General features: G+C 41.7%; 1 protein-coding gene across 1 annotated transcript; it reads right to left on the bottom strand.

Annotated features, from left to right (window-relative positions):
- Window positions 1-14,959: 14,959 nt before the first annotated feature.
- LOC149321725 (histamine H2 receptor-like) lies at window positions 14,960-31,946 on the bottom strand. Its single transcript, XM_089500913.1, has 3 exons — window positions 30,788-31,946; window positions 23,155-23,298; window positions 14,960-15,014 (listed from the first exon to the last, which is right to left on the bottom strand). Exons 1-2 carry the CDS (start codon window positions 31,870-31,872, stop codon window positions 23,280-23,282), a joined length of 1,104 nt encoding a protein of 367 aa, XP_089357039.1. The 5' UTR covers window positions 31,873-31,946; the 3' UTR covers window positions 14,960-15,014; window positions 23,155-23,279.
- Between the last annotated feature and the right edge of the window lie 40,143 nt (window positions 31,947-72,089).

Raw genomic sequence — 72,089 nt, forward strand, 5'->3', positions numbered from 1 at the left:
ACATTTTGACCCGTTATTTGGAAGAAGGAACAAGCTCATCCACCTGCAGTGCTGCAAAGAAAGCAATTACAAAGGCAGCTCTGAAAAAACAGGCCTCAGCTCTGGAATCACAGATCTGCTCAAGGTGCATGGAGAGCCTGCAGAAGACCTTGAAGCAGATGGGCCTCCTGCCATCTTTCCTGACAAGGAAGGATGAACATAGGTCCCAGACCCGCCCCCCCAGCCTTTGAGAAGAAGGAAATGCCAGCCAAGTGGACTGCCATGGTGGGGGTGCTATTCCAGACTCCCTCAACCAGTCCAGGAATTTCAGGATGGTACAGGACCATACCAGTCAGTGGGCCTGAAGGCTAGCCACCCCAAAGAAGGTGAACAGCTTGGAGAAGCTCTCCTGTGCACTCTGAGGCTAGCTCGGGCCAGTGAAGACAGGACGTCCTGCATCATGGCATGTTTGCAACCTCCCACAGTTCCTCTGGGAAGTGTGTAGGTGAAGGGTCTGCTCCGGGCCCCAATTGACAGAACCTGGCCTCCTGGAAATGAGAAAGAGAGTCTGCAATGTTATTCTCGAGGCCAGGCACAAAACAAGCCCTGAACATGATGTTATTGCAGAGACAAAATGGTGAACCAGGAGCATGACCTGCTTGGACTTGGAGGTTTGGCGGTTAAGGATTCTCACTACTGCCTGATTGTCACACCTTGTTGGCAAAGGCACTCCCCCAGATATGAACTGCTAGCAAAATAGGAAAAAACTAAAAAAAGTTAGATCCCAAAGCATACCCCCTGTGGCCAATAAGTGGGCCAGTGTTGGGCACTGTGTTGGGTATAAAGCCCTCCATGGCTTGGGTCCAACTATTTAACGGATCGCCTTCTTCTGTACAATCCACCCTGTGCCCTCAGGTTCTCTGGGAAAAATCTGCAGAGGACCTTTCCTGCAATTGCTCCCAGATTGTGGAATGGCCTGTCAGACGAAATCTGTCATATTACCAGCTTGGACAGTATCTCTTCTGACAGACCTTTCTGGAATAGCATCTCAGCCACCCACTGAACTGAATCAATCATTGACCATCGTCCAGCCCATCTGGCCGACTAGTCCACACCCAATCCTCCGTTTTGTTGATTTTAATATATTTTTTAAATGTATACATGATTTAATTGTTATTTTGGGAGGGTAGGATAGAATTTAGGGTTACTGAATACTGTTGTTTTATTATGTATTGTATTGTTTTTACTGTAAGTCACCTCAATCATAATAAGAGAAAGTGGGATATAAATAAAAGTTGTTGTTGTTGTTGTTGTTGTTGTTGTTGTTATTGGGCAGACCAGTGGCCCTGGAAAAAGACACCAAAGCCCAAGCTTCCAGCAGCATCTGAATGCACCTGAAGCCCCTAGGATTGCCATAATTCATTACCACTAAACTGGGACAAAATGTAGAAAAATGTAGGACAAAAGTTAGGACAAAATGTAGGACATTCAAGAAAAATATAGGACACAACCAACTAAGAGCCAAAACATTAATTTTTTTAAAAAAAACATTAATATAAATCCTTATATTAAAGAGATATTGTTGCACCTCTGAGACTAAATGCATCTGAGGAAGCAGACTCTTTCAATAATAATAATAATAATAATAATAATAATAATAATAATAATAATAGAATTCAAGGACATAGAGATTTTGCAGCACGTCTAAATGCATCTGAGGAAGCATGGCAGGAGGCAGTGGTGGAAGAAGACCAGGGTTCGATATCTTGCTTGGGCATAAAAAAACTCACCGGGCTAATCACACTCTCCCAGCCTCATGGGAAGGGGAAGGCAAACGCTCTCTGAACAAACCTTCCAGGAAAACCCTTGGGCAAGTCACTCTCTCAGCCTCAGAGGAAGGCAAAGGTAAAATACCTCTGAAGAAACCTTCCAAGAAAATCCTTGGGCAAGTCACTCTCTTTCAGCCTCCGAGGATGGCAAAAGCAAACTCCCTCTGAAGAAACCTTCCCAAACCCTTGGGCAAACAAGCCCAGGCCCAGGCCCAGGCCCAGGCCCACACCGCCCCCCGGCCCAGCGAGGCCTACCAGGCCTTGTAGAAAGACCTGCACTACCTCTCTGCCTGCCTCATCTGCAGCTCTTTCTCTCTAGACTCGGATTGGTGAAATGGTAACCCTAGAAGACCCTGACCCAAGTTCTAAGGATGCTGCCACAGAAAGAACCTATTGTAATACCTAAGGAATCACTCCTACAAGCTGAGATCCTGTTTGATGTCTTTCATGAGGTGGGTGTGGTGTTGCATAGCCTTGACCCCCGCTATGATCCTAGCCAGCCAAGCCCAGAATGCTCTACCTAGTGAAACCACCCTGCAAGTAAAACTGAGGTGCTCCCAAATGGCCTGTATTTCCTTGAGGGTTGCCTTGTGGGCTGAGAGGGTGACCTCAATCATGGAGCAGAGGGTGTGGAACTTAGCTTTCTGCAGGCGGGACATACCTGCTGCTGAATCCAGCTGGATTCCTAGATAAGTGAGGGAAGTGGAGGAGCCCTCAGTCTTTCCTGCCACCAGGGGGACAACCAGATCAGCAGCCAAAGTCTGGAAAGTGGACATAAGTTTGGCACAACCATTGCTCCCAGCCTCCCCAATGAACAGGAAGTCATCAAGGTAATGGGTGACCAAAGGGGACATGGCACGGCTTTTCACCTCCTACTGCAGGAAGGAATTGAATGTCTCAAAAGCTGCATAGCTGACAGAGCAACCCATTGGCATGGCCTTGTCAAAATACCACTGCCCCTCAAATTTGAAGCCCATGAGGCAGAAATCATCAGGGTGGACAGGCAGCAGTTGGAATGATGACTGGATGTCACACTTGGCCAAAAAGGCTCCCTGACCACATGCCTGAACGAGCCTGACAGCATGGTCAAAGGAAGCATCTGGTGGGTGCACCGTGACAAGGGCGCCTCAAAGGCTCGTCTGTTCCGGGCCATAAGGAACCCAGTAAAGCTCTGGGGGGATGGCATCATTGACTGATGCCCCAGGAGGTTACGACAGGTGGTGGATGAGGTGGAATTCCCCCAGGGCTTTTTGGGGGACCACCCTGAGGGCAGAAACTCAGAGGTTGAGCATGGGGAAAGTGTTGAAAGGGCCTACCACCCTGTCTGCCTCACACTCCTTCAAAATTTTGTTCTTAAGGATGTGTGGCATCCAAGGCCACTCTCAAGCCTGCAGCTAGGATTTTGAAATCTTGGGCGAAGCCCTCTGCTAAAAAGGTGGCCACGTCCCTGTAGGGGTAGTTTTTGAGGAGTGAGAGCAAAGCCGAAGGGTGCACCAATTTTGGAGCAAGGTTGAAACATGGCTGGGCAACCTTAATGTGCTCACCTCGGCCCCCCAACCCTCTGTTCTGGAGCTGGAGGCTCTGTCTTTCTTGCCGGAGAATGTCGGGATGGGGTGTCATGCTCAAAAGGGCTGTTGGGCACTGGTCAGCCAGGAACATGCGAGTTTAGTATGTGGGCCCATGCAAAGCTCACAGCAATGCTGGAACATGTAGTGGGCCTGGACACATTTGCCCAGGTTGGATGCCCAGCACAGGAGCCTGTGAGGGTCCCTCTTCTGCTCCCACTTGGAGTTCCTAAAGGGGTCCTCTTTCTGTTTGACATGGGGACCCATGTCAACTAGTCAGATCTCATTGAGGTCTCACCTGGACGTGCTGCTCTGGGAAGCCAACTGGTGGAAGACAGTGTCATTTGTGATGGATGCAGCCTCTCCTGTGATGGCCAAAGCCTTAAGGACATTGGCCATGTGGTTTACAAGGTGCCAGCTTGGCACTGGATAAGTCATCAGGACGACCCCCATGAAAATGGAATAGCCTTCCATCCAGTTGATAAAGACTTCTAAATTGGCTGTGCCTTGGCTTCCCATTTGAGCTTCTGCTTGGAACTAACTGCACCTCCCTCCTGCTGCTATGGGTTTTAGCAAGGTGAAAACATCCACATAATAACCACTGAGGATGTGGTTTCTAATATTTTTGAACAGGCGAACACCCGGGAGGTCCTCATTTTCTGTTAAGGTGGGGAAGGCCGAGGCCTGTTTGTCCTCCCAAGCACCCCCAAGCCCGGGCGCTTGGTCCTGCGTCTGATGGCCCAGGAGGGTAAGCCAGGGACCAACGCTCCCCACAACCAATAGTCGTCCCTGCCCAATGCCAGATCGAAGAAATCACAACCTCCATTCCCTTTGCCCTTTTCACCTCTGTCGTGAGACCTTTTATTCTTCTTCCTGTCACCGCGCTTTTGCTTCTGCCCCTTGCACTTGCTTACAGCAGAGGAAGCTGCAGAAGACAAAACTGCTTCTGAAACTACGAGTGGAGGAGTTGCTGCTGCTGCTGGAGCTGCTGGTACTTACTACTAAAGGAACTGCTGGTGGAACTAATGGGGGAAAACACAGGACACATATGCCTTTGCTTCTTCACCCAACCTCATTCCTGGTTCTCTCCCTGGGATTCTTGATCCAAGCTTCCATGGGAGGCGGGGGTGCTCAGCCTAGGAGCAGGTAGGGCACCAGCATGCCCAACCTGCTCTGTGGAGGCTGATAGTGTGCATGTAAAACCCACCAACACCTCCTCACCCACAGGTGAAGGGAAAGTGGGAGTGGGGGGCATTGCAGGAGGTGCTGCAGAACACTGCTGCCTCCCCCTAGGGGCCAGGTTGGCTAATGATTTCATAGACTGGCCAGCCTAGCTCCTGGTGGTAGGCTGGGTAGTCCCAGACCCTTTCTTAGGATGCTCTGGTGGTGACATAGTGTGGTTCAAAGGGCCTGCACCTTCTCGTGGGCCTGTTCTGCCTCCCAACCTGCTGCCTTGCTGCCGCAGGGCCTAACTGCCTCTCTGGGGCCTTGTCTACCTCTTAGGGGCCTGTTCTGCTTCTCAGTCCACTTGCCCACCCACCACAGAGCCTAACTGATTCCCTGGGACCTGTTCTGCTTCCTGGCTTGCTAGCCTGACCATCACAGGGCCAAACTGCCTCCCGAGGCTTTTCCTGTTAGCCCAGCATCCCAGCTTCCTTGTCCCATCTCTGTGGGGTGTGACTGTCTCTCGAGGGCATGACCTGCTTGCTTGCCTGCTGCCTCTTCGCTCCTGATCCTAGTGGTGCTGCCCAGAGCCGGGCTGTTGCTGTCAAGGAGAGAGCCAAGTTGCAAGGGCACTGGTCCACTGCACCACATGGCTTTAAACAGGCCCACCCACTGTTCAGATACAGGGAGGACTGGTAGTTCCACCCCCTCCAGCCTCCCAGCCAATCACGTTGTCTCCCAGCCCTGGTGCTGGCCAATGGGGTGGTGTTTCTGGCCCCCAGTACATGCTGGGTGTGGAAGTCCCTGCCTTGGGAAGTCCAGGCAGCCAATCTGGACTTTCCAAGCCCACTCCGATGTCAGACAGGGGTGCACCAGGGGCTTTTTGTTGTCAATCAATTCACTTCTGTGGTGACATGCCATGCTGCCATTGGCCAATGGCCTGGGTGCTTTCCCCCCATCCTTTTAAAAAAAATGGCGGCAGCATTTGCATATTTTGTCAACAAGTGCTCTGGTGGCAATGGACAAATAAAAACTAATTAAAGCAACACAAAGAGAAAAACATTCTGAAAACACATTACAATACTCTTTAAAAACTCCTGAAAGTAGTCTAAAAATACTCTTAGAATCCAGTTTTGAAAAAGTTAAAACAGTAATTTCCAACATTGAATGGCTGCTGGTCAATACCCTTCTGTTGTCATAATGTACTATCAAAATTCTGCTGCCACAGTGCCGAATTAATGCAGTTGACACCACTTTTCAGTGTCATGGCTACATCTTGTGGAATTATGGGATTTGTAATTTGTTGTGGAACCAGAGTCCTCTGCAGAGAAAGCTAAATATCTAAAAAACAAACAAACAAAAAAACCCCAAACCTACAAACCTCAAAATTCCATAGCACTGAGCCATGACAAAGTGGTGTCAAACTGCATTATTTCTGCAATGGAAATGCAGCCTGAGTCAGCCCACCTGTAGTGTGGTCTCCCTCTTTTCCTATAAATGAATATTCACTCTACAGCTAAAACAATAAGTAAGACCCTGTTAAGAATCAGGGGAACTATGGTAATAAGCCAAGGATGTAGTTAAGGAAGAATGCAGAAAGACACTAACAGTGGCCAAAAAGAAGAAGAAGAAACAGTGGATAACAGAAGAAACGCTTCAAGGAGTAAAGGAAATAAGAGAAGCAAAAGAAAAGGGAGATAAGAACAAAACTGTCCAATGAATGCAACTGTCCAATGATTAGTGTGCAAGGATAAATGAAACTATTTTAATAACCAATGAAAAGAAATAGAACACAACAACAAAAAAGGAAGAAAGAGAGACCAGGATCTAGGAACTCAAAGGAAAGTTCAAAGGGTGGGGATGCTCTATGACCAGAAGAGGGACACACAATAAGATCAAAAAGAAATAAAAAGATAGTGGAAACAATATACAGACAAGCTTTATAAAAGAGAAGAAAGAATGAATGACACATGGGATGAAGAAGGATATGAAAATGAATCCCAAATCCGAGCGAGTGAGGTGGAAAATGCAATAAGAGATAGTGGGAAGAATAAACCATGAGACTGAATCTACAGGATCTAGACAGAGCAGTGGAGGATAGAAGGGCTTGGAGATGTCTCAGACATAGGGTTGCCATGAGTTGGGGCTGACTCAAGCATGGTCAACAACAACAAACACCTTGTGAGTGAATATTCATCCTGTAGACAGAAAAGATAAAATGTGCAAAATACATACAGGATGGCAAATAGATGCAAACCCTAATTAAAAGAATGCAAGAAAAGTGTATTTAGTTTTAAACAACTGTTATTTAGTGGTTGGATTGTTGCTATTGTTCAGGAGATCTGTGGAGCAGTATCAATGGGGAGATATTATTTAAATCCATTATTTAAACTGACCATTTGCATGCTGATTTCAATCACTTGCCTTGCTTTAAACCATTTGATGGTTCTTCAAATATTATATATATTTTTCCTTGAGAATGATATATAAGCAGAGACCACAGAAACTCTCTGAAATTGTTATTTGGATGCGAGTTGAATATTAGATGTATTTGTGAAGTTTCTGCAGACTGTGCATAATGTGAACTCATGCTGGTGTGTGATAACAGAGTGCTAAAAGGAACAGTGAGGGATCCAAGAAGAACAAAGCATGAGATCCCAGTAAATCCCCTAGCCTTAGACAAAAAAGATGGAATGCATGAAGGTTATTATGTGAGACAGTCTGATACTAAGAACATTCTCCAAAATAAATGTTGATTAAACACTGTTTTCTCACCTCTCATACTCAGCTGACAAAAGAGTAATACTTTCATTGGCTGACAAAGGTCCAAAACGTACTGCAGAAATAATCCAGTTTGAGACCACTTTAACTGCCCTGGCTCAGTGCTGGGGAATCCTGTGACTTGTAGTTTATTGTAGAACCAGAACTCTCTGATAGAGAAGGCAAAATGTCTGACAAGACTACAGTTCCCAGAATTCCCTAGCATTGAGCCAAGGCAGTTAAAACAGTCTCAAACTGGATTATTTCTGCAATGTGCTTTGGACTCAACATTCAGAAAGTACTGTACTTGCTATATTTTGGTTGGCCAATAAAGATATCAATCTTTTGTAGATTTTAGATTGTGTTGTATTTTGCTGCATGGTGAATACGCCCCCCCCCCCCATCATATGTTACACTTTCAGTCGGTGTTAGATATAGTTGAGTTTGATTTCATTTTATAGCAAGACACATAACACTATCCCACAACATTATCTGGAAATGACAGACAGGATTCCTCTCTCTTTCTTCTCCTTTTCATAATTGTATAATTTTGTGCCTTAATTGTGGTACAAATTTGTGTGGTACAAGGAGACATGATTCACATGAACATTGCTCTTGTGCGTCGAATAAAAAAAGAACACCATAAACACATCTGGCAGGTAGGTGGCACTGCTATGCTTTCTATTGCTTATCCTTATTACTGTGATTTTCAGATCTGAATATTATCCATCTATTAACTATGGAGCAAGAAATATAATTTGACATTTGCAGGGAAAAAAACCTCTGGAGGCACTTGGACTATACCATCCTGGTACTTCTTTCTTCCATCTCTTTCCTCCTGTATTTTTTTTTAAAATTGTATGTGTGTGAAGGCTCTCTTAGGGTACATCTGTAGAAATAATGAAGTTTGACACCACTTTAAGTGCTGTAGTACCATTCTATGAAATCCAGGGATCTATAGTTTTAGAAAGTCTTTAACCTCTGCCATAATGCAAAACTACAAGTTCCAGGATTCTGTCTGATGGAGAACAGGATCAAAATTCAAAATGACCTGAATAGACTAGAAAGCTGGGCCACAGCTAACAAAACGAACTTCAACAGGGAAGTGAAAAAATGAAATGCACAGATATAGGATGGGGGACACCTGGCTTAAGGAGAACATGTGAAAGGGATCTAGGAGTCCAAGTAGACCACAAGTTGAACATGAGTCAACAGTGCAATGCGGCAGCTAACAAGGCCAATGCGATTTTAGGCTGCATCAATAGAAGTATAGTGTCCAGATCAAGGGAAGTAATAGTGCCACTATATTCTGCTTTGGTCAGGCCCCACCTGGAATAGTGTGTCCGGTTCTGGGCACCACAATTCAAAAAGGACATTGAGAAACTGGAGCGTGTCTAAAGGAGGGCGACTAAAATAGTGAAATGTCTGGAAACCATGCCCTATGAGGAACGCCTTAGGGAGCTGGGGATGTTTAGCCTGGAGAAAAGAAGGTTAAGAGGTGATATGATAGCCCTGTTTAAATATTTGAAGAGATGTCATATTGAGGAGGCAGCAAGCTTTTTTCTGCTGCTCCAGAGACTAGGACTCGGAGCAATGGATGCAAGCTCCAGGAAAAGAGATTCCACCTCAACATTAGGAAGAACTTCCTGACAGTAAGGGCTGTTCGACAGTGGAACAAACTCCCTTGGAGTGTAGTGGAGTCTCCCTCCTTGGAGGTCTTCAAATGGAGGCTGGATGGCCATCTGTTGGGGATGCTTTGACTTGGATTTCCTGCATGGCAGGGGATTGGACTGGATGGCCCTTGCAGTCTCTTCCAACTCTATGATTCTTTGATTCTATGATTTTATGAGCCGTCTCAATTAAAATAGTGTCAAACTGCATTATTTCTATAGTGCAGAGGCACTCTCAGCCATGCTTGCCTGCAACGTCTAGTTAACTTCTTTGTTTCCTTTCTTTAATCAATAAAGTTTTCAAAATGTGTCTGAAAGGGTTTTATTTGCCTCCTTTTGATATGCTGTGAACTTAGAAAGGACTAAAAAAACCACCATCTGCAAAACAGAACCTAGTTTTTTCAAAAACAATGCTGGAGAGTCCCCAGCATGGCATGCTGTTGAGCTGTACTCATTATACCATTTAAAAAACAAACAAATCAGCCCTCTCTTTTGCTTTTGAACCAATTGCCAGAAAAACAAATGGTGTTGCTGCCACTGCCCTCAGCATTCCCACCACTTCACCAGGTTTTAGCAGGGAAAGGACAAACTTTACAGTTTAGGCAAATAGGTATCTTTTGGCATCCACCATTAGACAGACCAACTCTGTTGGTTTCCAACCCTTGGAACCACCCATATACTTTTTTTTTTTTGGGGGGGGGACTTCATTTCAAGCGCTGGCAATCTTAATAGAAATGTGTATACTTCTGAAACAAGACATACTGATTAGGGTAGTCCTTTGTCTTTCTGAAGAAAGTCTTATATTTGAAGAATTGTCTGAGGTATGTACTCCATTGGAAGACATGCTCTAGTGCTGTCCAGTCCAAAACTAGATTAAAGATAAAGAACTATCAGTAGGCAGAAGATAGGCCTTGAAGCTGCTCAGCAACAGTTAACATAATGACTTGAGCAAGCTCACAGATTTCTAAGGTGAGATGTAATGCATTTCTGCTTAAATGACAGAAATTATTTCTAAAGTTGTATACATTTATGATTATGTATGCAACCTTTATGCAAATTCTCAAAATCCATATGAACAAAGATCTTTAATGCTGCACTTTCTTCTCATGCACAAATAATTTGACACAGTTCATTTTTTGTTTGGATATGAAGTCACCAAAGTTTGTAAATTTCTTCATAAATGGGATAAATGAGATTTTTTAAAAAAGTATGTGAAAGGAAGTGAAACATGTAGATTTCTCAGAGAGCCCTCGAATAACTAGCTTTTAAAAGTGGATTTGAATCCCTATGTACTCAACTGTGCCTGTGGTACTGAATTAAAGTTGCTGCTATGTTTTCTGTTAGGTTCCTCATCTTTAACAGCCACATGGTTGGCAAGTATACCATGATTTTTCTCGAGGTCTACTTAATAACTCTGACTGAAAAAGAAGGGTAAGGTTTTGCTTGGTTCGTTTTTGATAATAAACTCAAAACCAACTACAAATTTCTTCATCATTGAGAAGAAAAGAATTTGAAATTTAAGGCGGGTTACAAACCGCCGCTTGCAGCGTCCGGGAGCCGCAGCTGCCACACCGCGGGGCTCCCAAACGCTCCGAGGAAGGAGTGCGGAAATTGAGCTCCTTCCTGGCCCCCGGAAGTGGCGCCGCAAAGTGCAAGGTGCGCTTTCGCGGCATGACTTCCACCGCGATACATCTGGATGCTATGCGTCCAAGACATCAAAATGGCGGCGGCCGTGTGGAACAGCCGCTGCCATTTTGTACGCGTGGAGCGCGTACTAGGGTTAGGGGGTTGCGGAAGCACTGCCCCTTCCTAACCCTAGTACGTGCTCCGTGCGTACTTTCTGGTGGTTTGTAACCTGCCTAAATAATCTAAATGTGAGCAAAAGCAAGGCTGACAGATTTGTCCATCCTTAACATTTCTTCTTAATCGGGTAATTGGCATCCTTCTTATGAACTGTAAGTAGGCTAATGTGTTATTTTGATCAGGAATTGAACAGCTTCTGTAAAATCATTTATCCTACCATTACCATAATACATAGCAACCATTTCCACTCACTAGTTTTTCATGCTAGGAAATGACTCCATCTCATTTCTAATTTAGAGAACGAGATGAGCTGGTGGGAGTTAATACACTTGATATTTTAGAAGATAAGAGGTCTCCTGTCTCAAAAGCTTCTTGGCATGTTAATAATATTTAAAGAATACAGTTCTACAACATATACATTGCTACTGGCAAATCTGCAGAAATGATAAGAAAATAATCCAGAAGACAACTTGCCCTCTCAAGGCTTTCATGACTGGTCATTCATTGGAGGAGATGCACATATCGTTTCCTTCTGAGATGTATCATAAATGCATCTTTTAGGGAGGGCTATTTCCCACTTTGTCTAAAAGAAGCAGTGGTATGGCCACTTCTGAAAAAGCCCTCCCTAAACGGATGCACTGAGGTGATATTTAGTATAAAATAAGTAAAGTGTTAAAACATATATTTGTATGAAAAAAGCATAATAATTTGTATTGTAAAATTTAAAAATATTAATTTAAAAAATAGCCCTCCCTAGATCCCTTGGACATGAATAATTATAGACCGGTCTCCCATCTCCCATTTTTAAGCAAGGTAATTGAGAGGAGTTGTTGCCCTTCAAGTCCAAGTGGTCTTGGATGAAACAGAATATCTAGACCCATTTCAAACTGGCTTCAGGGCAGAATATGGAGTCCAGGTTGCCATGGTGGTCTTAGTAGATCATCTTCACTTGAGCATCAACAGGGGAAGTGTGACCCTGTTGGTGCTCTTGGATGTCTCAGTGGCTTTCTATACCATTGACTATGGTATCCTTCTGGAACACCTAGGAGAGTTGGTATATGGGGCACTGTATTACAGTGGTTCTGGTCCTATCTCTCAGGCAGATTCCAGATGGTGATGCTTGGGGACAGTTGGGGACAGAGAGCTTAGATTTGGCATCCCTCAGGGCACCATCCTGTCCCCAATGCTATTTAATATTTACATGAAACCACTGGGGGAGATCATCCAGAGGCATGGGGCAGGATGTTATCAATACGCCAATGACACCCAATCATATCTCTCCATGCCCCAGACAATAGTGTCAACTAAGGAAGGTGTCTCCCCTCTGAATGAATGTCTTGAATCAGTAATGGGCTGGATGAGGAAAAACAGACTGAAACCAAATCCAGATAAGACAGAGGTGCTCGTATTGGAGGTCCTAATTCGGGTTTGGAGGTTTGTCAACTGGCCCTGGATGGGGTCACACTTCCCCTAAAGGTCTGTATTCATACTTTGGAGGTGTACTCCTGGAACCATCACTCCAGATGTCAGCTCAGATAAATGTAACGGCCAGGAGTGCCTGTTATCAGCTTTGGTCGATATGCCAACTATGGCCCTTCCTAGAACCTGAGGACTTAAAAACTATGGTGAATGCACTGGTAACCTCACGACTTGACTTCTGCAATATGCTCTATATTGGGCTACCCTTGTATCCTAGTCTGGAAACTTCAGCTAATCCAAAATATGGCAACCAGGGTGGTCATTGGAAGATCTACAGGTGACCACATTACATCTATATTAAAGTTTCTTCACTGGCTGCCTATTAATTTCCGGACACAATACAAGGTGTTGGTTATAACCTTTAAAGCCTATCCACAGGCTCGTCTTCTCCCATATAATCCGCCCCACACATTGAGGTCCTCAAACAAAAACTTACTGCAGCCAGCTAAAACTAGGCTGGCTGCAGTTACCCAGAGGACCTTCTCTTCAGCTGCTCCCAAATTATAGAATAGCCTGCTGGAGGAGATTTGAAGTATTACTAGTCTTGATTGCTTCAAAAAGGCAGCCAAGACTTATCTCTTCCAGCAGGCCTTTCCAGATTAAAATGAACTCCCAGTAACCTTGCATTTATCCACTTAACAATTGCCCTAACTGTCTCTCCCGTGTTTTTAATAATTGTTTTAATAACTGTCCAATAATTTAATTGTATTTTATTGTGGATGGAAGGGTTAGGGCGAGGTTGGGATATAATGAAATATGCTGTTATTGTATTTTATGGGTTTTTTGTGTAAGACACTTTGATCGTTTGGAGAAGCAATATATTATTATTATTATTATTATTATTATTATTATTCATGTACATTGTAAGAAGTACCTGGCCTTAAGCTACACACTGAACTCCATCCTGATGCATTCACCCATATATTTATGAGGAGGACTGAGTTGATCTATAATTCCTTAGAGCCAGTGGCGTCATTCAAAATAATTAACAACCAGTTCCTATCCCTGGCTCTTCCCCATGGCTCTGGAGGATCCAGCCCTTTCTGCTTTCTGACCCTCTTGCTAATCTTTCCTCCTTGTCTACTCCAGTCTCTATCTTCTTCCCCCCCCCCATTACTCCTGGTTCCCCTTATCACCTCCCTAGCCTCCATGTCTTTGAACAGTTTTAAGAACCAGTTCTGCTAAACAAGTGTGAACCAGTTGACTGGCAGCACTACTATGCAAAGATCATGCCAACCTAAGAGTCATGCTCTGTAGACAGAAAGCCTTGTGCCATATTGCCAAAAGCATACAGATTTAATGTGACTATTCTAGGGGGAGATAAATATGTATTTTGCACATATATAGAAGTTTTTTTTTAAAAAAAATAGTAAATTGCATAATTTAAAGCTAAACACATCCCTGTCATTCCAAAGCATGTGATGTCATTTCAAATTTGCCATTATTCACACATCTTGTCAAACTGTCCTCTCTGTGTGTTGTGCTAATTTAATAACTGGTTGAAAATGTTCATGGAAAATTTTAGCCTTCAAAATAGTGTCTAGTTTTGATAGCCTCTCATTTTACATCAACATTTTAAAAAGTGGATTCAGACATGAACACTGCTTTTCCAAATTATGAATAGATAATTCTATCAAAAAATATAATGTTAACATTTAATTGTTATTGCTTAACATTTCAAGCAATATTCATCGTAAACGGATGCCCACCCCACCTTGCTCTATTTTTCCCCTAGTGTTTTTAAACTGAAATACACTGAAGACCACCATTTTGATAATTAGGAAACCAATGTTGTCTAATCATGGAAGTGAACGTTTAATAAATATTAAAAACTCTCAGTTTTTGTTAAAGCATGGCTCAGCACAGAATACTGTCAATAAAAATAAATATTCTTGGCACTTTCCTCTAACAATTGTGAAGGAGCACTTTCAGCATCATAACCATGCAAAAAACAACCCAAAAAACAAAAACAAAACCCAAAACACTTGTCCTCCATTTAAACCAATCCTTCATTCTTGCCTTGTTCGTTTCCAGAGGTTCTAGAATTCAAACTTTTTGTCATTTGTATCCTGCCTAACAGATGGCATATTATTTAGAGCAATGTCAGGTGAGATTTGGATAAAAAGGTTGAAGGGAGTCTGAGCAGCCAACTACGTTCAATGTGGATGTTCAAGACTTTTGGTAGGACTGGTTGGAAAATGGAAGCCCAGGGTTATCTGCTATATGTGGGCGATTCTGTCTCCCATGTATATGAATAAGTCTCCAGCAGAGATAAGATTTCTGCCCAAGCCGTTCCTCTTATTCTTGAATATGAAGAATATTGCCCAAATGACTAGACAGTGAATGAAAATCCCTAGTCTCTTTGCTGTGACCACACAAATATTTAGGTCTACTCAGCTCTGTATACTTTCTTGCATGTCTATGAACACAAACCATATAGTACAATCAAGAGTCTTGCAACAATATCCTAGTCCTTCCATAAGAAGCCCCATACCAAACCATTCTGTTTAGACTATTATGGATGCATCTATTTCCCAGTCATAAAAAAAAAAACCTTAATGAGAAAGCAGGTCTTGATTCAGGAAATAACACAGTAGATAACTGTATGGGGTGCAGAGGACCGCCTTGTCTTCTGGGTATTTGCCCTTGGCTCCTCAAATATTGGGATCCACACATCTCTCTTTGGAAGAATCTTAGCCAACCAGAAGCTTTGACAGCAAGACATGATGGCAGAGGAGGATGTATCACATGCTGGATTCAGATTCCTAGAAGAAAACACATGTAGAAGTAATTTGATTTGCCATCTTTGGGTCTACCATCAGTTATTTTAAAAGCATTTCCCAGTGTTTTCCTCATCTTTAGAATCTGTTTCAGAATCTCAAGTCAAGATGGGTGAGTTATATTTTCTCCCACATCTGTTTTCTAGAACTAAAAACAAAAACAAACCTTAAGTTCTTTCCATCCCCTTTATGAAGACAGGCATCAATTTGGGAGTGTTCTTATCAAAATCACAATTATTTTCCCCTTCCCCCATTTGCACTGAAAATTTTGATATGCATATTTATTCCTAGCATAGAGGGGGCATGGCATACCTGCTATCATACCATTTTTAAAGATGAAGAGCCTATGGGGTGTGGGATATGTTGCAATCCTAAAAGTGGGCAACCTGAAAACATGGTCGACTATACAAACTTTGCAATTCAGACTTGAAGTTCTCTTTCCTGGATGGGGAAATCTCTCAATTTCATTATCCAGAATTCCAATTGTTTAAATCTCAAATTCTCTTTGTTCCAGAAATGAAGAAATGTATGGATTTTGAAAAGCTATTAAAATAAAATAAACCTAACAAAATATTTCCCATTCCTAACCCTGACAGAGATAGAAAACTGCAACATCAAAAGCAAAACAAATCAAAAGAATATGCTTAGGGATTATTGGGTTCTTTATCCTAGTTAGACTGATACTTTCTTCTTCTATGCAAATTATTTTGGCATTCAAAAAACTATTTAATAGCTACTATTGTAATTATGCATGTAGATCATAGCACAGGAGAAATACATTTTTGAATGACAACTCCCAAAGCACCTCAGCTAGCATAGCGTTTACAAGCTTTGATGCAAACATCTCAGAAATCAATTGTGTGAGCCTTGCTGTGTCCTATGGAGTGTGTCCTGTGAGCCACTCAATACTGGGATGTTTAAGAGAGAATGAAATCTGGCAAAGCTACAACATGTACTACAAGGATAAATACATTTTAACTTCTCATTGAACAAATGGTATTTGGATGTTGTACCAGGAAGAACATCAGAGCAAGGGGAAATCATACTGGGTGTGACCAGTGGACCAAGGGCAGAAAGTTTGCTTCTCCCTCCCTGATAGAAAAGCTCTGCCAGAATTTGGGAAAGTAACAGTTTGAACTATACCTACCAGAATCCCCAGCCATGCTGTCTGGGGATTGTGGGAGTTGTAGTCCACAATATTACTTTCTCAAGCTTATGCTCTGTGGGCTGCAGAAAGGGAAGGAAGGCCACATTTGATTAAAAGGATTTTTTTTAAAAAAGGAAACATAAAACCAACCAAGTCATTAACAAAAAATCAAGAACTTTCCTAGTTTCTGAATGGACACCTAAATCCCTTGTGGAATGTTTAAGGTTTGCTCTGCCAGATGCCTTGTGAAAGTGAAACTGAGTACTGAATGCATCCTATTATTTGTGAAGCAGACCCCCTCACTCTTTTCAGCACATCTATGGCTGATACTAACATTTTCAGATGGAGAGGCTCATCATAAGGTTTCTCTAAGGCAGGGGTGGGAATCATCAGGCCCTTGAGATGCTATTGGCTGAAACGTCCAACTCCTACTGGTAGACAGCATAGCCAATGGTGAGGAATGCTGAGAATACATAATTATAGTTCTCTGTTACATTGTAAACCACTCTGAGTTCCAATTTTGGGAGCAAGGCAGGAATAATAATAATAATAATAATAATAATAATAATAGAATGAGAGTCAAAAGGTACCTTAAAGCACATTCAGTCCAAATGCTGCCAGTACAGGAGTCCACTATTAAAGTCCTCCCCCGCCCCAAGATGTGACCATCTAGCCTCCTTTTTAAAAACAACAACAACAATAACAATACCAAGGAAGGAGAGTCCATTGACATTTGAGGTCATTACATCTGTGGGGATATACAATTCCCAGCCTTGATCTATTCTAAGTACTATGTCAGGACCAAGAAAGGCGCTGCATTGTTTTGATTCCAATGCCATCAAGGCAGCAAAGTCAAAGTGTGAACAAAAGAAAAGCTAGAGCAACACTGCTTGTGTATATGTGTGTAGGACTCTGGTTGGCTTGTTGTTTTGCCCTTTTCATAAGCACCCACTCATTTCTCTTTAAGGGCACAGTGTAATGTTTGCTGGCTTCCAAAAATATGCATTTTTCCTGTAGGAAACATAGTCTCTTTCACAATGCACAGTTATAGCAATATAGCATAATGACTCTACTTTAAATGCCATAGTTCCTTCCTGTGAAATCCAGGGGTTTGTAGCTTGGGGAGGTACTAGAGAATCAAACTGCAAATTGCAAATTCCTGGATTCCAAAGGATGCAACAATTACATTAAAAATGGAATGATAGTACTACAACTGTGTAGTGTGGATGGATTTCACATTGCTTGAGTTTATGCTGGGGCAAGATGTTGCCTACTTTACTACTGTGATTTCAATGGGGTACTTACACAATATGAGAGCCAACGTGGCACAGTGGTTTGAGTGTTGGACTGTAACTCTGGAGACCAAGGTTCGATTCCCAGTTCCAGGCCATAGCCTTTCCCTGAGGCTGAGAGTGTGATTTGCCCAAGGTCACCCAATGAGTTTCATGACTGAGCTGGGAATCGAACCCCAGAGTCATAGTCCAACATGCAGAAAATATTGGCTAATATAAAACTTGATGCAGTATAAACTATAATAGTTTAAGTTTAAGGACTGGCAGCTACCAGTTTATACTCAGTCCTGAGCTCCATTTATTTCTTTTTCTGTGCAAGGTTTGAGCTATTCACTGACATGAGCTGAGATATGAAATTGACCTTTTACTATTAAGCTGACTTTTTTGCTTCCCTGTCAAGGAGGTGGATGTGAAGATGAAATTGTTCCTGATCTTCCTCTGCAAGTCAAGTGACATGCAAAGATGCCCTGAGGAGAGGCCAATCTGTAGCTAGTGAGACGTGAGCAGAACTCTGAAGAAGCTCTCGTCAGGTCATTTTGCCAACAGGAAAGGCACTAATGTAAAGCAAGTTAATGGTCTACGTAACAGATCTGAGCAGGCCTTTGGGATGAGGATGTCAGCAGCCCATTTTGTTACTCTGCTGTTTTCCATCTGGGCCATGCTGGGTTCCCTCATCTTTATTCAAAAGACATGAAGTGGCTCAGCCACCACTGCCATTCGTGCTGCTTTTGGCCTCTCTTGTGAATTCATTCAAGGGTCATTGGCTGTCACATCAATATTCTGGACCAAGGGACACTTGCAAGGAAACCTCATTTCAAGCCAGAAGAGGTGACATGATTGTACATCCCCTGCTAGCTTGTTTTAAGTGCTGCTGGGGAATAAATCCATTTGAAAGTGCTACTGACAGGCAGTGAAGCAGCTTCATTTCTCCATCTCTCACATAGGCAGAAATGCCATCTACATGTGATCTTTTGCAAGGTTATAAGTACCCTGTCTTGGAGCCAGCAGAACAATTGTATCTAGCTTTTGGCAGACAGAGTGACCTCTTCTTTATATTTTTTAAAAATATCTATGACATTGTCAATAATGCTGAGGCAAAATAGAAATAGTACATTTATCAGTAGGAGAGTGTTGTGGAACGGTATGCAAAGGTGACTTTGACCTTACCTTGCTAAGCCCTGCCCATTTTTTCTAGATTCACAGTAAATACTAATTCCATTACACTCTGAACTTCTGACTTTATATAGATGACTCATACACACTTTCCATTATGAACATACAGGGGAACAGACATGAGCTGTAGCTATGGAGGAAGCAAAACAAAAGCATTGCCCACATATAAGAATTCTGCTCCCAATGAAATTTTCTTGCATTGCTGGGAGTGCGACACTGAAAATTGTCTACACCTAGAACTCTTATATTTGCTGTGTTTGCATTCCCTTGGTAATTGTGCTTGACATTTTTCCTTGAATACCTATTTCCAAATACGCAAATGAAGTTTTAAGTTACTGTAGTGCTAGAAACTGGGGACCGGAAAAAAAATTCACATGCAGGGGATAGAATTCTTATAATGGATGAGCAATGGCTTCGTTTTGCCCCCTCCCCTTGTAGCTGTACTCCTGAGCTTACAACAGTGGCATTCCTTAAGTATTTGGGATACTTGCTTAAAATATAAGCCATCTATATTCTGAGATAGTTGAAAGGGATTTCCACAGAAGTATTGTGAATGACAGATCATTTCAAAACCCAATGACTGAAAAGCAGCTGTTCCAGAGGTGGCTGCCTACCAGTCAAACAACACCTGCAGGAATTGTCAGCAGACTGATCAGAGGTGATAAACTATAATTGTGACATCAACTGAAAGTAACTGCTCAGCTGGAAATTTTCTTGTGAGGTTTCTTCATTAAGAGCAATGCTAGGCTCCATGTGTGTTTGTGTCCAGATGTGTGTGTGTGCATGTTTATCTAAGGCCTGGGTACCCCAGCCTTGAAGGTCTGCCCTTTTCAAATAAGACCACAGGGCACTCTCAGAGAAAGGGAAAATATGGTTAACTGAGGCAGCATGTCCCTCACTTAGTTATATGCTATCCTGTTTTGAAGCAGATAAGTTTTCTCCTTGACAATGTGACCTTTGATAAACTTTCTATATCTCACTCTGCAGAGAAAGATCAAAAACTATGAGTGAAAGCACTGTGTATTCAAGTCTACCTACTTTGCGTCAACTGTCTCCTCTGACCCAAATCTTGACATTGGTCTGTTGGTGGCTTTGATGTTTATTTTTGTGTGATGTGTGGGGAAAATGAATATTTCAAAGGAGGGATGGACACTGTGTGACTCACAAGCTGCACAATGTGTCCATTAGTCCTCTTGGACCCCTGAATGCTATTTGTGAAACAACAACAACAACAACAGCTGAAAATGAACTCCAGGAGGCACATTTCAGCATGTAAATGCTCTTTTTAAAGGCCATCCTCTAAAACAGCAAAAAACAAAACCAGAAAAACAAACAAACAAATCCAGCCCAACCAAAAAACCCAGCACCACCCACTCTGAAAATGCCTGGAAACGACTTCAGTTACTGCTGAGTACAGTGGTGTAGCCTGCCAAGGGTCTGAGGGATCTGAAAATGGCCCTTTCAGTTTTTGAGTGTGCTCACTCAAGTTTTAAAATTAGGCTCCCACCCCCTGGCCACATAATTATTTATGTGTTATGCCAATGGCAGCAGACCCTTCAATTCATTTACTCAGGGGCCATTCAGAATACGTGTTAACCTGGATCAGGAATCGATTCTTGCATGTGAAGTTCATATTCGCCCCAAATCTGTCACAATCCATTTTGAGGCATGCATAAGCATTTCGTGGCAAATGCCCCTTAGCGTGGGTAATTTGCAATTGGGCCAGAAGCCGTCTCTTTTGAAAAAACCCGGGTTCCATGAATATGAACTTGCCCTCGGTCAAGTTCAGGGGAGGGATTTAGGTCAGAGGGAGGGCAGTGGGCAGAGCATTCCATCCCCTTCATTGGAGAAGGAGGAGGAGGATGAAGGATCCGGGGGAGAGAAGGGAGCTATGGAGGGCAGCATCGGAAAGAGGAGAAGGCAGGAGCTGGGGGAGAGAAGGGGGCCATGGAGGGCAGCATCAGAAAGAGGAGGAGGAGGAGAAGGCAGGAGCCGGGGGAGAGAAGGGGGCCATGGAGGGCAGCATTGGAAAGAGGAGGAGGAGAAGGCAGGAGCCGGGGGACAGATGGAGGCCATGGAGGGCAGCATCGGAAAGAGGAGGAGGAGGAGGAGGAGAAGGCAGGAGCCGGGGGAGAGAAGGGGGCTATGGAGGGCAGCATTGGAAGGAGGAGGAGGAGAAGGCAGGAGACGGGGGAGAGAAGGGGGCCATGGAGGGCAGCATCGGAAAGAGGAGGAGAAGGAGGAGGAGGAGGCAGGAGCCAGGGGAGAGAAGGGGGCCATGGAGGGCAGCATTGGAAAGAGGAGGATTGCCAAGGGAAATCGGACTGCGGATTTTTATGTTTTATTTTGACAGTCTATGCACATGATTTTTTGGGTGACATAAAATGTGTGTGTGCTTGTGCTACTTTCATTTTTTCTTGCTTCTGGAACAGCACCTTAATTATTATTAATATTATTATTATTATTTGTGTTATATGCGGATGCTACAATTAGAATGACTGCCCCTCACATCATGCATTAGCCCACTGCTCTGTCCTCATCATATTGTATATATTTTCTTTTTTAAAATTCTGTTTTAATAGATATTTTAATTGTAACATGTTTAATCCTGTTTTAAGGGGGGGGGGGAATTTGGGACATAATGTTGTAAATGTGGATTTTAATATGTTGTGAGCCGCTTTGATTGTCTAGTTACAGAAAAGCGGGATACAAATAAAAGTTTTATTATTATTTATTTAATGCCTGCGCTACATTTTCCTTTCCTTTCCTCTTGCTCCTGGAATTATTTGTTTAAAATTGTTTAAAATGTGAATGCTACAATGCCAGTGTTACAAATGTTTCCCTTTCAATTTGGCAAATTGATACTAATTTGCTACACAGAAGACACACACCAGAGGTTTTTAAATCTGACAGCATATGCGCATCATGCCTGCCAGATTTTTTTAAAAAAGGAGGGGGAGGCCCCATTCGCTTAGGCAATGGCTGCAAGAAATGTCACCTTTTACGAAAGCGGAACTAATTTGATTGACAGCAGAGGACTCTTTCTTTTAAACCAGTTTAAAGAGCTGCAATGGCATTCCGGGGTTAAATACCCCAATTAAGGTATTTATAGTGGGCACTTGCTTTCGGAGGCATTCGAGAGGAGCTGTAAATTTACCAAATTTCTACTCTGTTTAAGAGCAACAATTTGATTTAGGCCTACATGTTATTAGCAATGATCACAAAGCCCCATCTCCAACTGCAATGAATCATCTCCAAGATGCAATGATTTTCAAACCTAGGAAGAACTGTAAGGCTGAGTAGAAAGAGGCAAGTCTTCATCTTGCTCAGCAGATATTCTCTGACCACACTTTAGTTTTATGACATTTCCCTCATGGGGTTCCCTCATAATGGCAAGTTTTGCCATTATTGTCATAAAATGTTCCATTGCACCAGTTTCCATCTGATAAATATTAGAAGCTTGGGGAATACCATTTTCATTCCTGTCATGGGATGAATGAGTAGGCTCTGCTGTGGAAAATGGATGCTCCCAAGTTTGAAGAAAGTTTTTGGTAAGTGTTCCTTCTGGAAATGTTAGACGTAACTCAGCATGGTGGGAAGGAAGGGAAGTTCTATGATGTCATCTTGCAGCCTAGTCTAGCAACTCAGACAGATTATTCCTCAGAGGCAAAGAATGATCCATTCTGAGAACAAGAGGAAGTTATTATTCATCATTCTCTGAGGATTCCAAGGCACTACGACAGAAGTCTATGTGTATTCTCTTGTTACAGGCCTCCTCTTATCCATATCAGCTCTTAAGCTTTGCTGGAAGACTTAGATGTTGGCTCTAGAGAGACTTTTAAGGGTTTTAATTGAATGTGCATCAGAGAGCTTTACTTTTTATTGTGTTTGTCTCCTCCTCTGGTCTTCCTTAAACTTAGCCTATTTCCAGTAGACAGTTCATACTAGTGTCCAAAAACATTGTACTGTACAGATATCCTGTATTTCCTTACTTAAGAGATTTTCCATAGAAAGGAAAATGATGGAAGGCATAGGGGATAAACACAAGCAGAGTATCAATGGAAAATGTTATTTGGTCCACCAGTAAAATTCCTTGAAAGGGGCATGGAGATCTCACAACATCGGTTTTCTCTGGAAACATCCTTGGTCACATGTATAATAGTTTGTTGCCAGTGGTAGACCTTGGCGGTTGAGGAAGAAAGTGACATTGATTTGGGTCCAACTGAAAAAAAAATAGGATACCACTGCACTGAGAGCATGACTGGCAATCCAATCCAAGGCAGAGTCATCATTTAAAAATGGCAGAGGCCTTTCACAGCTGTGTGCCAGCCAGAAGCCCAACAAGTGTACTTTTCTTACCATGGAGACTGCATGAAACTGTTATAACAACATGGGAAATACCTCCCAAAATAATTTTAAAACTTAGCTATTGGCCATAGAAGGGATTAAATGACAGTCAACATTAACAAATAGTCTTTTCGCTTTTTAGATACAACACAACACAGATACTCACCCAAGCACCCTTGCTTATAATCTTTCCAAAGCACAAAATCTAACTGTGTCTTTCTGTCCCTCAGTGGATTTTGGCACAGGACAGTTAGAATTCTGTCACAGCTAATGGCCTGGCCTGCCTGTAGTTTAGGAAAAGGTGCCAGAGCTGAAAAAAATGAAAAGGGAGAAAAAAAGGAGAAAGAACAGGAGGGGGAGGGCAAGAGAGAAAGAAAGAGAAAAAAGAAAGCTCTGTCAGTGCCATCAGAAATAATATAATTGAGATGTATGTGCTTCAGATTATTTTTTCTCTCTCCTGCACCTTGGCAACACAGTGACACGCTTTATTCCATGAACTCTGGTTTGTATCACCCAGTTCTAGATTAAAGATGAAACACTGAGGAAAACCAGAATTACAACTCAAAACAGCCTCATTTGTGACCAGTAATGTAGTTATGTGTGCAGTGAAAATGAGCACATTGCTCTTTATATCTAAAAGGCCAAAGCTACAATCTGCAGAACACGTCCAGGGTCAATTTAGATGTGATAGATGCCAACCCATTTTGTTACTTTATTAGTTCATTTTAATCCTATAGCCTTGATATATCCCATGTATGATGGCTACTTTTACGTAGCCAAAAAGGAGAAAATGCATGACTAAAAAGAGGACAAAAGAGGATATAGATTAGCATCAAATCTTCATATGCTAATGTGTACATGATGTATGTGCCTGTTGCTCACTCTGCTGTTCAGATGCTCACTGCTGGTGTACACTTTTTCTGATCTCCTTTCCTGTAGTCACTCATATTCAACAAAGACAGGGCAGCCTTTCAAGCAGAGGATGCCTTCAAACACAAGACACCCATGTCTGCCCAATCCCACCTGTCCAATCCCAACTGCCTCATCTTTATGGCAATAAAAGACCTGGAAAAGTATATTTATACCATCATTGCAAGGGTAAAACCTGGCTACTGACAAGCTGTGGGAGTGTTTCTGGGAATTCCGTAATGCAGCAGAGGAGAAGGTATTCCAAGTAACTGCAGCCAGCATAACCAACAAAAACTAGGCTGGCTGAAGTCAGCCAGAGGACCTTCTCTTTTGCCACTCCCAAGTTATGGAATGGCCTATGGAACGGAGATCTGGAATATTGCTAATCTTGACTGCTTTAAAAAAGGCCTCTTCCGGCAGGCCTTCCCAGATTAGCATCTCAGTTGCCTCCCACAACTGCCTGCTTTATTTTAATAATTTATTTTAATAATTTAATTGTATTGTTTTTATTGTAGGTGGGTGGGTTTGTGGGATATTGTGTTTTATTGTCTTTTAATGTTGTCAGCTGCCTCAATCTAATTGAAGAGGTGGGGTATAAATAAAATTTTATTATCATTATTATTAATGTGTGAATGAATGAATGAATGAATGAATGAATGTTCCAGCTGCTCCTGTGCACTTGGGGAAGATGGAGAAGCTGCTCCTTTTCCTCAGTTTTATGGGTATCTGGAATATGTCTAAGTGCCCCAGTACACCCAGTCAGTGGCCAAAAGGAAGGAAGGAACTACACTTGAGAGTTTCCTTTCCCTAAGCTGCTGTTGCATAGCTGGGATAACATGTGTTGTACAAGGAGGTACTGTATTCTTCTTTGCACAATGCCTCCCTAAGTACATATGCAGGTGTATATGTATGTCACATAGAGGTTTGTAGCCTACATAACAACACAGGAAAGAGCGCTGTTATGGCACCTGTCTCATGGAATACCTTCCAAGCACAGCAGTTGGTTTATCCCCTTTGTGTTTGCCATGGTATTCTAGTTGGCTGGTGCAGCTGATTGCATTGTATGTGTGTTGTGTTGATTTTATTGTTTAAATTATATTTAACTTTTCTATCTATATTTATTTGTTGAGCTTTAAGGATGAAAGCCGGTTAAAATGTTTTAACAAATAACACAAGAGTGCTATGCTCCCAGCCAACATATCAATGATACAGACATATCAAAACAGTTTGCAAGAACCATTTTTTGATTTGATTGTGGCCTTTCCAGTGACAGCACTGCAGGAATCCAGCACAAGGTGACTTTTACTGTAGAGAACAAAGGGGATGCATGGCAGCAGTTTTTAAAGAACGCTCTGAATGTAGGGATCTGAATACAACATTTTGGATAATAAAGTTTCTCTGTGGTCTATTTTTTGTCTGAGCCATTGTGCAGCCTTTAACTTGTTCCAGGTTGAAAGATTCCTAGAGATTTCCATTTTTAAAACCTCTCTCATGATTCTATTATAAATTGATGTCAGTTTAGCTTACAACAAAATCCAAAATCCACACAAGTTACTTTTCTGTTGCTAATGGAATTGAAATTTAATTGTCTTTTATTGCCCTTTGTCCCTGGTCTCTACATGACCAAGAAGGAAAATAGCTTCTGCCTATATTGAGATGCCTCAATACCATCTTAATTGACAACAGAGTAACATCTGAGACACAGTATAAGCTTGTGACTCTAATTTCATCATCTTTCTTCTCCTCTATAATTTTAAAGACTTTGCTTGATGAAGAAACCAGTGAAGCTTTGAACACTTGCATAATATTTTTTCTGCATTTTGGTTAGCAAATAAAGGTATCACTCTTTTGTATATTTTATATTTTGTTGTATTTTTCTGCATGGCCAACATGGCTACTGCTGAATATGTTTAGCTTACAGTCATCAGTGATTTAAACTATTCAGGTACACCTAAATATTTCCATAATGACTTTTTCTCATGCTTGCTTTCATTTGCCATCTCTTAGAGTTTTTATTTTATGATCTTATCTTATTATAGAGGAAAGAAGACTGCGGTTACTAGGGGGAGACTGAAATCCCTTACTTCAAATACCAGGTACAACCCCTCCCCCGCCCCCCAAAATCTAGATTGGGAATGAAATGGCAAGAGACTCAACCCCCCTCCCTTCCCACCTGCAAGTTACTTTTCCAAAGCCTTTCATTCTATTGCAAATTGTATGAACAGCATGGCATCTAATTAGGCACTCACATTCATTTAGAAAATGGCAGCAAAATAAATCATTGGGCCAGATTTTCAGAAATGTGTGCAAGGAGGGATTTTAAAGAGCTATATTCTTATTTAAACATAGTACTCAAGCAAGTAAGATTATTCTCTTTGTCCAACTGATTCAGGTTGCAATGCTATATTCATTTACCCAGAAGAAAGCTCCAAAAAGCATGCTTGTGGGTAGACATAAAGGATTGTACTGTGAGCCAAGTGACAACAACAAGGGGCTCTGCTCTTGGAAACTTTACTAAATACTTGGTGAGATTATTGAAGTGGAGGAGAAAATACATTGATACTGAATTTTAAAAAGGTAAGTGCAACAAAAAGTTAAATAATTTGATAGTGCTTGTTTATCAGTTGGCTCCTTGGTAGTTAAAGAAAAAATGAATCACTGATTCTTCTATCATAACATTCCCACAACAACACTAATAATGGAAATGGTTCACTTTGGCAAGTTATTGCTAATTAAGTCACTGATTAAAACATTAGTGATGGGCTGGGCTATGGGGTTTGCATACAATGGCATGGCATTTTCCACTGTTGACCTTATGAAGCACGTTTTTGATAATGGTGCTTTCAAATAGTCTCTTTTTGTACTTTTAAAGTTCCCTTCCTCTAACATGGAATTTCCCCCCACATGGGCCATAAAGCCATTAGTAGGCCTGTTGCCTGGGAATGGTGGGAGGCTAACATGTCTGGGAATGGACAGGTTGGATAACGTTATCCCAAAACATGGGATCCTATCTTACAACCTCTTCAGTTCAGTTTGAAATCAGATGTGTCTCTTTTCCTTCAACCTCCACCTATTATTTATTTATTTATTTATTTTCTATCCAGACATTTTCCACAATAATGGGACCCAAGGCAGCTTGCAGAAGTTGAAACAAATACAATGAAATTAAAATAAATATAATTAAAACAGTTACAAAAAAGGTAAAAATATAAAAGTCTCTTCTTAAAATACAATTAAACAATATATAGAACTAACCCCCCTATATTTCATAACATACACTCAATCTTCAAATACTTTTTTTGTTAAAGGTTAATAGGGAGTGTTTTATTTCACATAAATGGCACTGATTTACCGCAAATGGAGCAATAGGTGGAACTATGAAGATCGATCAGTGAGTCGAGAGTGAAGAATCTCAATCTGAATTTTTGAGCGTCTTTGAGCAAGTGCAGAATATTTTTCTGTACACCTGAATCACTGCATCATTTCTGCCTCCTCACTCCCAGTCAAGAAGTGTAGTGTGCAAAAGACAGTGGGAGTGGGCAGGTTTTGCAGGCAGGATGGAGCCAAGGATTCTAAATATGATTTGGGGCATCCTCAGTTTTAATAATTAAGGTGGGATACAGACCGTCCAAAAAAGGCGGTCTGTGCGCGCCTTGTTTTGCTGCGTGAGGGAGCTGCAGCGGAGAAACCACGCGGCTCCCTCACGCAGCAAAAAGAACCTGGAAAACGGGTTCTTCCTGCGGTGCCATAAGGATGTCGCAGTGTGCCAATGGCGCACTTGTGACGTCCTTATGGGGGCATGACGTGCGGACACTAAGTGTCTGTCACGTCAAAATGGCAGTGCCCATGTGTATAGGGCGCTGCCATTTTGATGCCCTCATCACGTGCTAGGGCTGAGGCCAGTATGGGCGGTTTGCCCTCGGCCAACCCCTAGCATGTGACGGGGGCACTGCAAAGGCCCATCTAGATCAGGCCTAAGTTTCTAACAAGCAAACTCTTCTCTTGAACTTCTTACCTTAAGTACATAATTGAAAAGGGTAAGAAGGAGGAAGAGAGCCAGCGTGGCATAGTGGTTTGAGTGTGCCAGGCTACAACTCTGGAGACCAGGGTTTGATTTCCAACTCAGCCATGAAACCCTCTGAAGCCATGAACCTTGGACAAGTCACATGCTTTCAGCCACAAGGAAGGCAATGGCAAACCTCTTCTGAATTAAATCTTGCCAGGAAGACCCCATGATAGTGTCACCATGTGTCAAGAAACAACTTGGAGGCACACGACAACAAAGGAGGAGGAAGAAGAGAAGCAGAGGATGGGGTGAAGTAAAAAGCAGAATGAGAAGAGAGGTAAAAGAGAAGGTGAAGCCAAGAGCAATGGCAACAGAAAGCTGGAGGTGCAAAAGGTTTTTTTGCTTTATGACTTTATACCAGCATCAGGTAGGGGAAAACAAGAAGAATTAAGCCTTTGTTGGCACTTCCTGGAACCATGGTTGCAAAAGCAAGTACTATTTGCCGAGTGGAAAAGTTTTTGGCCTACTGATCAAGTTGTAGCGCCAGATTTAGATAAAAGTTTTGGAAGAATCTGGAACTTGGAAGCACCTATGGGAAAAAGGAGTACTACCACCACCACCTTTTCCTTGGCTTTCTAGGAATACAAGCACTACAACCAGGTTATCAGTTCCGTCCAAATTCTTAGAATCAAAGTCTTAAGAGTTAGATCATTATTTGCTTAGGAAATTATGCACTTGAGCTTTCACTAGCTCTTTTTACTGCTGATTACCTAGGATCTCTTTTCTTGAATATGTGTCAGTCTATCCCTTTTCCTCTCAAACATCTACTTTGCTTCAATATTAGCTGTTATTCAGTCACTTCAGAACAACAAAAGCCTTCCCAATAACAAATTATTATGAAGTTGAACCCATTAATTAGTTATTACTCTCAAACAGGTCATTTTTTAATTCATTTTACTGTACAACCAAGCAATATGGAAGTGAAAGTACCAAATACTGGTCCTGCCATTAGTCTCATATGCCATACCTTTAAGGAGCCAGATCTCATTTGATCTTGAAAGCTAAGCAGGGTCAGCCCTGGTAAGTAATTGGGTGGGAGATTGCTAATGAATATCAGGTGCTGGCAGCTAGGAACTGGTAAAACCACCTCTGAATATTTCTTGTCTAAGAAAACCCTGTGAAATTCATGGGGTTACCATAGGTCAACAAGTGACATACACATGTGGGGTACAAGGGGCAGCCAGTTTCCCATTCGCTAGCACTGTCTGGAGCCTTGTCACTCTGGAGAGCTTCCACTAATATGATGAAGCTTGGGTGACACATTAAATATGAGATCTTGTGAGAGAGATCAGAGCTTTAAAAAGTCACTGTTTTGGACTACAATTCCCAGAATCCCACACTGAGAAAAAGGTTTCTAAGCAGTAGGAAGGCTCACTAGCACAGTTACTTTCAATGGCACCACCATCCCTTCCAGGGAGTGACAACATCCATATGAACAATAAATATTTGGCAATTCCTCCCATACTGCAGCTTAGTTCTGATACTGTATAGGAATATGCAATTGCACTCAAAGGCCATAGCTGGAGATCTTGGAGAGCAACCTCATTTCTCTTCCCCATCTGTAGAACTGCAGCCATGTGTTCTCTGAATGCCTCATCACCTTCTCCCTTCCCCTCACCTAGGATACTGGCCTATGTAGTGGTCTGCCAGTGAAAGGTAGCCAAGGTGCAGTACAGACCGCCCCAAAGGGGTGGCCTGCTGGCGGCCTAATTCCCTCGAGAGGAAAACTGCAGCTGCCAAACCACACAGCTTCCCTCCGGAATAAAAAGAACCCGGAAAAACTGGGTTCTTTTTGCACCGCAGGGCGGACATCATGAATATGCCACAGGCACTTATATAGGATGCCACCATTGTTATTCTGCCGCTCCATACTAGGGTTAGGGACCATGAGGTTGCCATGCGGTCCCTAACCCTAGTATCACTATCGCCATGCCACAAAGGGCCCATCTGTATCAGGCCCATGTTTCAAAGGGAAACCTACTGTAATACAAGTTTTTTCTTTTCCCCTTTACTAATCACTTTCAAATCCAAGTGACTGGTGTTTCATTCAGAATGGGCTGTTGTTGTTGTCGTCATCATCATCATCATCATCATCATCATCATCATCATCATCTTATTTATATGCAACCAAATTGGGACTCCAGATTGGATTCACCATGTCCATTTCTTTTTTTTAAAACTCACACTTAAGAGGTGTTACAGAAAAAGAGATTCCTTATGTACACTGATATGACATTTATGAGCATAAATGATACAATTTCTAGTATAAGAATTTGTGAGCATGCCTCTAAGAAAGTTACTTCCTGTTTTTTAAAAAGCATATTAGGAATCAAGAGATCAAATAGGCAGTCTCTTCCTGTGCTTGCTAAAGTAATCATTTTGGAAATGATTCCTGAATGGAGTCCTCACAGTTGGAGCCACTGTGGTATGGTAGTTGAAATGTTGGACTAAGACTTCAGGAGACCAGGGTTTGAATACCTGCTCAGCCATGGAAATCCACCACGTAACCTTGAGCAAGTTACACTCTCTTGCCTTACTGGGAAGGCAATGGAAAACCTCTCTGAAGAAATTTTGCCAGGAACACCTGATGGCAGGATTGCCATAAATTGGAGTTGACTTGAAGGCACTTACCACAACAAACCCTAACATATTTCACTGTTCTCTGGCAGTAGATGCTTGGCCCTTAAATTTGGCTGTGAAGTGATGCCACTTTAAAATTTAACATGAATCCAGAATCAAAACAGTGTTTGTTCAGTTTCAGTTCTCTTTCTACCACCAGAACAATGTCAATAATGTCAAACAGTATCAGAAAGAAACATCTTACCTTTCTACACTGTCTTGAACAAGAGGGTTTCCCTTCCCATTCATTGCATGCAGCTGTAGAGCATTATCCTCCAGTTTACACTGTGCCTGGGTACAGGTCTTGTCCCTCATCTCATGGTTCAGGGGGATCTCTCTGGCTTCTGGCCCCATTTTTCTACACCGGAGCAACCGTTGATAAGCTGTCCGGAAGTCCCTGTTCAGTGCAGCATACAAGATAGGGTTCAAGGCTGAATTGGCATATCCAAGCCACAGAACAATGGTCAGTAAGGTTTCACACACTGCACCCTGCATGCCCCGGTACATAAACACTGTAAAATAAGGAAACCAGCAGATAATGAAGGCTCCCATCACAGCAGCAAGAGTCACAGTGGCTTTATGTTCCTTCACAATAGGCAATGCATGCCTGACGGTCTTGCAGCAGCTGGTGTAGTTGATCCTCTTTGCTTGCTCCCTGGCTATTTTGAATATACGGTAATATGTAATGCACATGACAACCAAAGGGAGGTAGAAAGTAAGCAAACCATCCACCAGCACATACAGAGTGTTGACTTCAAGCTTGCACTCCTGCTTTCCATCCACTAAGCGCGTGTTCTGGATAGTTGTGTCATTGGTGTTCCAACCCAAATGAATAGGTAGGAATGAGACCATGAGCGACACTACCCAGATAAGGACCATAGCCACAGCCGCCCAGAGGGGAGTGACCACAGTGGGGTAGCGGAGAGGTGCTGTAATAGCATAGTACCGGTCAAGGCTAATCACGAAAAGGTTGAGGATGGAGGCTGTGCACAGCATGACATCCAAGCTGATGTAGATATTGCACCAAGTAATGCCCAAGGGCCACTCATGGGAGAATATCTCATAGGTAGCTGAAAAAGGCAGCACCAATAAGCCCAGTAGCAGGTCTGTGAAGGCCAAGGAGACAATGAAGCAGTTGGTCAGGCTGCGGAGCTTTCGGTTGAAAGAGACAACGAGGCACACCATAACATTGCCACAGACAGTCACAACTACGAGGACTGTGAGGACAATCCCAATCAGCACTTTTTCCCAAAGGCAGAGAGAATTGTCTGTAACATGTGTGGAATTCATGATGATGGGACAGATAAGTCTTATTTTCCTCAATGCAGACTTACATGGTAGTTGCCCTAGAGATTCTCAGAATGAACTGTTTATGTCAGATTCTTCAAAACACTAATCTCTCTGCCTTCTTCCATTTGTCTCTTAATAGCCCTTGCATACAGTGACAAAAACACTTTTCCTCAACAAAAGAAATCCAGTATCATCTCTGATTATGTATCTATAGGATGACTAGTATGTCCAAATAAGTCCTGGTCTCATTCATTCTACTCCAGAAGGATCCACAGACAAGTAGTGTGCTGAAGACAGCTGAGACCACCCTTGTTAGCAATATTCTTCCAAGAGTTCCTTTTGGAAACAGGATGACAGACTAGATCTAGTTGGTTCATGATCCAGCCGGGTTCCTCTCACTTTTCTTATATCCTACCAAGTCCCTTTGGTTTGGTCTCACCCTTTTCTTCACTTTCTTTTTCCTCCTTTCACAAAAATCATTGGGACATGTTAAGTGATGTGATATGCTTGTAACTGTACACGGTTTCATAGGTCAGGCCAAAGAAGAATCTGTAGAGTCCCAGCTGTATTACTATTTCTCCACTTACATGCCTTGAAGATTAAAGAATAATTGAATAGGAGCAGGATAGATTTGCACTCTTTGCTGGATAAAATCTGTAAGGAAAAATAGAGTTAGATGATATGGATTGGACTCAGGGAGCTGTGTTATATTAGGTCAGCAAGTATGTACATCTAGCCCAGAAGTGACAAGCAACAGCTTTCAAAGGTGTCAGGCAGGTAAGGGCCTTTTGCATCACCTGCCACCTGATCTCCATTCTTCCCTAATTTACCTTTTAAAAAGAGCACAGCATCTACTTGTTCACCAAGCTACAGTAGGGACATTCTAACCAGAGCTTGGGAAATAACATTTTTGGATGATGACTCCCAGATTCCCTCAGCCTGCACGATTCAAAAAGTTACATTTCTAAACCCTGGTCCTAAGAGGTAGCTTAGGGCATCACTTTGTGAACACATGGGTGACTGATTTACTGGAGCGTCCATGGTCTTCCTAAAATTCCTCAAACTGCAAAGGTATTGTTTCATAACAAGAATTGCTCATCTCACCATTCACCCAGGCAGTTTGTGCTATCAGTGACTGTTGCATCACTATTGTTACTGATCAATTTAGCCCTGGGCCAGATGCAGTTAAACTGAAGACTGAAATCATATAAGTAAGTAAAACCCGCAATCTCAGCGTATGTCCTGAATAACAGTGAACACTGTAAAAATGATTGTTTTATATATAGGAAACACTGCATTAAGTTTATTATTTCTTAATCTCCATTTTTTCTTTTGGCTATAGGTGTATTGGTAATGGTGAGGCAACACTGGCACCAATTGTTATGGTGTTTTGTGAACATAGAAGCCACCATGTGAAGGTTCTCTGGGGTCCCCTCCACTCCTGTGAGCTAGATGGGACCCCTTGAGACCACCTTTTTATCTAACATAAACCTCACTGCTTCCACCACTTGATGAATTATCCTCTCCCCTCTTAGCAACACATCAGGACCTGGCTGGGGAATTCCACTGACATTTTCTCTTGCCAATTTAGGAAAGAACTAGCCAAGCTAAGGAATGTGAAAAAGAGTGCATGAAGCAGAGTACTTTAAAGAAAAGTTTTATTCTAACTAAAGGAGTTCTAGAGTAAAAGTATATCACCACATGAAGGACCAATTTGTCCTCCGGGCACAAACAGAAAGTGTAAGTTACAGAGTACAATCATTTCAGCCAAGCCAGTAAAACAAACTCCTGACACCACTGACTAGTACATGTTCCTAATCTTACTCACAGCTCAGATGGGAATTGTAGTCCTTGATGTTTCTGGACAGCTGGGAGCCTGGACTCCATTATCTAGCTCTACCAGCTTCCTCATGGTCTGCCTCACGAGAGTCAGAGGCTACCATCAGCCAACAAGCAGGCAGGCAGATCCACACAGACAGACCCAAAAAGGCAGACAAAAGCCTCATGTTGCATCCAGGCTTTTAAAAGCCTTTCTCTTAGAACCCTCAAAAGTTTGCACTTCTCCCCAACTGCCCATCTTACTGGGCAGGAGCCATCTCACCAGCTGTGATGTAAACCCTCATTAAAATGTACCCCTCCCAACTTTTAACCCTTTGTTATCTGGGAGGAAGGCTCTGATAAATGGAGGGACTCCCATTTATCACACAAACCTATGATGAACAAGAGAGTTCAGGAAAATTACATTGGGCCCATAAAGACAGCCCAAAATAAAGCTGCTTCGGGCCACTTTGGAGGTATGCTGTTTAAATGATGCATGTGTCCTAAGAGTCCAGAAGCTGCGCCAAAGCCACGCTCCAGTCCTTAGGAAAAGAAGAAAAAGAAAAAAAAAGAAAAGAAAAGAAAAAGAAAGGGGATGGGGTGGAAGGGATATGTACACACACACACACACATACATATATATATATATATATTTCTGCTTATCTTTTAGGGTGATAACATTTTTAGCAGAATAATCAAAGAAGAAAGGGGGGGGGGAAGAAATAAAAAATACCGAAGGGCATTGTTGACAGAAGATGGCATGTATCACATTAGAGGAGGAACAAGTGAATACTTCTAATATTATGGGTGATATGTTTAGGTTCTATAATGACATTTCCTGAGTAGATGTGTAGGCAAAGTTGGCATCTGGGTTTATGGCATGGTTCCCAGCCAACATTCACATGGTTATCTAACACCTTGACTTTAGGCAACACCCTTTCTCCTGCACTTGTCTCCCAACAACCATCATTAGAACTGAACATGTCACCCCATCACCATACCCACTAGTTTTGCATTTTAATAGCTATTCACTTAGCCTACTTACAAAAGTCTGTTCCTGGACCACTTCACTCCAGGCTTCTGAGGAAGTAGATTGAAATCAGTGAAAGCTTATGCTACCAATTTCTTTCTTTCTCTCAGTCTCAAAGGTTCTAAAATACTTAATTGCTACAATACCTCTTTGCATAAATATCTAGTGTGAAAGAGGCATAACTGTGAGTATGTCTGGGCTCCTGCCAATAAGGAAGGGTGGAGTGGCACCGTTCAAAAAACATTCACTCCTTTTGTGTTTGGTCTACCCATGTAGAAGAATTTTTGACATATTTTTGGATTTGCATTTGAACAAACAAAATTGAATTTTTATAATGGACCTATTAATCAACATTTCAATTCCATCAACAAAAATAGCAAACTTTACAAAAGAAGGAAATCTATTGGGGAACCAAATTCAGAGACAATATTGTTGCAAGAAGCACATATAAAACAAAGGAATGGATTATTATTAAAAGGTGTGGGATTACTGAAAGTTAACAGCAAGGTCTCTTGGAGGTCTCTCATTCATAGGGTCGTCATAGGTCAAAGCTGACTTGACAGTATATAACAACATAACAACAAATTCTCAGGAGCAAGAAGTGGGAAAAGTTTGGGTGGACATATGGATCAGCAAACTTAACTGTGCAGAGATCCTCCAGGTATGGATAGGGCTTCTCTTCCAGAAAGCAACTCTTTGCCAGAGCAGATATGGCTGTGGACTGGTGGGGAGCTCTCTAACATTTCCTCCTGTTCAAGTGTTTGTTCCTCATAGTTATGGAATGCCTGAGTTCACCTTGTACAGTATGTTGATAGATGTGGGTGATTTCAGGCTAGGACTGTGGTCTTTCCACACACCAGGGGCTGAAGCAGTGGCATCACTGGGGTATGTGAACCACACTGGGTGACACCCAGGAGAGGGGTGACACCTGGTTGGGCATTTCTCTCCCTTTGGGGCAGGAGGGGCAGGTATGTGCATTTGCCAGCTGCTCCAGCTCTGGGCTTCCTCTAAGGGAGAAAGCTTGAGGCTGGAGAAGTCGGAGGGGTGCAAGCTGTGGCAAATCCTGGAGGATCAGCATGCCCTTTTGTCTGCTGCCACTGCCACTCCCCCAGCAGCTCACCCTACTACACTGGGTAACAACCAGCATGGGAATGCCGCTGGGCTTGGGTGCTTTTTAATAAAGACAAATTGTGTTTTTACTCTGTATTCAGGTTTTCTGATCAGTAGCCACACCATATCTCTTCCTTACTTTGGTCTAATTGTACCATAGGATTGTTCTGTCTGTCCACTTTTTAAAGAAATACAGTTTATTTTTGCATTTTTATCTTATCTTTCTTTTTTAAAAAAGGACAGTTAATCATCATCAACAAAATATTATAGTCATAATAATAAACATCAGACCAGTTTAAAAGCCACTTTCAATTTAAAAGACAGAAATAAATGTTTGCAATAAGAACAGAATTCAAAATTTCAACTTTTTAATGTAAGCTAATTTAACATTCTGCTTAAAGGAATGTCCTCCCCCCCCCCCCACCTATATAATCCTATGAAAACAATTGCCAGAAACTTTCCGAAAGTCCTAGGGGAGTGGGGATGTGAAGAGGGGAATGGCCCTCTTCCAGACCCACCAAACCCAGTGGTGGATGTTCAATTCACCACTGGATTTTGAACACTTTTCAAAATTTTCTTTTTCTTAATGCTGAAACAAAAGAACAAGGTTAACACTTTGGAACACCTATGTATTGTATGGAAGTCTAACACAAAATAAAAATTTGAAAAGCAGAAAATAATGATGATCAGAACTCTTACCTTCCTGTTCCTGATCTATTTTCTACTCCTGCACACTGACTTATAGAGAGTTGGAGGAAGGGTGTGTAAGAAGGCAAACTACACCCCTTTAAAACTCCTTTGTTTTAATTGCCCTTGTTTCCTGGACACCTCAATAATCCTTAAAACAAAACCAAAAAAAAGGGTCTGAAGCTGAGGGTGGATGCCTGGGGCAGGATTAGCACTGTGAAGTGAATAGAGTTGCACTGAACGATGTAAACAAGAACAAGAACGACGTGGGAGAGAAGAATGGCCTCTTTAATCCAGGTATGTGAAGATGTAATGAGATTCAGGTCTGCGTAAAAGCAAAATTGAATTGCCCATGTGGTGTGGAAAGTGAAGTTGAAAGGAAACTACAACTTGAATCTAGACCTGGCTGAAGATATGTTGGTACTTGAGGCCAAGGACAACACACACACACGCATGCCAGTTCCATGTGCAGAGATAAACTGAATTGGCATTTCAACTTTGCTTCAGCACCACCAATTGAATAATGTTTTCTAATGTTCCAAAGGGCAGCAAGAGGAATGTCCAGGAGGCTGCACTGCTGCCCTCAACACCTGCTACCCGAGGCAGTTGCTTCGTTCTGCCTAATGGTAGAGCCTGTGAGAATGCACCATAATGGATGATATAAATCAACTCCAGAGGTTTTTGGTTGAAACAGATTATCTAGATCCATTTCAATTTGGTTTCAGGCCTGGGTATGGAACAAAGACAGCTTTGGTCACTTGGTGGTTGACCTACGCAGGGAACTAGAGAGGGGAAGTGTGTCCATTTTAGTTCTGCTGGACATCTTAATGGTTTTTGATACTATTGACTGTGGTATCCTTCTCTCTAGGATGGGACTTGGAATTACTGTTTTACAATGGCTATGTTCCTTCCTGGAGGGGCAAACCCAGAGGGTGGTGCTAGTGGATTCCTGCTCGATCCCTGTGGGGTCCCTCAGGATTGTGTGTTGTCCCTTATGCTATTTAACATACACGTGAAGCCGCTGGGAGAAGTCATCCAGAGTTTTGGGGTGCAGTATTATCAATATGTTGATGATTCTCAACTCTACCAAACCTTTTCACCTCAATCCAAGGAGGCTGTCCTTGTCCTAAACCAGTGGCTGCCATGAGGGCAAACAAGTTGAAACTTAATCCAGATAAGACAGAGATGCTCCTGGTCAGTTGGAAGGCAGATCAGAGAATAGAGATCCAGCCTGTGTTAGATGGAGTCACAGTCCCCCTAAAGTTACAGGTTCACAGTTTGGTGTACTCGTGGACTCAGCTTTGAACCTGGAGGTCCAGGTCTCTGCAGTGACCAGGAATGCTTTTGCACTTTTAAAACTTGTGCACCAACTGTGCCTGTTCCTTGAGATACTGGATCTGGCCTCAGTGGTACATGCCTTGGTTACATTCTGTTTGGACATCTGTAATGAGTTCTGCTTGGAGCTGAATTTGAAGAATGTTCGGAAACTTAAAACTAGTCTAAAGAGCTGCAGCCAGGCTGCTAATGGGAGCAGGTTATAGAGATCATACAATGCCCCAGTTGGAACAGGTCCATTGGCTGCCAGTTTGTTTCAGCCACCATCTTAGGGAGAGAGGGGCAAGCCAGCTTCATCAGGCCTTGCCTGCAATGAAGAAGGCCCTCCCTTCAACCACCATCTTGGGGAGAGAGAGAGAGACAAGCCAGCCTCGGATGCTACAATGTTTGAATGTATTTTAAACATTTTGTGTATTTTAAACATTTTTATCTTTTTTAATTATTTGATATTTTAAAAAGTAATTTGTTTTAATTATTGTAGTAATTTAATTTTGTTTTAATGCACTATTTTTGTATGTTTTTAATTGTATTTAATGTTGTAAGCCACCCTGAGTCCCAGTCTTGGGAGAAGGGTGGGATATAAATAGAATCATAGAGTTGGAAGAGACCACAAGGGCCATCCAGCCCAACCCCTTTCTGCCATGCAAGAAATCTCAATCAAAGCATCCCCAACAGATGGTCATCTAGCCTCTGTTTAAAGGCCACCAGGGAAGGAGACTCCACTATACTCCGAGGGAGTGTGTTCCAGTGTTGAACAGCCCTTACTGTCAGAAGGTTCTTCCTAATGTTGAGGTGGAGTCTCTTTTACTGTAGCTTGCATCCACTGTTCCGTGTTCTGTTCTCTGGAGCAGCAGAAAAAAGCTTGCTGCCTCCTCAATATGACATCCCTTCAAATATTTAAACAGGGCTATCATATCATCTCTTAACCTTCTCTTCTCCAGGCTAAACATCCCAAGCTCCCTAAGTCGTTCCTCATAGGGCATGGTTTCCAGGCCCTTCACCATTTTAGTCACCCTCCTTTGGACACACTCCAGGTTCTCAATGTCCTTTTTGAATTGTGGTGCCCAGAACCGGACACACTATTCCAGGTGGGGCCTGACCAGAGCAGAATAGAGTGGCACTATTACTTCCCTTGATCTAGATACTATACTTTTATTGATACAACCTAAAATTGCATTGGCCTTTTTAGCTGCCACATCTCACTGTTGACTCATGTTCAACTTGTGGTCTACTTGGGCTCCTAGATCCCTTTCATATGTAGTTTCATTCACCCAGGTGTCCCCTGTCCTATATCTGTGCATTTCATTTTCCACCTTAAGTGCAGTACCTTACATTTCTCTGTGTTGAATTCTGAATAATAATAGTAATAACAATAACAATAAAGGGTGAGAAGTACAGTGATGTTTTCAAGCAGTCTAGCAGACAACTCCTGAGAAGATGAACATCTCTCTGATTCAAATGCCTTTCTGATACAAATATATATATTTTACATATAAGAACGGCAGATTTGAGGTATTTAGAATTCTTTGATAGTGAGCTCTTATTCTACAGTTCAGGTGAATGAACTAGAACTTCCTAGGAGATAATTCTACAGTAGGTACTTCACCAAACTACAGATCCTGAGATATCTTAGACTGGAGCTGTGACAATTTAAAGTGCTATCGAACTGCTGTGCAATATACTCCATACCCTAGTTATAATAAGGCAGTGGTTCCTAAACTCAGGTCTTCCAGGTGTTTTGAATTTCAGATCCCAGAATCCATGACTATCAGCCAAGGCTGAGGTTTCTGAGAACAAAAGTCGAAATACCTGGAGGACCAGAGTTTGAGAATGACCGCAGTAAAGCAAATTACAGCCAGTTTCAGAGGAATGCTGGCAATTCATTGCCTGTGTTGAATTAAAAATCCTTCTCTGGTCCCCAGTTTTGATCTCTTGAGAATTTTGTCTGACTCTGATGGGGAACTATGAAAGAACAAGCTACATAAAACAAAGTGATGACAGGAATGCTTTCAGTACCCTGACAGAATATCTGTCCCCTGAGTCTTCAGGATCTAGGGTGTTCCTTTAATCTCGAGCACTTCAGTGGTCAGGAGCCAAAAGGTCTAAGGATTGTTTTCCCTCTGAAAGGAGAGATGATCAAAGTATCAGGATAATACATAGTGTTAGAAAGACAGATGGGGAGCTATTGTGTTCTTTTCTCACACAGATATGGAGGCTTCATTTCATCTCTAAAAGGGAAAAAATGAAACTTTAATAAAAGAAAATGTTTGTCCTACCATACATATCGAGTGTGTAGAACTACATCCAGAGAGTAGTGGTGGCTTCCCAAACTATAAATACCATAGGATGGAGCCATGGCAGTTAAAGTGGAATCCAAAGGTTATAACTGCACAGCATGAAAGGATCCATGATGGAAATATTATCAGCAGAACACTCACTTCATTGGGAGGGGGGGGGGCTTTAATCCCTCAGGTGGGGAATCCATAGCCCTCCAGGACTGGTATACTAATTCAGGACTAAATAAAAATATTGCTTCTGAAAGGCATTCCATGGTTTCCCAAGCTTCCCACAAATACCTTGTCCATCCAAAATGAGTTAATTTTCCATCTCTGAAAAGATTTAGCAGTCCTGCTTATTTAGTAGGGATCTAAGTCTTCATTTATTTAATTTTCATATGCAAAGTGAAAAATATCAACAGTTTTCTTTCCACTGGGTAAGATTATGAGTTTCCCCTCATTACTCAAAAGCTCCCAAAAGCCAAAAATGTTTTGAATTCTTTGGTAGACTACTCTAGTCTATTCCTTTGGCCTGTAATTTCCAAGGTATCATGAATGGCTAAGTACACTAGAGAATAAAACATGTTGAACCCCCAATACCTTTGTTCTCAGGTTCCCTTGACAGTTTGAAGGGCTGTGTCTCCATTTATGAACTCATTAGAGTTGTAAGATCAGCTGGAGAAGCCCTTCTCTCTGTCTTACCACTTTCTCTGGCTTGTTTGCAGGGAGCAAAGGAGAGGACCTTTTTGATGGCTGCTCCCAGGGTCTGGTATTCCCTTCCTAGAGAGGTCATAATGGTCCTGTCCTTGCTCTCCTTCTGTTAGCAAGGCTTCTGTTAGCAAGTTAACATTTTTATGGCACCAGGCTTTTACAAACTGACTAGGGTTGGGTGTTTAATGTGGTGTGGTGCTGTTTTTTTGTATATATGCCAGTGTGGCATATTGGGCTGAGTGTTGGACTACAATTCTGGAGATGAAAGTTCGATCCCCACTTGGTCATAAAACCTACTGGGTGACCTTGAGTAAGTCACATGCTCTCAGCATCCTCTTAATAAATTTTGCCAAGAAAATCCATGATAGGCCTTAGAGTCGCCGTAAGTTGGAAACAACTTGAAGGCACACAAACATACACGTATAATTCTTTAACGGAGTTGAGACAGCCTTGGTCACCTTGGTCGCCTTAGTCAATGATCTCCATCTGGGCATCGACAGGGGAAGTGGGACCCTGCTGGTGAGCTTGGACATCTCAGTGGCCTTCGATACCATCGACCATGGTATCCTTCTGGAATGCCTGAGGGAGTTAGGCATTGGGGGCACTGCGCTCCAGTGGCTCCGTTCCTACCTCTCAGGCAGATTCCAGATGTTGAGGCTGGGGGATAGCTGCTCCTCTAAGAGAAAGCTGACATCTGGCATCCCTCAGGGTGCCATTCTATCCCCCATGCTATTTAACATTTACATGAAGCCGCTGGGAGAGATCATCTGGAGACATGGAGCACGGTGTTATCAGTATGCTGATGACATCCAGATCTATCTCTCTATGTCTCTCTCTCTCTCTCTCTCTCTCTCTATGTCTCTATGCCTGCCTAGAGTCAGTAATGGGCTGGATAAGGGAAAACAAACTCAGGTTGAATCCAGAGAAAACAGAGGTACACTTCCCCTAAAGGACAAAGTTTGCAGTTTGGGAGTACTCCTGGATTCATCTCTACAGTTATCATCTCAAGGGGATGTGATAACTAGGAGTGCTTGGTATCAGCTTCAGCTGATACGCCAACTGCATTCTTACCTGGACAAAAAGGACCTTGAAACAGTGGTACATGCACTGGTAATCTCTCATTTAGATTTCTGTAATGAGATCTACATGGGGCTACCTTTGTACCAAGTTCGGAAGCTTCAGTTAGTTCAAAACGCAGCAGCCAGATTGGTCACCGGAACACCTAGGTCAGACCATATAACACCAGTTCCGAAATTTCTACATTGGCTGACAATTAGCTTCCGGGTACAATACAAAGTGTTGGTTATTACCTTTAAAGCCCTATATGGCTTGGGCCCGAGCTACTTGAGGGAACACCTCTCCCCACACAATCCTCCCCGCACTCTCAGAACATCTGGGAAGAATCTATTCGATTATTGAAAGGTCAGGTTAACAACAACTTCCCACAGAGTGTATACAGCCATGGACCGCAAGTTATGGAATAACTTGCCAGAAGAGATTCGTCTTATCACCACCTTGGATGCCTTCAAGAAAACACTTAAGACAGATTTCTTCTGGCAGGCTTACCCATCCGACCTCTTATAAAGAATTTAAGGGGAAAATCCCACTTCTGATTGCAATTGTGCATTTTAAAGGATGTTTTTATTGTCTTGAATTGAGTTTTTAGGTGACTTGTTTTATTGTGTGTAAATTGAATGTTATTGTTGTTTTGTGGCTATTTTACGGTTGTAATCCCACCTTGATCCATCAGGCGAGGCGGGAAAATATAAATAAAATGTATTATTATTATTATTATTATTATTAGAATTTAAAATGTTTAATGTTTAATGTTTTAATTTTATAAATTGCTTAATTGCTTTTTAAATCTTACATTAATACTTTTAATAATATATTTGTATAGTTTTGAATTTTTAAAAGCAACGACAATCCTCCCCCCCCCCCCCCCGAAAAAATCTTAGCAATAAAACCCCATGATAGCTTCACCTTGGGGTCACCATAAGATGGAAACGACTTGAAGGCACAAGTCAACAAGTATTATCAAATTATTTCTGACCAGTATTATCCATGGGTTGCAGACATATGGTGTATCTGCCCCATACTAGTGTATGATGGACTAATCTTGCTACATGGTTATGGGATGTATTTATTTGTATTTATTTTTTGCAGGTTATCTTTGTTGTTGTATATACACTCATAACCCATTTCTGACTTATGATGACCTTAGATGAACATATCATGGAGTTTTCTTGACAAGATTTATTCAAAGGAGGTTTGCTCTTGCCTTCCTCTTTGGCTGAGAGAGTATGATGTGCCCAACACCAGAGTTTCCATGGTCGAGTGGGGATTTGAAACCTGGTCTCCAGAGAGAGCCAGTATGGTGTAGTGGTTTGAGTGTTAGACTATGACTCTGTAGACCAGGTTTCCTATTTAAAAACAGTTTCCCTATTTAAAAGATGTTCTCTATGCTGTTCACAATGTACACTTAATTAATACCCTATATCCATCATGTTGACACGACTGATTCTGACTGTGTCTCCAAAAACTAGAGAGCCATATTTTCAAGACAAAATGAATTACAGGCTGAGAGAGTATGATGAGATAATATATTGTCAAAGAGTGGCCACAATCTTGTATGATCCAGTTTAGTACAATATTTCCACATATGGATCGGTGCTATAACTGGCCATTTACTGACCACTGAACTTAACAGAGTCACTGCAGCCCTGCTCATGTGGTATCTATCTATCTGTCTATCTATCTATCTGTCTGGGAATAGGAGCCTTGCCTGTGCTGGATGGGTTACACTCCCCCTGAAATTTCAGGCTCACAGCTTGGGTGTGCTCCTTCACTCTCAGCCTGGATGCCTAGGTTTCAGCAGTGGCCAGGAGTGCATTTGCACAGCTTAAACTCACCCGTTTCTTGAGATGTCAGATCTGGTTAAAGTGACACATGCCTTGATTACACCCCATCTAGACTACTGCAATGCACTCTACATAGGGCTGCCTTTGGAAACTGTCCGGAAACGTCAGCAGGTTCAAAATGCCGCAGCCGGACAGAATGCTGACCAGGCCAGTTACAGGGAGCATGTAACTCCCTTGCTAAAACAGCTTCACTGACTACTGGTTTGTTTCTGTGCATATATATATGATTTCACTACTTTCCTTCATGATATTAGATGTTTTCATAGCTATACCAATGTCAATCACTTTTTACATCACAGCAATGAGTGCTGGATTTTTGAGCTTTGTTATATATGGTCGATTCCTTTCTACTTTGTCTTGAGATTCCAAGCAAGCTCACCTATGTCCTCTACATTCATCCAGGGTTGGATTAAGACTTTTAGAAGCCCTAAGCACTTAAAAGATTTTGGTGTCTTCATTTATATCTAGTTCAAAATATAAACAATAATAAACCATAAAATAAAAAAAAATATTTTTGAAAGAATCCAAAACTTACAGTAAGATGGAAAATAATGTTTATTTTTGTATACTTCCACTTTATTCATATTTGAAAAGTTTTCTCCCATTTTTTTAAATTGCAAAGATCAAACCTTTTTTGTGGAACCTGGTTCAGCTGCACCATTTGCCATTTTGCACCATATGGTCCATGGTAAATTTGGCAATGGAAAATTTCTGGGGTGCCCCCCATTCCTTGATGCCCTAAGAATATGTTTATTTTGCTTAATGGTTAATACAGCCCTGCATGCATTTGTGTAGCAGTGCTTATCAAAGTGATAGTTTGTGGACTGGTGCTAGTCCCTGACTTATCAGCTGCCAGTCTGCAGAGAGTTTCCAGGAAAGAAAGGAAGAAAGAAATAATTTTATCAGTGGGCATAAATATGGTACCAGTTCCTGGCACAGTAGGCAAAAGAATTTGCCAGTCCCTCACATCAGATGGAATAAAAAGGACTGTTGTATTGCACCTTTGTAAAATTAGCATGATTTAGCCAATTTATCTCAATTATATTGGGACATTCTTTGAGCAAATCACATCTGGCAGGTACTCCTCAGTACTTTCAGCTGAAATGTATTTTTCTGTTTGGACAACACTATTTTCATGATGACTATTGATACCCAGACCATCGTGTCTTTGGTAGTACTTTTCCTCTGTTTCCTTCAACTCTCATTACTTCAGGCTTTGGTTAAGAATAGCCTCTATTTTTGCACCTTTTGGCTGCATACAGAATGCAAGACATTAGACAATTTTGCAGGACGGTGGGAAGAAAAAGAAGAAAGGAGAGGTAGAGGTGGAAGATGAAAAGAAGAGGGGAAAGAAAAATATGAGTGAAAGGTATCAAAATCTTAAGTGAATGGTAGTCATAGTGTTGCATTATCCATATGTATAACAAAAATATCAGGGGCTTAACAATTTTGTGTCACAGTGAATGCCAATATGAGAAGAAAATGGAGTAGCATTTATTAGTTAATAATAATAATAATAATAAATTTTATTTCTACCCCGCCCTTCCATAGATATGATCAGGGCGGCTTACAAAAATATTAAAACATTCCAATACAAGATAAAAAATACAATATAACAGTTAAAAACATTAGTACAAAAACGGAACAGGAAGACAATAAAATATACATGTCAGGGGCAAGGAAAAGAGAGAAGGAGTTTACAATGGTCCGGGGTCAAAAGGGAAAAGGAGAGCAGGAAAAAAACATACTTAAGCATCGGTTGTGCTGTTGGTAGTAAAATATCTCTTACTTTTTTATATAAAAAAGGCTTCAAGAGTATATGTTTCTGTAGTATTGAATATACAATACTATATTTCTCACGTGTGTGTGTGTGAGAGAGAGTGAGAGAGAGAGAGAGAGAGAGAGAGAGAGAGAGAGAGAGAGAGAGAGATGTACTTCATCTTTCTTATGTTTTAAACATGTCTTAAGCTGTTTTAACACAGTTTTACTTTCAAAACACTTCCAGATGTCTATCCACCCCGTTAGTTACTACAACAGAGATTAAGAGTAAAATAGTGGACACTATCAAAAGGAAAAAACAAACAAACCACTACCCAGCTTTAGCTCTTGTGGTTGTAGATAAATGTTTACAAATGCTTGTTTCATGCACTCTCATTTACCAGTTGAAAGTGTTCTACTGAGGAATTTGACTGTCATTTAGTATCAAGACCTAAGTGTGCCTGTTGTCTGTGCTGGACATTCTATATGACACTTTCCCTAGCCTTCAAGGTGTTTCCAAACTGTTGCTTTCTCTTCCTGACACTCCAGAAAAAAAAAAAAAAAAGGGGGGGGGAGTGTACACATGCAGCCAAGTATGCAATCCCATGGTATACCAAACTAGGATTAGCACTATGCTCTCGTTGTGCTCAAATTCAGACAAGCTATACCAGCAGATTATTTTATCCCACACAATCACGCAGTCTAACAACTGCCATAAGAGCAGCTGTCTACCAGCATCTTACTGCAAGAACTTCCAGTGTACATTTTACTAGAATCTGGAAAATTACTATTACATCGCAACATATAACTACAGATGTACTCTTTGGAAAGTCAGTGAGTCAGGATTCCTCAGAGAGTATGTGTATGTGCATGTGTGTGTATGTGGGGAGAAGACTTCAGAACAAGTAATGAACAATATTACGTATGATCAAAATCAGATCCAGGATTTCTCCTCAGAATTTGTGCTCCTTGCTGATGAATGAGGTACACATCTTGGGAACTTTTCTACTCTAGTTACTTTGTATGACAAGTAGCATTCCCCACCCCACACCCCACACACAAAAAGGCAAAACAAATCTCATACAATCAAAGAATGGCTGTTGAACTGCTGTGTTACGTACAACACCCACATCCAGGGTCTCAACACTATTGTGACAAGTCATGTGCAAGAAGTTAAACAAAACAGATCTTGGTTCAAATTTCTCTTTCAAATAAAGGCATCAAGACGGTTGCAAAGAAGAGAAAGAGGTGTTACCTGGTTAGAGACGAGAGTAAAGAAGAGCGAAGGAGTGGTGGTGAGGATGAGCAGCACTATCTAGTGATCCATCCCTGGCTGGGCTTCCTTTGAAGTTCTGTTTCTCTTTTAGCATGCTGTTGAATGGGTAAGGAGACAAAATGAAATTCTAAGGGCTGTTACAGTGAGTGGTAACTCCCTTTCCTCTCTCTCTTGTTCACTCCTTCTTCCCCTCCCACTTCCCTCACACATATCAAAGCAACCAGTGAGTCAATTGACTGTAATGTGAGTCAGAGAAGCAATGAGCAGGATTACCCCTCCCCCCAATCTTCATGGGCTGCATTACAATCCATAAGAATTAAAATTCATCTAGAGACAGTGCAATGACCACAAATAGCAAAATCATGCTTTCAATGGGCAGGCAGCCACACTGTTGCAAACAGCAGCTTTCTACCAAATGTTGTGTGAGGTGTGAAGCAGCAAAAGAGTCAAAGACTATCCAGTTTGTTCTCTGTTCCCAAGGAAGGGCCACCTGCTCACAGACCCTGCAAGCTGTGTCATAAACAAAAGATAGGAGGAACGTAGTGTGCATTAGAACAGGATTCATAATAGTTTGGCGTATTTATGGCACATCAAGTTTGGATTTATTGGGGGTGGAGAGATGAGCATGAACTCAAAACTAAAGGCTACTGGGGTCTCGGTGAGTGATTTCTCAGGAACAGCTGTCAAACAAAAACAGCTTCCCTGGTTTTCAGAAATGAAAAAATTGGTTTAATGCTACATCGCATTATGAAAATGTCAGTTATTTACATACACAGTGCTTTGCGCAGTGACAAAACAACTGGTTTTTATGAGGTAGTTTTGAGGTGAAATCTAGTCTTATATCTAAAGAGATTGAAGTCTGCTGATGTAGGTTTTTTTAAAAAAAAATCAAGAATTTAGAAAAGCTGTTGAAGTCAGTCTGAAATCAGTCCCTTGGTAATACTATCTCCATGTTAGATCTTCAGGTCAGCTAAAAGAACAAAAACAACTTCCTTATGCAAAAGCTGTTTCTCCCTCAGGACAAGTCATGTGGCACAGAGTCTTGTCATCCAATTGAGAGGAAGAGTTAAGAGGAGGAACTGCCAGGTGGGTACAGCTGCCTAATGTGGCAAGCTGTCCTTCCAGGCTGCCTCTTAGGAACTTCTTGAACAAGAAGAATACAAAAAAGACTTACCGTTGGAGTTATATCTTGCTTGAGCAGCATGGCCTCCCTCAGCTCTGGTGTGTTTCTCCGTCTTTTGGTTCTAACTGCTGACTGGCTCTTCAATCCTCCCTCCCAGTTTGTTTTTTTGTCTTGACTCTTGGTTTGTCCCATGATTCTAGTACCCAATGCTTAACTCTCCTCAAACTTGCTGCTCGTGGTCCAGCTGTGTCAACTGGGGAATATAAATTGGTCACAAAGTGGACTCCCACTACATATAATGTCAGTCATAATTTGCTGCCCCAGTAGTGGCCGGTGGGTACCAGGTTAGTAGAATCTGTTCTGGGGTTTAGTCCAGAGTTTAAAGGAGCTACCCAAAATACAGAACCTGTTTTGAGGATAGGTTTCAATAGCTCATTTAAAATTTGGCCTAAAAAGAGTAGATTAATTATCCCAGGGACATGGAAACTACCAGTGGCCAAAACTTTTAACAGCATCTTTTTGTTAGCAGATGAGATAACCCTTATGGCCATGACACAGAATGGTCTCTTGCTGACGGTTGTGTACCAAAATACTGTTCGTGGCACAGGAACAGCTAGGCCATTGTGTTTTCTTACCTAGTGCACTTTCACAGTTTCCAATTATAGCACTATGATAGCACTTTAACTGCCATGGTTCCATCATATGAAATCCTGGAATTTGCACTTTAGAGGTGGGCATTTAAAATTTTCTGCCAGAGAGCTCCCCTAATACTTCCCTAAACTACAAACTCCAGGACTCCAACTAAACATAGTAGTTAAAATGGAATTATTGTGCTATAATTGGCAGGTTACAAACCGCCACTAATGACGCACTCCGTGCGTGTTAGGGTTAGGAAGGGGCGTGTTAGGGTTAGGAAGAGTCGCCCCTTCCTAACCTGCCCTGGCCCAAACACGTGCGGAGCGCATCGTACATGGTGGCGCCCATCCACATGGGCGCCGCCATTTTGACATCTTGGACGCTGTGTGTCCAGACGTGTCGCGGCGGAAGTGACGCCACGAGGGTGTGCTCCACCCCTCGCGGCGCCACTTCTGCATTTCGAAAAGGAGCACCATTTTGGCGCTCCTTTTTCGCTGCGTGGGGAAGCCTCGCGGTCTGGCCGCTGGGGCTTCCCTATGCAGCGAATGGCGGCGGCGGGAAAACGGCCCCTTGAGGGCTGTTTGTAACCTGCCATTGTATAGTATGAATGGGGCCCTGGGTCGTAATTCCATTTGCAGACCTCAAGTTGGCTTCATGTGGAAGCTGGCTGCTTGGAATCAATATCAAACAATGTCCTAAATGAAAATAAAGTATTTATTCAGGCTTCCAGGAATGACATTTTCTTCCTTGAATTAATTTTTCAATTTAATTTTGAATCACAGTCCAGGGAGATCTGGAAGTTGCAAAAATGGCCAAGGACCATCTGCAATCTGTGGCTTGCTTGCTTCTCATCCCTCCCCCGTCTACAATTAAGGGAAAAAAATTCAGAAAAGGCAGAAAAATGGGAATACATCAAGTAACTCTGCCCCGATAAGTATACAGCTACTTGAAAATGTGTGGTTGCACATTTCTGTTCTTTCAGCACTTCTTTTCTGTGGCCTTAGCTTTTCCTTCTGTGATCTTGATTGTTTCTTTGTGTGTGCATATGGGCATTCAAGTTGCCTATTGACTAATGGCAACCCTATGAACTTCATAGTTTTCTTAGGCAAGGAACACTCAAAAGTGTTTCTAGAAGGCCTCAGTTCTTTCTCTACTTTCATTCCTTTTGCCTTAATTGTTTTGGTAATCTCAGTCATTTACCTCCCCTATCTCTTATATATCAGTGGCAACCCCGTAAGCTATGGAAATGACAAATGATCCTGCAGTCCAGCTTGTTTTTCCCAATATTTCTCTGTTTTGGTTTATTCTCTTTATGGTTTTCCTCTTCTGAAGATTTGGAACAAGAATCGTTCTTGTAAAACAATCTGTTCCCAAAGGTATGCTGAATGCAGACTTAATTTGCTCATGTTGTTTTTGCTGTTGTTGTGTGTCTTCAAATCATTTCCAATTTATGGAGACCCTATCATGGGGTTCGATCTAGGACCCATCTGTTTGTCTTTTTAGCAGTTCACAGTATCCGTAGAATTCGCCTCCAGCACCACATCTCATATGAGTTGATTTCTTCCTGTCAGCTTTCTCCAGAGCCATACTTAGAAATCATAAGTCAATATTTTTAAGTGGACTGACCTAATTCATGCCTCCTGGACTAATCTGCAGACGGGAGCATGGGATCCTTTGGACTGTGCATTTCTGGAATTTTGTGGAGAAAGTCTTGGTTCAAAATTTGCATTATTATTATTATTATTATTATTAGCCTGCCTATCCCTGCGGATCAGGTTACAATAAAAATAATAAAATACATAGTACAGAATACAAAGTACATTGATTGAAAAAACTAAATCTTATTAAGTTAAGTGGAATGTACCCCCATGTAAATGGGCAGAAGAACAATGAGCAAAATGAATCAGCAAAACAGAAGAGGAAGCCATTTCATAAAACTATTTCTATTTGAAGATTTGGGTTAATTCTACGAATTCTTTGAGTGATTTATAGTAGTTCTTCTTCCTAATCTAGCCCTCACACTTCATAAAAATGTTATGAAGAGCTGAAAGTAGAAGAAAACAAAACAGTGATTTCATGAAACCTCTTACCCTACACCCAAATTTTAGGTTTCATGCCAAACATTTTGCGCAGCTCTAATATAAAGTAAATTCAGAGGTATAGAATGTCCTTAATTTGAACTGGTCTTGAAATGAGCTTGACAGAAGTGTGTGCTTCTTCCTCTTCTAGGTACAATAGTGCCCTGGAATACATCACACACATGTCTTGTTTTTTCATTGTTTGGTTTACAGTAAAACTGTATCTGGAAATGGTTACAAGACAAGATTGTAACAGGGGAACATTTACTTTGACATAAATAGATCTGTTCATATAAACAGAAATTTTAGAAAGACATACCAGCATGATGTAAATGCTGTGGCTAGTTTCCAATAAATCCCTATTACCTATGGAATAACCTCTTTTGTTGGAACGGGAATACATATAATGTGAATGAGAAGCAGCAAGCCTACCGTGGACACCAATGTGAACTCACTATTAGATTCATCCACAGGAAACAATCTCAAAACTGCCTTCCTGTGAATTTTGTTCCCTAGACATTTAAAAATAATGGATAGAATTCAGTATCCCAGTTGAAAATGCCCAACCTTTTGTACTGTATTCAGAAAAAGCTACATATTCACAATTGTGTCACTATTGTGTTACTACACCCTGTATACCCTGCATTAAAGTGCACCCGCCCCAACCATGGGCTTGCCATCCATGGATTGGAGCATCAGTGGATGGTAAGTCTCATTGGGTTTAATGGCCATGCATGCATGCGGTCCCAACAGAGCAACTGCACACATGCATGCCACCATTCAAAACAGTTTTTGGCATCTACATGTGTGTGTGTGTGTGTGTGTGTTCGTCCAGAATGGAAACCCCATAGATAAGAAGGGCTACTGTATTTTGGGTTACAAATATTTTGTATTTAATAGATCTGGCTATGGCACGGAGACAGCTTTGGTCACCTTGGTGGATGACCTACATAGGGAACTGGACAGTTGGAGTGTGCCCCTGTTGATCCTGCTGGATCTGTCAGCGGCTTTCGATCCCATTGACCATGGTATCCTTCTGGGTTGCCTCTCTGAGATGGGACTTGGAGGGGTGAATGCAGAAGGTGCTGTTAGGGAACTCCTGTTTGACCCCCTGGTCATTGGCCTGTGGGGTCCCTCAGGGTAATTTAACATCTACATGAAACCACTGGGAGAGGTAATCTGGAGCTTTGGGTGTGGTGTCACCAGTATGTGGATGGCACCCAACTTTATCTCTCCTTTCCATCTGACTTCAAGGAAGCTGTCTCTGTACTGAACCAGTATCTGCGGTCAGTAATGGACTGGATGAGGGCAAACAAACTGAAGCTTAATCCAGACAAGACAGAGGTGCTCCTGGTCAGTCAGAAGGCAAATCAGGGAACAGGGACTTTGTTTGTGCTGGAAGGGGTTACACTCCCCCTGAAATGTTAGGTTCGTAGCTTGGGCGCGCTACTGGATTCAACTCTGAGCCTGGATGCCCTGGTTTCATCAGTGACCAGGCGTGCATCTGCACAGTTAAAACTAGTCTGCCAGCTGTGTGCCCATTCTTGAGATATCAGGTCTGGCTACAGTAACACATGCCTTGATTACATCCTGTTTGGACTACTGTAATGCACTCTATGTGGAACTGCCCTTGGAAACTGTTCAGAAACTCCAGTGGGTGGAAAACACTGCAGCCAGAATGCTGACTCTGGCCAGTTATAGGGACTACATAACTCTCTTGTTGATACAGCTTCACTGGCTACCGGTTCGTTTCCAGGAACAATTCAAAGTGCTGGTCATGACCTATAAAGCCCTATACAGCTTATGTCTAGACTGTTTGAGAGACTGTATCTCCCCACACGAACCAGCCGGAGCCCTAAGATCTTCAGGAGATGGTTTTCTCTTGGTTCCATTGAGATTACAGGCTTGTTTGGTGAAGGCATGAGAGAGAGCCTTCTTGGTGGCTGCTTTCACCTTCTGGAATGCCCTTTCATGTCTAGCTAAGTTGGCCCTCTCCCTGCTTGCTTTTCATTGGCAAATCAAGATATTTTTATTTAAGGAGGCATTTTATATATAATTGATATCAGGGTAATTTTTATGGAACAGGTGAGTTTTAGTCATGCTTTTACCTTTTGTATATTTTATGTGATTTTATTTTGTTTGTAGATCATTTTAATTGTTTTGAATTTTATTGAAATTTTTAATTTTTTGTTTATCTGTGAGCCACTTGGGGTCCCTCCTGGGAGAAAGGCAGCATACAAATGAAATGAAATAAATAAATAATAGTAATACTTCATAGTCTGGAGTTCTAGTTTTTTGAAACTGGTAAACATAGGCTGAAAGTCCTGGCTAACATTACTCTGGCCTTTTCGCTGCTCCCTATTGAGCTATTTAAGGCAATTTGTGGGTGTCCTTCCAGGACACTAGGTTTTTTGGTAACACCATTATTGTAAAAGCTCCCCACATTATAGTGACCCCACAGTCACTATAATGCAGAATTTTTATATTCATAACCCAGATAGTATGCCTAAACAACTTAGCTCAAACACCAGCACTGGGTGATTTTTCATTACTTATGGTTTTTACCACATCTATAGAGCTTCCAAGCAACAAATATTTTCTGAGTGGCTTTCAAGGGAAAAACAAACAAAACACAATATTGAAAAAAGTAATTAAAAACAACATAGAACACACAGCATACAACCCCTCCTGTCAGAAATAGAATAAAATACACAGAATTTCAGCTCAAAAGACACACCCAGACAATAAGAATTCAAAGTTTCTTGGAAACATATCTCCCCTCCCCAGTCTCTAGTGAATGGCAGAACTGCTTTGAATTGTGTTCCCATTTCATGTTGGTACAATTCACAGACATAGCTGTGCTTCTTTGGAATATCCAAAGGGGTCTTGTAGCACCTTTGAGATAAACTGAAAGTTGTAGCATAAGCTTATGTAGACTTTAATCTACTTCCTCAGACATGTTTCATTTTTTAAAAAATCTAGCTTGGATTACCTTTTGATAACCGGGGAAGATGATTAATTAATTAATTAACTAAAAAAACCCAGTGCACCAAGATTTGTTTACAGTATAATTCCTACCCCACCTCAGTTGGCCTGCTAAAGACAATTCTATCATAATAAAACATTGGTGCAAAGACAAAAGTCATTCTCAGTCTTTGAAAAACACTTAAAGCCCTTATTGCTTCCTTGATAGCTCTGTATATAGATTGTGTAGATTGTCCAAATGTAACCAGGAAGGAGCCAGTACAGGGTAAAACCTCCCTTTCCCTTTCTTTATTAGCTACATCTTTTCTTTCATATCTTGACACTGAAATGAAATAATGTCTTTGGCACCATGCATGAGAAACATTTTATCTGAAGAATGAGCCAGGACTCTACAAACACTTGTGGCAGTGACGCTCCTTGCACTATAAAAGAATGCAATCATAGTTTAGATATCACTCTCCTGGAAGCAACACATAAAATATTTCCGCCAATTCAGAAAGTCTCTCTACACACAAACACAGGGAAAAAGAGAGATAGAGATAGAAGAGAGTGGATATGTTAACTATTTTGAACCAGAATTCTCAGAATCCCTAGCTGGGATGACCAGTAACTGTGCTGACCAAAGAATTGTTGGGAATTGTGCAGTGCCCACTCATCCATTGAAATTCACTGGTTGAATGTGAGCAAGTCTCACTCTGCTGTGGTGGTTATTGTTGTGTGCCTTCAAGTCATTTCCGACCTATGGCAACTCTAAGGCGACCCTATCATAGGGTTTTCTTGGCAAGTTTCTTCAGAAGAGATTTTCCATGGCTTTTCTCTGAGGCTGAGAGACTGCACAAGATCACCCAGTGGTTTTACATGGCTGAGCTAGCATTTGAACCCTTGTCTCTAGACAGTGATAGTCCAATGTTCAAACCACTATACCACACTAGCTCATTTTCTTGATCTACGAGAAACATCATGGCAACAAATAAACATTGCCATGAAAACCTCTTTACAAGTTTGTTTTAGGGTCACCATAAGCCAGAAATAAAGGCACATAACAATAAGAGTCCAAGAAGCAGACTTTTCAGGTGGTGATATGGTGGCACAGGGAACCGGAGCACCTCACTGCATCCACCTCATGAAGTAAAAGAAGGAAGAAATTTGAGAAAAGATAATGGGCACCATCACAAAATGGCTGCTTTTTATTTTGCATCCTTGCATCTGATGACATAGACTTTGTCTATGAAATGCTGCCAATTTCTTTCTCTCACTTAGTTCCACAACACACTGCTGAAATAATCTAGTTTGTGATGGCTTTAACTGCCCTGGCTCAATGCTAGGGAATTCTGGGAACTGTAGTTTTGTAAGACATTTAGCCTTCTCTGTCAGAAAGTTCTGGTGCCTCAGCAAACTACAAACCTCAGGATTCCCTAGCGCTGAGCCAGGGCAGTTAAAGCAGTCTCAAACTGGATTATTTCTGCAGTGTGTTTTGGATTTAAAATCTGAAACATAGATTAAATCTGAATAAAATATTGGACATTAACAAAAGGAAAAAATAAAAAAACCATCACCCAGTTTTAGCAATTGTGGTTGTAGAGAAATGTTTACAAATGCTTCTTTCACGCACTCTAGTGTACCAGTTGCAAAGTATTCTACTGAGGGATTGAGGAAAATTCTGTTCTTGAAAAGATGCAGGAGAAGCCCGGAGAAGCCCAGGTTGCATCTGGGCTGCAGACTGCCCAGCAATGGGGAAATGCAATAAGATCTGCCTTCTTAAATTTACATCCTGCTTCTATTGCAGGAGCAAAGACAATGCAATAATCTCCAAAGTCTTTACTCTGCTGCAGCTGGCTCAGTTTAATTTCACATTCTCCAGCCATACTCAAGTGTAAAATTGTCTATATCGGGGCTGGGAAGGCCAGGGGGCACATTATTCCCCATGAGATCTTGGAGGGTCACACTTGCTCTTGCAAGAAACCTCCAAATGCCTCTAGGGTTTATGGAGCATTTCCATCATGGTTTTGGTTTCAAAAGAAGGTCAATTACACATCCGTAACAACTGGCATGTAAAACCTCCATTGCAGCAGTCAGGGTTTTGAAAAGATGTCTTGATAGATGTACCAATAATGACAACACATTACTTTTAGATGCCTCATTGTTTATTCATCAATTTGTGCACTGTTTTCATAGCAAAAATCACACCCATGTTTTGCTGTTTTGTTTTTCCTTTGTTAAACTTATTGTATTGTATTGTTTGAAAATCTTTATACAATGAAGTTTTTTCTTCTGTTTTTCATATTAGGTAGCAAAACATTCCCTCCCATTTGGCACCCATGACAACTCTCAAGTTGCATGTCTTCCCATTTCTTCTGCTGAATTTTCCTTTTTTTCTTTTTTTGCTAGCAGCAAGGCAACTAGATGCTGGGCTTTGGTCCAGATATTAGCGGCTTAACCAACAGGTGAGCAATGGCTGAATTTATTCTGAAACAGAAGTGGGGAAAGAAGCCAGATTGTTCTGCAAGATGCAGTCATGGAACAAGTGGGTTTGTGTATTTTAACAACTGCCTTTGCTGCATAAATAAACCCCACAACTGCAGGAGATCACAATTGCAGCTGAGCTAATTGTTCCCATTGGCTTCCAGATAGTGCTATAAAATGAGAGAGAGAGATGGAATATGAAATACAGTCTCTTGGCCTGGAATCACACTGTGATTACAATCCTGTTGCCCAGTATAATTATACTGGCATATTGAGAGGAAGGGGCAGGGGTAGAATGGACATAGGTACTGTTATGATGGGAAAGATGGTATAGGAAGATGTCTTCGTGAAGAAAGAAAGCTCTATCATCTCTTATGTGGGAATTGGCTTTCTCTTCTCTCATCTGTTGATGTGCACATTGTCCAAAAACCCACCTTATGGAAGCATACCAGAACATTTTGTGTGTGTTGTGTACCTTCATATCATTTCTGATTATGGTGACCCTAAGGTGAATCTATCACAGGGTTATCTTGGCAAGTTTCTTCAGAGGGAGCTTGCCATTGCCACCTTTTGAGTTTGAGAGAATGTGACTTCTAGGCTGACTGATCTTTGACTAAGTACTATGTCCTTTAGCCACCTATGAATTGAAAGGACACTCTTACTCATCTTCATGGATGAAATTCAAGTGGTATATCTATTTCTAGCATGGAGAGGACCATGTTTTACTGGCCTATCATACCATTAAAGTGGTATCCCTACTTCAGGGCCAGTATGGTTGAATACACATGAATGGAAAGCCCCCCCCCCCCCACACACACACAATTGGGAGCTATGTACACACAAAGCCCTGAACTTGGATTGGCATGTCTCCACATAATGGTTTCTGGTAGCTCTCATGTTAGCAAGACAGTGAATCTGTGCCAATCCTGTTTGAATCTTAAAGGAAAAATCCACGGTGCTGAAACTATTTTGGAGATTAGCTTCAGCACCTTGGATAGTTCGTCTATAGTCCAGGCTAAAATCTGAGTCCAGCATTCCACTCATACAAACATGGCTAGGTGCCACTGTCTTTCAGGTTGAGTTACTCCACTCTTTGAATTTGCCTACTCTGTAATTAACCTGTTTTTTTCACCCACAGCAGGGTTTCCTAAGCAATCATGGTTACAAATTAGGTCTGTGTCTATGTTCCATTAACTAATTGTTAAACAGACAACACTTAATGTAAGATACAGTTGAACCTTAGTAACTGCAGGGAATCCATTCTGGACCTGGCCACGTGCAAATGCCATTGGGGACAACAGGGCTTGCCATCCACGAATGCTTAAATCCACAGGTGGCAAGCCCACGGATAGTAAGGTCCCACTGTACATTGGTGAGAAAAAAACATGTGTTATGACACAAATGTGTCTTTTCACCACTTGATGGAATACTTCTAAAAATATAATGATATCTCTTTGACCCTTCACTGAGGTAATTCCTGGCTGATATCTAACAGATGACTCACAGTATCTTGACACATTAATGAAAAAGAGAGCTGACATCCTAGTCTCATTTCTGCACACAGATATAAGTGCCAATTTCATTTCATTAGTCTGTTCCTACGGGTTTCTTTTAATGGTTTTGAAACATCAAATATTGCTGAAATGGCCACACCATAACTGAAAGTCTTATTAGGTGCTTTTTCCTCTGCATCTACCCACAAAGCTGTTATTTTGTCTGCTATCTTCTTAGAGGCTGCTTGTAAATCAGTAATAATGTATGTCATCTAATCTCTGCTTTGTAGGTACAAAATCAGTTTTAGTTAATATGAATAATATCTATTATTCTATCCTCATCATTATTCTATGATTATATATACATTCTGTGCAGTCATGCTGGCCAAATGATCACAGAGTAGTCTCTGACAATGCTAGCTCTTCAGCTCAGTAACAGAGATGAGCACTGCCCTCTGTGGTCGGACATAACTTGACAACCTTGTCAACAGGGAATTTCTAAAGATTTCTAAGCAGCTGGCAAAAATCAAACATCCTCCCCAATAAAACCAATACAAACATAAAAACAGGAAAAATATATGTAGATAACATTCAGTGTTTAAAGTGATGTTTAAATGTCTGACTGAATAAAGAGAAGGTTTTGTTTGGAGATTAAGTGACAAAGTTGGCGCCAAACTAATCTTCATAGAGAGTTCATGTCACAGCTAATAACACCTGTTGAAACACTGCCTCTCCCTGAGATGGTGAGACCTTGTTGCTGTTAACATCTTTCAAGTCCACCTTGACTCATGACAACCCTGTGGATGAAACACCTTCAAGTTCTCCTGCTCTGCTCTGGTCCTTTGAATCTATGCCCATGATCTCTCTGATTGAATCCATCCATCTAGTGTGTGGTCCTTCTCTCTTTCTACATCCCTCCATCCCTTCTAATCCCTCCACCATTTCTAGTATAATTGTCTTTTCTAACAAATCATTCTTTCTCATGATGTGGCCCAAGTATGGTAGCGTCAATTTGGTCATCTTGGCTTCCAAGGAGAGTTCAGGTTTGATCTGTTAAAGGACCCATTTGTTTGTCTTTGTGGCTGTCCATGGAATCCTTAGCACTCTTCTCTAGCACCATATCTTTATTTTATGTTCAGCAGTAAGCCTATCAGTCCCCAAATCAGATAGCCCAAGAAGCACTGTTCCAGTCCACCATTCTTTTCTCATAGTGGAATATGAATATTAGCACCTGTGCTTCCAAGTGACTGATTTATAGAGCTATATAACCTTAGGAGGGAATATATATACATCATGACTAGTAGCTGGTGGTGGCCTCATCCTCCATAGCAGATATATAAGTGACAAGCTGTTTAGCACTACAAGAGAGAGCTTTAACAAAGCCATTAAGATGGATCTCTTCCGGCAGGCCTTCCCGGAATAAAATACTCAGCCATGAATAAGACTTCCCATCTATTGAACTCTGCCCATGATGATTATCATTTGGATTAGTCAGATTTTAATATGCAGTTTTAATCTTATACTGTTTAATCTTGTTTTAAGAGGGGCATTATGTATATATGGATGCATTTTAACTTGTATGCCACTTTGATTGCCTGGCAAAAAGTGGGATAGAAATATTTTTTTTATTACAACTTCCTGAAGGAAGATGTAGGTTATTTTTGAGCTCTAGACACCCAAAAGTTGCCTTCCCAAAAAGCAGTTTCAAATGTTCTCTGACAAGCTGGAGTGCTTTCATTATCAAGTGTCAACAGTTGTAAAACAAATGTTATTACAGACAGAAAAGGAAATAAATGCTTGAAAAGTTTACATCTGTGTTGTAAGGGTTCCTAAGCAAGTAATAAAGGAATTGATGGTTTATTAGAGGAGAAATAAGATATGGAATCATAATGAAATATGACCTGCCTTTTTATATATATATATCATATTATCAATTACACATATAATGAGAAATATATCATTATTAATCTCTATAGCAACCCTCCTCTGAACAAATCTTGGAAGGAAAATCCCATGATAGGTTTACCTTAGAGTTACCCTAAATCGGAAGTGGCTTGAATGCAAACACCAAAAGCAACAACAACAAATGTTGTATATAAGGGTATATAAGAGCCTCTATGCAGGTATTCAGACTGCTAAAATTGGTGAAAATGGTGGTGGGGTTTCAGAAGTGCCATCTCCCTATGTTGCCCTGGACTCACCTCATCTAAAGATCTTTGTACATGAACAGAAAACTCTGAAGGAAGATGCCAGCCCTCTTGACCAAACATGCTTAGAAATCTTTCCATGATGCAAAACTCTAGTAAGGTAAGGTACATAGTCCTAGAGATATTTGTAAATTTTGTTGCTGTTGTTGTATGCTTTCGAGTTGTTTCTGACTTATGGCGACCTTAAGGTGACCCTATCCTGGCAAGAGTTGTTCAGAGGAGGTTTGCCATTGCCTTCCCCTGAGGCTGAGAGCATGCAACTTGCCCAAAATCACTAGTGGGTTTCATGCTTAAACTGGAACTATGGCTGAGCTGGTCCCCAGAGTCTTAGTCCAACACTCAAACCATTATAGTTTAGCCATATGCTTTTACAGTTTACCACTCGTCCTACAAACGCAAAGGTAGGATGAAACTGCCAAGGCTGTTTTACAACTCACCGTTGAGTCCCTCAAGCTCCCCCTAAAATTTGGGGAATAGGTCACACAGGCGAATGGTGGTGCAGCCATTCACGGTTCTTCATGAGGGCAGCGCAGCCCCAGGGTGACCAGATGTCCTAACCACAAAGAAAGACAAGGCGCTGCAAAATGTAGGACATTCAACAAAAGTGGAAGACATTAAAAAAAGCTATAAACACTCATAGAAATGTAAATTCATGCTTAGACATCTTCAAAATGGAGGACATTTTGAAATTTCTCCTGGACTTAAAACTGAAATGTAGGGCATGTCCTGGAAAAGGAGGATGTTTGATCACCCTGATGCAGCCCCTTAACCCCAGATATCCAGCCCCGCTTTAGAGGAATCCATGTGCTTTTTGACATCAGGGGCTTGGCTCAAATACTCCCTCCCTCTCAGCTTTATCAGGAGTTTGAACCCCTACAGGACTGTGAGCCAATGTGGTGTAGTGATCTCAGTGTTGCACTAGGACTCTGGGAGGCCAGGGTTCAAATCACACTGGAGGATTCATACAGTTTGACACTACTTTAACTGCCATGGCTCAATATTATGGATTTTGAGTATTTGTATTTTTGTGAGATATTTAGTCTTCTCTCAGAGAGCTCTGGTGCCACAACAAACTATAAAATTTCCAGAATTCCATAGGATGGAGCCATGACATGAGTGAATTTGGGCAAATCATGCTTTCAGCCTTAGGGTAAAGCAATGGCAAAACTCTTCTGAATAAATCTGACTAAGAAAACCCCAGGACAGGCTTATAATAGCACTATGGTGTGATTGCGATACAAATATAAACTATACTGATCCAGGTTGTAGTTTGTGATTTTATGTCTGTTTTGCATATGAGTCTCTAAAATGTAGTTGGAAGGAGCCTTAGTAATATGGCAAGAGATTTTTCTGGGATTTTTCTGCTAAACCAATAGTCCCTACATTCCCCACCCTCACTTGGGTATAAATGTCTCTCTATTACACTCCATGCATCTGATGACATCTGCAGTCCATGAAAACTTACGCCAATGAAATTGCTGTTTCTGCTGTAGAAGTGGGAACAAACCTACCACACTGGAATTTATGAGCAAAGGAACCCCTGTTTTTCAGTGCAGGAACAGAAATCTCATGTGTATTGATGAAGGTATTCAACACAGTTGGTCCATGTTTAGGAAAGTATTCCTTTAGTAATGGCCAGGTTGTTAAAAAGCTGGTTGCCAATAACTACTGGCCCAGTTAGTGAGTCTTTAGGGCAAAGTGGAATAGAAAGGTAAACATTCCCTTTTCTACTGTAAATGCAGGAGAATCTGAACGTGGGCAGATTTAGAATCTGCTCAGATTAAATGCATTCTATAGTCTGCTCACGTATCTTGATAAATTAAACCATTTTACAACTCACTTTGAATATATCATTTGGCAATAATGAAATCCCATAGAGTTGAATGTGATTTGAAAGGGAGACAGCTGTCAGATCCATCCCACCTCTGGTAAACTGGTTTGATATATTTCTGTATTGTTCCAAACATTCACAAAACCTGAATGTGTATACAAAGAAAGAGGCTGTGTGGCCCTCCAGATGTCCTAACTAGCATAGCCAGTAATGAGGGATGATGAGAAATGCAACCCCACACCCCTCGGACATACCAAGTAAGTCAACACCAAATCAACACCAACTTTTTCAGTCTGAGAGCATGGATGTTTTTCATTTGTGAATTATGATTTTTAAGAGCAAGAAAAAAAAATCCCATTCAAGGCTGTTTAATCTTCTGTCAATTCCTGCACATGAATATTTTGTTGTCATTTGCTTTAAGCTGTGTGCATTTGTCTCAAATGACAAAAAATGTTGCCTCCAAGAATAGGAATTATATATTCTTGCAATATTTTTGCAATATATCCTCACTGTATTCTCATACTGCAACCCCCTTTTTAATAATCTTCTAAAAAAAAATCATTTGAATCTGCAAATTCATGTAATCTTATTGAATTAAAAAAAAAGTTTCTCATCCAATCATCTTCCACAATCTCACCATTTCTACAACTTTGAATGCAGACTCAAGTCTCATATACCCCATAATAATGCAGCCTGGAATAAAATATTTGTGAACAGGAAAGTATATGTATTGCGTATGACTGTAAAAACCTCTCCAACGGTTCCCATAAGAAATTATTGTTGTGGCACAAAAATAGGCTGTTGGTCAGTCCCCTGAATCATAAAATAAAGCTAATTTTATACCTCACATTTCAGGAAATGGGCAACGGATGCTTCAGTAAATAGAAAGCTTTTCATTGAAAGGAAAATGTGTGCTTTCTTTTTCTTTTTAAATTTCTTTGCTTCTTTTACTGTTTTAATGCTAATGACTCTCTTCCTTGCACCCAGACTGCTGATCTGTGCTGAGTATTACATATTTGACACCTGCTTCTGCTTTCCATACATTCCTTTGGTGCCAGGAGTTTGGCATGCCAACTTGCTAGGCTGACAAAAACTTGACAATGCTGGCTTCAAACTTGGCATTTTGGTCCGGAACCAAATTGCTCACATTCAGCCAATTCTTTATAACCTTTGGAAGCTGGTGGGACAAATGTAGCTTGCCAAATGAGCTCAGTGCTGTCAGATAAGATTTGAGAGGCTAAGCAGAATGGAATCAGGAGAGGTGGTATGATGGGGGATGGTATAGAGATGGGGTGTTAACAACCTTTGAGTACTCATGCCATTGTGGATCTTGATCTTCTTGGTTACCTTTTATCGAGTTTGGATTTACTCTTCTGGATTACAACTCAGAATCCCCCATTTGGGGAACTATAGTCCAGAAAAGTAACTTTTCCAAGCTATGATTGTATGATAGATCAAAGGGATTCATTTATTTTGTAACTGAGGCAGTATAATAAATTTCATGCCAAGCGCCCCCCCCCCCCCCCTATAATTTTATCAGCATTTTAAAATCTATTTGCCGTGTGAAGTTGAAGGCTTTCATGTCCTGAATCCATAACTTTTTGTGGGTTTTTCAGGCTATGTGGCCATTTTCTAGAAGAGTTCATTCCTGACATTTCACCGGCATCTGTGGGCATGCCATTCAGGTTCAGAGGAGCAGCAAACAGAGACTAGAATGTTGGCTTTTATTAATAAAAAGGCTGACCTTGTTAAAAAGAAACCACTATCTATCCTTAGCTGTTACAAGTTTGGTCAAATTCAGAAGAATAATTAATACTGCTTTTGCCAGAAAATAAGAGCTATTTATTAAATGCATATGTGGCAAAGCCCCAGTGAAATATCACATCAACCCTGAGTTTAACAGATTACCTTGAGGAAGGGGGAGCAATCTGGGAGAGCAGTGTGGTGTAGTGGTTTGAATGATGGATTATGGCCCTGGGGACAAGGGTTCAAATTCCCACTCAGCCATTGATACCCATTGACCTCAAGCAAATCATATTCTCTTAGATTCAGAGGAACCCCTTCTGAACAAATCTTGCCAAGAAAATCCTCTGATAGGGTTGCCATAAGTCAGAAATTATTTTAAGGTACCTAAGAATAACAAAGGCAATCTGGTCTCTTCCAGATGTTTTGGATGAAAATGCATAGAATCCTCAAGGATTGGCCATGCCAGCTGAGGGTCATGGAAGTTGTAGTTCAGAATAGCTGGAGACCATTAGGTTGTATATCTCTGACTTAGATTTGAAAACCCTTGATCTAGACACTATACTTCTATTGATGCAGCCTAGAATTGCATTGGCCTTTTTAGCTACTTCCTCACACTGTTGAGTCATGTTCAACTTGTAGTCTACTAGGACTCCTAGATCCCTTTCACATGCACTGTTGTCAAGCCAGGTGTTTCCCATCCTATATCTATACATTTCATTTTTCTAAGTGCAGTACCTTACATTTTTCCATTTTGAAATTTTGTTAAATTTGGCCCAGAGTTCTAATCTATTAAAGTCATTTTTAATTTTGATCCTCTTCTCTGGGGTATTAGCCACTCCTCCTAATTTGGTATCATCTGCAAATTTCATAAGCATGACTTCTACTCTTTCAGCCAAATTGTTGATAAAGATGTTGAATAGCACTGGGCTCAGGACAGAACCCTGTGGCACCTCACTGGTTATTGTAATTGCTGAGCACCCTTTGGGTTTGGCCAGTCAACCAATTACAAATCCAACTAACAGTTCCATTGTCTAGCCTACATTTGACTAACTTGTTTGCAAGAATATCATGAGAGACCTTGTCAGAGGCCTTACTGCAATCAAGATATGATATGTATACAGCATTCCCTTCATCTACCAACCTGGTAATTTTATCAAAAAAGAGAGCAGATTAATCTGGCATGACTTGTTTCCTTGAAACCCATGGTGACTTTTTCTGATTATGGCATTCCCTTCTAAATGTGCACTGACTTTTTGTTTAATGGTCTGCTCTAGAACCTTTCCTGTTATTGATGTCAGACTAACTGGGTGATAATTGTTGGGATCTTCTTTTTTCCCTTTTTGAAGATGGGGGACAACATTTGCCTTTCTCCAGTCTGCTGTGACTTCTGTTGACCAAGAGTTCTCAAAGATTATTGCCAATGGCTCTGAGTCCTGGAGACTTAACTTCATTTAGATTACCAGGTATTCCTGTACTACCTCTTCACTTATTCTGTGCTGCATTTCCCCTATTGTGTCCTCTGCTCCATTTTCCTCAGGTTCAACACCCCTTTCCTTTTCTGAGAAGACTGGGGCAAAGAAGGTGTTCAGCAGTAGTTCTGCCTTTTCTCTGTCCCATTAGCTTTTTGCCATCTTCTCCATGCAGTAGCTCTACCATTTCCTTCTTTTTTTGCTACAGACATCCCCAAAAGCCCTGTTTATTGTTCTTAACCTCTCTAGCAGGGCTGAGCTCATTCTGCACATTTGCTTTTCTGACTTTATCCCTACATGTGCTAGCTATTTCTTTCAATTCCTCCTTGATAATTTCCCCCTTTTCCATTTCTTATACATGTCCCATTTAAAATGTAGCTCAGTTGAAAGTTCCTTAGCCATCCATCCTAGTTTCTCAAGACACCTCCCATTTTTCCTCCTTATTGGAACACTTTGAAATTGTGCCTTCAGTATCTCCCTTTTGAGAAACTCCCATTCATCCTGAACTCCCTTCACTTTTACTATTCCTGACCATGGATCACTCCCAGTATTTCCCTACGTTTATGAAATCAGCCTTCCTAAAGTCTAGAATGCATGTCTGATTATGCCTGGCTTTTCCTTTCTAGTGAATAACAAATTCCAGAATAACATGATCATTCCCACCTAAGTATCCCACTACTTGCACCCCATTAACCAGGTCATCCCTGTTGGTTAGGATCAGATTTAAAATAGCTGACCCCCTTGTTGCCTCTTCCACCTTTTGGACAATCACATTGTTTTCCAGGCAAGTGAGGCATTTGGTAGACCTTAAGGTTTTGGCTGAGTTTGACTTCCAGTAAATATCAGGATAGTTGAAGTCCTCCATCACTACTACATTCCTCCTTCCTGAGTGTATGGTCATCTGTTCTAGAAAGGCATCATCCAATTCCTCATTCTGTCTTGGGCTTCTCTAGTAGACTCCCACAATAAAACCCCTGCTGTTTCTTTCCCCTTTAATTTTTATCCAGCTGCTCTCCACCTGACTTCCGGGATTTAAGTCCTGGATCTCTTCACAAGTGTAAACATCCCTGATATATAATGCTACTCCTCCTTCTTTCCTGTTTATTTCTTAATAATTTCTTATTTATACCCCTCTATTACAACATTCCAATCATGAGTCCCATCCCACCAGGTTTCAGTGATGCGGAGTATATTGTATTTAGTTTGTTGTGCTAGGAGTTTAAGTTCATCTTGTTTATTTCCCATGCTCTGTTCATTAGTACAGAGAAATCTAAGACCATGGGTCCTCAACCCTAGCTGCCTGTGTAAAGTTTTATCCCTCCCACTGTTGGGTCCTTGCACTATTTCCCTTGTTCCCTCTATAACAGTTTGACTATTATCTCTAGCCCTTGATAAATACCTGCCTTCCAAAATACTGTCTCCCTCCCCCACATAACTCAGTTTTAAGTCCTCCTGATCTAATATTTCAGACTATTGGTAAAATATTCCTGCCAATTGGTGTGAGGTGTAATTCATTCCTTGCCAATTCCCCTCATGCAACCACAGCCCACGATCCAACAATCCAAATCATTCTTGGCTAAACCATCTGGAGACAGTTGTCCACATCTGCTACTTTCCTCTCCCTTCCTAGACCATGCTCTTCAACTGGGAGACGAGATGAGATGACAATCTGTGCATCCAGCTCTTTGAGCTTTCTACCCATAATCTCATAATCCCTTACGATATTTTGAAGCCTGTGCCTTGCAGTATCATTGGTTCCCACATGGACCAAAAGGAAGGGGTAATGGTCCGTAGGCTTGACAAGTCTTGTCAGCCTCACTGTCACATCATCGATTTTAGTATAAAAGTCCTGTGCATATGTTTTCAGAATGAAACAAATGCCTGTTATGTCATATATCCACCTGGGAGACAATCCTGAACATAGTTGCCTGAGAAAAGCCCTTGCTGAATTAAATGATACTTATTGCTGAGTAGATATGAATGGGATTGTATATGCTTTTTCTCCATGTGCTTTTCCTCTCTCCCTCCCCCTACAGCTCTCTGTGCCAGTCAAACATCTAATCTGGAGGTTTTCTCAACCCTCTGGAGTAGATGCTGTGGGGAGGGAACTGAGTGCAGAGGGGGAATAATTTCATTTTTCCTCTTCTTTGGTTTGTTAACGGACTTCTTCCATTCATGGGAAGATCCAACTGGATTCTGGTCAATAGGACTAAAGTCATAAAATAAATAAAAATAAAATCTTTATTTATATCCCGCCCTTCCAAAAAGATCAGGGCGGCTTACAAGTGCGAACAGGGCACAAATACAAGAATCCTGGGCCCATCCTACTTTTGTTTCCCTGTCAATGAGACCTTGTTCAGTTAACATAGGCTGGATCCAATGTGACATGCAAACCCTTTTCAAAGATTCATATGGCCTCTGCTGGAAAATGACATTTTAGGTACTTTTTAAACTCTGCATTATTGCAGAATTATGACTTCAGTTTGATTTTCATCCCACTGGAAGGAAACACATCTTGATTGCTACATTGTCCAACTCCAGCACCCAGGATTTAATACCCCTCAAATAAACCCTGAATGTATATATTCTGAGTTTTGTCTCATGGTGAACAGCCACTTATTATTATTTTTAGTCACAATAATAGTTGTTTTGCACATACAGTGGGCCCTTACTTTACATGGTGGGTCCTCCCGAACCCTCCCTCCCAGTTTAAGGCAAAAAATACGTATGATCAAGCCCCATTGAATACAATGCAGCTCCAGTGTAAGCTGAAAGCCACATATGGTATGCCCGTGTATGATGCAGACGCAATCAGTGAACTTTCATGACTTGCAAGTTAAGAACTGTTAGGGAGGTAGTTACAGCATCCCAGGCCTCATTCCCACTATGAAAAAAATTGCAGCAGGATTCGAGGTAAATTACCCTAGTTCCCATTTGAAATCGATCCTGATCCTTATCAGATCGATTTCAAAGGGGAAGCACGGGTCAAACCTCAAGGTTTTCTGACACCACTTCCAAAGTGGTGTTTTTTTGGATGAATTGTTTAATTGTAAAATAAATCGATTCATCCCAGTGGAAACCACTGGCAGATTCACATCTGCTGCCTGTCACCGGCATTGCCTCCCCCCCTCCTCCTCCTCCTCCTCCTCCCCCCCCTCCTCCCCTGGCCTCCCTACCTACCTGGGTACTGGTGGCTGGGGCCTGGTGGCAGCAGCGACAAGCCTCTCCTCCAGTCCTCCAGTGGTCCTCCTCCTCCTCTGCCATCTCCATGCTGCTCCCTGCTGCCCGGCCTCCTTCTTGTTCTCTGCCCCAGCAGGCCTACAGTAGAAGGAGGCCGGGGCGGAAGGACAGAGGCAGCAGGCCTGGAGGATGCCAGACAGAGAATGGAGGATGCGCACGCATGCATGCATGCCTCCATACTCCTGGTCTGCCTCTGGGCCCCCACAAAGGCCCCTGCAAAGAAGGGGAGAGAGGCAGGCCGGGAGTACAGAGGCATGCACGTATGCACATGTGCGCATCCTCCATTCTCTGTCCTGCTTCCTCCAGGCTTGCTTCCATCCTGGCCTCATTCTACTGTAGGCCTGCCAGGGCAGAGAACAAGAAGGAGGTTGGGCAGCAGGCAGTACCATGGAGGAGGAGGAGGAGGAGGACCACTGGAGGACTGGAAGAGAGGGGTGTTGCCGCCGCCGCCAGGCCCCAGCCACCAGCACCCAAGGAGGCAGGGAGGCCAGGGGAGGAAGGGAGGGAACGAGAAGGAGGAGGAGGCAGCGATCCAAGGTTGGCAGTGGAGAGGGAGACCCATGAGGAGGAAGATGGAAAGGGGTGGCTGCTTCCCAGTAGGAATGACAAGCATGCCACCACCCCTCCCATTCCAAACAGGCTCCCTTTCCATAATGGGGATGAGGAGCCTTTTGGAATTGGGTTTTTCTCCATGGCAGACCCTGAACCTGAAGCAGGTTATTCCCCCAGTAAGAATGGGCCCTCAGTAATTTTCTGATTAGCTGGCTAGACCACTGACGTTAACAATGAAACTTAACTGACCACTGCACAAAATAACAATCCATCTTTGCTAAGGGGTCAACTATTCTTGGACTCAGATTCCCACAAATATGTGACACGTCACACTCACTCTGGATCTTCCTGGAAACATCTAATCAAGAGTCACTTTGGTCGATCTGCTTGCAGAGCTCTGCACATCATTTGAAACACAAGTTTATTTCAAGATAGAAGTGAATAGCTAAGTGAGTGTGATTGTACTAATCAGTACTTGCAATTTGGTACATGTGACTAGGTGTCTTTTCTTCTTTTTCTTCTATCCTGTTCCAGCACACTTCTTTTTATATCTAGACATTTAGCTGCAGTGTTTCAAAGGGAAATGACTCACTAGAATGTTCCCAATGTTCAAGAGTGCACAATTGCTATGCTACTGTGACATTCTTAGGATGTTTCCCAATATTCTGTCTGTCACATCTCTGAACAGCTGAACTGACACCTAGCAGACTGGAGCTGGATCTACACTGCAGAATTAATGCAGTTTGACATCACTTTTACTGTGGAATTCTGGGATTTGTAATTTTGTGAGATATTTAGCCTTCTCTGTAAGAGAGGTCTGGTGCCACAACAAACTACACATCTCAGGATTCCATAGGATGGAGTCATGGCAGTTAAAGCAGTGTCAAACTGCATTATTTCTGCAGAGCGTACCACAAGATTGAACCTGATTAGTTGCAGCCTGATTAGTTGCCCATAGGGAATGGTCATTTCCAACCTGGATAGTAGCAGAAGGAATAAGATTTTAAACTGAACTTAACACAGCCTGCACACCATCAAACTTGCTAGCAGAGCATAAATCCCTGCCAGTGTACTTATGTTGTCATCTGGAAGTGAAACATGTTTCCTCTTCTTTGCTTCCTCCACAGATGCTAAATGTCAGGCACAACTCCATCTAAACATAGCAACACATCTACACTAGGGGTGAATTCAAGTATGTTCCAGCTGCCCTTGAACACTTGGAAAGGAAAGAGCAGTTTCTACCCCAATATTAAGCTGTTTCTTGCTTGAAAGGATAGAGTTATAGCTGAGGAAGGGGGCAATTGCTGTTGCATGACTTGGTCAAGGAGTGTTGCACAAGCAAATACCATATACCTCCTTCCACAGTGTCCCCAGCAATACATACACTGGTAAAACTGAAAATTACTCCAGTGTAGTGACCAATAAGATTCTAGATACAGAATGATACTTATCTGTAACTCAGAGCACAAATACTCAGTGCTATAAAAGTGATCTAGAAAACAGCAAAGTTGTTTTATCTTATAACCAAAGAAAAAAAATGCTTCTCTTGGAATCATCACAGTGAAGGCAGTCTATAATGATGGAGTGCTGTAATATTGCTGGAGACATATTTCAGCTGGGGTTTTATAAACTAAGGGTCATGGATGGTGGAGTTTTAGAAGAAGCAGAACAAAAGGCAAAATTAAGGTAACAGTCTTTCAGAGTTGCTACATTTATATCCTGTTCAGATTGCCCTAGGAAATCAGTTGTCAAACCACTGCATAAGACAAATATACTGCTTAGACTTTTTTGTTGTTGTTCTGTGAAACTCTGTGGACAGTGATGGATTCATCATCACCATCCCCAGAATTTTAGATCAGAATGTTGTTTAACTTGCAAAATGAACCAATTAGCCCATGAGCAGCCAGTTTGGGGCAGTGCAACTGCAGCTGTGAAAACTTTGCTCTGGCACTAGTAAACTCATGGAAGAAAGAGAATATCTTTACCAACTATGGCTAAACTTTCACTAGTATGATGGCCCTTTCATTCATAATTCATTTTTCAATGCTAGCAAAGCATCTGAATATAATTTAAAATTTCCAAGAGTGAACTACAGGAAACTTGAAATGGACAAATCAGTTAGTTTTGCTTTCTATTATGTTTGTCCTTTAACAAGCATAAAGTAACCATATCAAATTTCTATATCATTTTGGAAGAAATTTGCATTTTTGTATACTTTTCATACATATATTCATATACATATGCCGTAATATATGATTTCATACACCATTTTCCAGCTTTTGTAAGCTGTTTTCCCTAAAGCATACCTTACAAATAATTACACAGCTGCATTACAATATCCAGAGAAATGCAAAATTCCAAAGGATAATTGCATTTCTGGTTCATATATTAGTTTTGCAAGTGTAAATAAGATGAATTCCTATTAAAATGCAACCCCCCCCCCAATTCTCCCCCATCCCTACAGCAGACCCACATGCAAGAGAGAGACCGACTTTAAATCAAGAAAGGCTGCTTAAAAAACACATCATGGTTTTGATCTTATTCTTAATGTTTTACAGGAAGTTGTATCAGCACTACACATCATTCAGCTATAAGTATTTCATTTTCTAAAAGTGCTTTCTGTTTATGATGTTAATGCTCTTTGACACTCCATATTTAAGCAATGGTTTCCCTGCCCTCATTTTCTTTCACTACACTGTATTTCTGTGACTAGGCCTCCTGGGAAGATGATATTCATCCTGGTCCTTGTTAATGTTGTAAGTGTGTGAAGCTGTTAGTGAATGGAGCCTCATTAGAGAGATACAATAAGTTGACATCGTGCAGAAATTTCTACCTACCCACTGCCATCACCATTTGCCTGGGACAAATGACATTTTATGCTCTTCATGGTTTTAAAATACAGTCTGTAAGCATATCAACAGCATGAAGACAAGTCTCATTACTAGCGAAAGAAACAAACTCCCTCAGAGTGTTGTGGAGTCTCCTTCCTTAGAGGTCTTTAAACAGAGACTGGATGATGAGCAGCAGTGAGGAGGAGCAAGGCAGGGAGCCCAGGATGCCCAGGCAAGTAACACCAGCCCTCCACGGGCGGCTGCAGAGGGAGGAGCGCAGCGGGGAAGCATAAAGGCCCCCACACTCACCACCAGCCCTCCATGAGCGGTGGCGAGGAGGAGCAAGGCAGGGAGCCCAGGATGCCCAGGCTTCCAGTATGGAGGAGTTACAGAAGTAAGGGACAGTACAGTAAACTTCCAGTTGCAATGGCGGATCAAGAAGACGTCCTCTGAGGTAGCTCCCAGAGGAGTGGTCTACAGGACGTGGTGTTGGGGCTGACAATAGTCGGTCAAATCTTTCCTGGGCATAGGAAAGTCAGAAGGAGCTCATTTAGACCAGTTGGTGCCATATATGGATTGAGAACTGAGTTACAACTAGGTTCCTCTCCTGAGAACACCGGTCCGAGAGCATTCTGCGGCCG

The sequence above is a fragment of the Sceloporus occidentalis genome, unplaced genomic scaffold (genome assembly GCF_023333645.1).
Source record: "Sceloporus occidentalis isolate IW3139 unplaced genomic scaffold, rSceOcc1.0.p SCAF_1, whole genome shotgun sequence".
Classification (NCBI taxonomy): Eukaryota; Metazoa; Chordata; class Lepidosauria; order Squamata; family Phrynosomatidae; genus Sceloporus; species Sceloporus occidentalis.

Excerpts from the sequence above, each read along its gene's own strand:
- LOC149321725 (XM_089500913.1), bottom strand. The coding sequence starts at position 31,872 with ATGAATTCCACACATGTTACAGACAATTCTCTCTGCCTTTGGGAAAAA.